At 42.8% G+C, this 72,089-nt stretch overlaps 3 protein-coding genes across 4 annotated transcripts; 1 reads left to right on the top strand and 2 right to left on the bottom strand.

The window, feature by feature from the left end:
• Positions 1–23,574: 23,574 nt before the first annotated feature.
• On the bottom strand, positions 23,575–25,782 carry LOC125509537 (mitochondrial phosphate carrier protein 3, mitochondrial). Its single transcript, XM_048674523.2, has 6 exons — positions 25,379–25,782; positions 24,675–25,036; positions 24,524–24,567; positions 24,216–24,430; positions 23,990–24,114; positions 23,575–23,900 (listed from the first exon to the last, which is right to left on the bottom strand). The coding sequence occupies exons 1-6, from the start codon at positions 25,622–25,624 to the stop codon at positions 23,852–23,854; spliced, it is 1,041 nt and encodes a 346-aa protein (XP_048530480.1). The 5' UTR covers positions 25,625–25,782; the 3' UTR covers positions 23,575–23,851.
• A 4,325-nt stretch (positions 25,783–30,107) lies between these two features.
• On the top strand, positions 30,108–34,246 carry LOC125556150 (alpha carbonic anhydrase 7-like). Of its 2 annotated transcripts, XR_015604846.1 has the most exons (8): positions 30,108–30,369; positions 30,976–31,181; positions 31,306–31,412; positions 32,244–32,355; positions 32,438–32,608; positions 33,341–33,391; positions 33,523–33,707; positions 33,859–34,246. XR_015604846.1 is itself a non-coding variant. In XM_087526352.1 (7 exons), the coding sequence occupies exons 1-7, from the start codon at positions 30,180–30,182 to the stop codon at positions 33,604–33,606; spliced, it is 921 nt and encodes a 306-aa protein (XP_087382478.1). In that variant the 5' UTR covers positions 30,108–30,179; the 3' UTR covers positions 33,607–34,245. The 2 variants fall into 2 exon arrangements, 1 of the variants encoding a protein (XP_087382478.1); XM_087526352.1 differs by having other exon boundaries at positions 33,523–34,245.
• Positions 34,247–36,246: 2,000 nt separating this feature from the next.
• LOC125556149 (F-box/RNI-like superfamily protein) lies at positions 36,247–38,228 on the bottom strand. Its single transcript, XM_048718933.2, has 3 exons — positions 37,216–38,228; positions 36,812–37,092; positions 36,247–36,719 (listed from the first exon to the last, which is right to left on the bottom strand). The coding sequence occupies exons 1-3, from the start codon at positions 37,994–37,996 to the stop codon at positions 36,483–36,485; spliced, it is 1,299 nt and encodes a 432-aa protein (XP_048574890.1). The 5' UTR covers positions 37,997–38,228; the 3' UTR covers positions 36,247–36,482.
• Positions 38,229–72,089: the final 33,861 nt, after the last annotated feature.

Genomic DNA, 72,089 nt, shown 5'->3' with positions numbered 1-72,089 from the left:
GAGAGGATGAAAACAATATTTGGGCACCCCATTAATGAGAAAACTGAAATTACATCTCTCTTGCTTTCTTACCAAAACGAATCTATTAAAGAGATAAAGGCTAGCCTAGATGCCAATTTCCGCAACATTCTTAATCTTTCTTCTACCATTAATGGACATGTGCTCTGTCAAAATAGAAAGATTAATTCCATAGATAACAAGTTTTCTCTCTTTTTCTCCAAAACCAAAGATGGCCATACCTAGATCTATCCTCGCTTTTATGCCTAGCTAGGGGCGTTAAACGATAGCGCTTGTTGGGAGGCAACCCAATTTTATTTTTATTCCTTGCTTTTTGCTCCTGCCTAGTAATAAATAAATTATTTAGCCTCTGTTTTGGTTGTGTTTTTTTGTGTTTAATTAGTGTTTGTGCCAAGTAGAACCATTGGGAAGACTTGGGGAAAGTCTTGTTGAACTTGCTGTAAAAAACAGAAACTATAGCGCTCACGAGAACTGCTGTCATTTTTATTTGAAGAGTGCTATTTAGTTAATTATTTTTGCATATGATTAATAGATAAATTCCTCACGTCCAGAAATTTATTTTAGAATTTTTGGGGTTCCAGATCTTGCGCTAGCTACAGATTACTACAGACTGTTCTGTTTTTGACAGATTCTGTTTTTCGTGTGTTGTTTTCTTATTTTGATGAATCTATGGCTAGTAAAATAGTTTATAATCCATAGAGAAGTTGGAATACAGTAGGTTTAACACCAATATAAATAAATAATGAGTTAATTACAGTACCTTGAAGTGGTCTTTTGTTTTCTTTCGCTAACGGAGCTCACGAGTTTTCTATTTTGAGTTTTGTGTTGTGAAGTTTTCAAGTTTTGGGTGAATTCTTTTGATGGATCATGGAACAAGGAGTGGCAAGAGCCTAAGCATGGGTATGCCCATGGCACCCCCAATATAATCCAAGGACACCAAAAAGTCAAAGCTTGGGGATGCCCCGGAAGGCATCCCCTCTTTCGTCCACTTCCATCGGTAATTTACTTGGAGCTATATTTTTATTCACCAACATGATATGTGTTTTGCTTGGAGCGTCTTGTATTATTTGTGTCTTTGTGTCTTAGTATGCCACAATCATCCTTGCTGTACACACCTTTTGAGAGAGCAATACATGAATTAAAATTTGATAGAATACTCTATGTGCTTCACTTATATCTTTTGAGCTAAGTAATTTTGCTCTATGTGCTTCACTTATATCTTTTGAGCTAAGTAGTTTTGCTCTATGTGCTTCACTTATATCTTTTGAGTGTTATAATTTTGCTCTATGTGCTTCACTTAGATATTTTAGAGCACGGTGGTGGATTTGTTTTAAAGAAACTATTGATCTCTCATGCTTCACTTAAATTATTTTGAGAGTCTCTTGATAGCATGGTAATTTGCTTAATAATAATATGCTTGGTATTCAAGATTTGTGAAACTTTCTTTTGAGTGTGTTGAATACTAAGAAAAGATTGAAGCATGATAATTGTTTTGAGATATGGAGGTGATAATATTAAAGTCATGCTAGTTGAGTAGTTGTGAATTTAAAGAATACTTGTGTTAAAGTTTGTGATTCCTATAGCATGCACGTATGGTGAACCGTTATGTGATTAAGTCGGAGTATGATTTATTTATTGGTTGTCTTCCTTATGGGTGGCGATCGGGGACGAGCGATGGTCTTTTCCTACCAATCTATCCCTCTAGGAGCATGCGCGTGATACTTTGTTTCGATAACTAATAGATTTTTGCAATAAGTATGTGAGTTATTTATGACTAATGTTGAGTCCATGGATTATACACACTCTCACCCTTCCACCATTGCTAGCCTCTCTAGTATCACGCAACTTTCACCGGTACCATAAACCCACCATATACCTTCCTCAAAACAGCCACCATACCTACCTATTATGGCATTTCCATAGCCATTCCGAGATATATTGCCATGCAACTTTCCACCATCTAGTTCATCATGACACACTCCATCATTGTCATATTGCATATCCCGGTACACCGCCGGATGCATTCATATAGAGTCATATTTTGTTCTAAGTATCAAGTTGTAATTGTTGAGTTGTAAGAAAAATAAAAGTGTGATGATCATCATTATTAGAGCATTGTCCCAAGTGAGGAAAGAATGATGGAGACTATGATTCCCCCATAAGTCGGGATGAGACTCCGGACAAAAAATAAATAAAAGAGGCCAAAGAAGCCCAAATAAAAAGAGGCCATAAAATTAAAAAAAAGAGAGAAAAGGCCCAAATAAAAAATGAGAGAAAAAGAGAGAAGGGACAATGTTACTATCCTCTTACCACACTTGTGCTTCAAAGTAGCACCATGATTTTCATAGTAGAGAGTCTCTCATGTTATCACTTTCATATACTAGTGGGAATTTTACATTATAGAACTTGGCTTGTATATTCCAATGATGGGCTTCCTCAAATTGCCCTAGGTCTTCATGAGCAAGCAAGTTGGATGCACACCCACTTAGTTTATTTTTGAGCTTTCATATACTTATAGCTCTAGTGCATCCGTTGCATGGCAATCCCTACTCACTCACATTGATATCTATTGATGGGCATCTCCATAGCCCGTTGATACGCCTAGTTGATGTGAGACTATCTTCTCCTTTTTTGTCTTCTCCACAACCACCATTCTATTCCACCTATAGTGCTATATCCATGGCTCACGCTCATTTATTGCATGAAGATTGAAAAAGTTTTGAAAAAGTTAGAGTATGAAACAATTGCTTGGCTTGTCATCGGGGTTGTGCATGATTTAAATACTTTGTGTGGTGAAGATAAAGCATAGCCAGACTATATGATTTTGTAGGGATAACTTTCTTTGGCCATGTTATTTTGAGAAGACATAATTGCTTTGTTAGTATGCTTGAAGTATTATTATTTTTTATGTCAATATAAACTTTTGTCTTGAATCTTTCGAATCTGAATATTCATACCACAATTAAGAATATTTGCATCGAAATTATGCCAAGTAGCACTCCACATCAAAAATTCTCTTTTTATCATTTACCTACTCGAGGACGAGCAGGAATTAAGCTTGGGGATGCCTGATACGTCTCCAACATATCTATAATTTTTGATTGCTCCATGCTATATTATCTACTGTTTTGGACTATATTGGGCTTTATTTTCCACTTTTATATTATTTTTGGGACTAACCTATTAACCGGAGGCCCAGCCCAGAATTGCTGTTTTTTTGCCTATTCCAGTGTTTTGAAGAAACGGAATATCAAACGGAGTCCAAACGGAATAAAATCTTTGGGAACGTGATTTTCTTACCGAACGTGATCCATGAGACTTGGACCCTGCTCCAAGGAATAAAAGAGGCGGTCACGAGGGTGGGGGGCCCCCCCTAGGGCGCGCCCCCCTACCTCATGGGCCCCTCGGTGCTCCTCCGGCGTACTTCTTCCTCCTATATATACACACGTACCCCCAAATGATTAGAACAGGAGCCAAAAACCTAATTCCACCACCGCAACTTTCTGTATCCACGAGACCCCATCTTGGGGCCTGTTCTGGAGCTCCGCCGGAAGAGGGCCGTCATCACGGAGGGCTTCTACATCATCATAGCCTCTCCGATGAAGTGTGAGTAGTTTACCTCAGACCTTCGGGTCCATAGTTAGTAGCTAGATGGCTTCTTCTCTCTCTTTGAATCTCAATACAAAGTTCTCCCCCTCTCTTGTGGAGATCTATTCGATGTAATATTTTTTTTGCGGTGTGTTTGTTGAGACCGATGAATTGTGGGTTTATGATCAAGTCTATCTATGAATAATATTTGAATCTTCTCTGAATTATTTGATGTATGATTGGTTATCTTTGCAAGTCTCTTCGAATTATCCGTTTGGTTTGGCCAACTAGATTGGTAGTTCTTGCCATGGGAGAAGTGCTTAGCTTTGGCTTCGATCTTGCGGTGTCCTTTCCCAGTGACAGAAGGGGCAGCAAGGCACGTATTGCATCGTTGCCATCGAGGATAACAAGATGGGGTTTATTTCATATTGCATGAATTTATCTCTCTACATCATGTCATCTTGCTTAAGGCATTACTCTATTTTAACTTAATACTCTAGATGCATGCTGGATAGCGGTCGATGAGTGGAGTAATAGTAGTAGATGTAGAATCGTTTCGGTCTACTTGTCATGGACGTGATGCCTATATACATGATCATGCCTAGATATTCTCATAACTATGCTCAATTCTATCAATTGCTCAACGGTAATTTGTTCACCCACCGTAGAATACTTATGCTCTTGAGAGAAGCCACTAGTGAAATCTATGGCCCCCGGGTCTATTCTCATCATATCAATCTCCATCACTTTAATCTTGCTTTGCTTTTTTACTTTGCTTTTACTTTTTACTTTGCATCTTTATACCAAAAATACCAAAAATATTATATCTATCAGATCTCACTCTCGTAAGTGACCGTGAAGGGATTGACAACCCCTAATCACGTTGGTTGCGAGTAGCTATCGCTTTGTGCAGGTACGAGGGACTTGAGCGTGGCCTCCTACTGGATTGATACCTTGGTTCTCAAAAACTGAGGGAAATACTTACACTACTCTGCTGCATCATCCCTTCCTCTTCGGGGAAAACCAATGCAAGCTCAAGACATAGCAGATCATATCCACTATATGATTCATGCTCGACCTTTCGGTCTCAGTGTTCCGAGGCCATATCTGTGTATGCTAGGCTCGTCAAGTTTAACCCGGGTATTCTGCGTGTGCAAAACTGGCTTGCACCCGTTGTATGTGAACGTAGAGCTTATCACACCCGATCATCACGTGGTGTCTCGGCACGATGAAGTGTAGCAACGGTGCATACTCAGGGAGAACACTTATACCTTGAAATTTAGTGAGAGATCATCTTATAATGCTACCGTCGAACTAGGAAAAATAAGATGCATAAAGGATAAACATCACATGCAATCAATATATGTGATATGATATGGCCATCATAATCTTGTGCCTGTGATCTCCATCTCCAAAGCACCGTCATGATCACCATCGTCACCGGCTTGACAGCTTGATCTCCATCGAAGCATCGTTGTCGTCACGCCAACTATTGCCTCCACGACTATCGCTACCGCTTAGTGATAAAGTAAAGCAATTACATGGCGATTGCATTTCATACAATAAAGCGACAACCATATGGCTCCTGCCAGTTGCCGATAACTGTGTTACAAAACATGATCATCTCATACAATAAAATTTAGCATCATGTCTTAACCATATCACATCACAACATGCCCTCCAAAAACAAGTTAGACGTCATCTACTTTGTTGTTGCATGTTTTACGTGGCTGCTATGGGCTGAGCAAGAACCGTTCTTACCTACGCATCAAAAAACCACAATGCGGTATAGTGATTGCTTTTTGATCTTCAGAAAGAACCTTGTTCACTGAATATGAATTAACTAAAGATGGAGAAACAGACACCCACTAGCCACATGTGTGCGAAGCACGTCGGTAGAACCAGTCTCGCGTAAGCGTATGCATAATGTCAGTCTGGGCCGCTTCATCCAACAATGCTATTGAATCAAGAATCAACTAGTGACGGCAAGCAATATGTATATACCCACGCCCACAACTCCTTTGTGTTCTACTCGTGCATATGACATCTACACATAAACCTGGCTCGGATGCCACTATTGGGGAACATAGTAATTTCAAAATTTTCCTACGCACACGCAAGATCATGGTGATGCATAGCAACGAGAGGGGGGAGTATTATCTATGTACCCTCGTAAACCGTAAGCGGAAGCGTTATGAAAACGCGGTTGATGTAGGCGTACGTCTTCACGATCGACCGATCCTAGTACCGAACGTACGACACCTCCGTGATCTGCACACGTTCAGCTTGGTGACGTCCCACGAACTCACGATCCAGTAGAGCTTCGAGGGAGAGTTCCATCAGCAAGACGGCGTGATAATGTTGATGATGATGTTACCGACGCAGGGCTTCGCCTAAGCACCGCTATGATATGACCGAAGTGGAATATGATGGAGGGGGGCCCCGCACACGGCTTGGAACAATCAACTTATGTGTCCTAGGGTGCCCCCCGGCCCCCGTATATAAAGGAGCAAGGGGGGAGGCCGGCCGGCCTTGGTGCGCCCCAAGGAGAGGAGGAATCCTCTTCCTACTAGGAAGAGGATTCATCCTTTCCTAGTCCTACTAGGAAGAGGGAACGGGGAAGGAAAGAGAGGGAGGGAGATGGAGAGGGAGAGGGAAAGAGGGGTCGCACCCCCCTCTCCTAGTCCAATTCGGACTCCCCATGGGAGGGGGCGCGCCACCTCGTGGGCTGCTGCCCTCTCTCTCCCCTAAGGCACACTAAGGCCCAATACTTCCCAGGGGGTTCCGGTAACCCCTCCGGCACTCCGGTTTTCTCCGAAATCATCCGGAACACTTGCGGTGTCCGAATATAGCCGTCCAATATATCAAGCTTTATGTCTCGACCATTTCGAGACTCCTCGTCATGTCCATGATCACATCCGGGACTCCAAACTATCTTCGATACATGAAAACTCATAAACTCATAATACCGATCGTCACCGAATGTTAAGCGGGCGGACCCTACGGGTTAGAGAACTATGTAGACATGACCGAGACTCATCTCCGGTCAATAACCAATAGCGGAACCTGGATGCTCATATTGGTTCCTACATATTCTACGAAGATCTTTATCGGTCAAACCGCATAACGATATACGTTGTTCCCTCTGTCATCAGTATGTTACTTGCCCGAGATTCGATCGTCGGTATCTCAATACCTAGTTCAATCTCGTTACCGGCAAGTCTCTTTACTCGTTCCGTAATGCTCCATCCCATAACTAACTCATTAGCTACATTGCTTGCAAGGCTTATTGTGATGTACATTACGGAGAGGGCCCAGAGATACCTCTCTGACAATCGGAGTGACAAATCCTAATCTTGATCCATGCCAACTCAACAAACACCATCGGAGACACCTGTAGAGCACCTTTATAATCACCCAGTTACGTTGTGACATTTGGTAGCACACAAAGTGTTCTTCCGGTATTCAGGAGTTGCATGATCTCATAGTTATAGGAACATGTATAGTTATGGAGAAAGCAATAGCAATAAACTAAACGGTCATCGTGCTAAGCTAATGGATGGGTCAATACAATCACATCATTCTCTAATGATGTGATCCCGTTAATCAAATGACAACTCATGTCTATGGTTAGGAAACATAACCATCATTGATCCAACGAGCTAGTTAAGTAGAGGCAAACTAGTGACACTATGTTTGTCTATGTATTCACACATGTACTAAGTTTCCGGTTAATACAATTCTAGCATGAATAATAAACATTTATCATGATATAAGGAAATATAAATAACAACTTTATTATTGCCTCTAGGGCATATTTCCTTCACTATCAACCTAGCGAAAAGGCTTATCTTCGAGTTACACCAATGAAGGGTGCTCACCGCTTCAGGAACAAGGGCAAGCTAGCTCCTCGCTATATTGGCCCATTCACTATTCTCGAAAGGCGTGGAAAAGTGGCATATCAACTGGAGCTTCCGCCGAACCTTTCTCAGGTTCACGATGTGTTCCACATGTCACAGCTCCGCCGTTGCTTCAAGAACCCAATCCGAGCAGTGGATCATGAAGTGCTCGAATTGCAACAGGACCTCTCCTATAAAGAACATCTGGTCCGCATTCTCGACCAAGCTGAATGCCTCACACGTCAGAAGGTGATCAAGTTCCTCAAGGTCCAGTGGTCGCATCACTCTGAAGATGAAGCCACTTGGGAGCACGAGGACCGCCTGCGTGATGAATACCCCGCACTGTTTCCTTCTACCTCCTAAATCTCGGGACGAGATTTCTTGTAGTGGAGGAGTTTTGTAACGCCCGGATAATTATGCTACAATAAACCTATGCTACATATGCCACGTCACCTCGTCACTGTTTAATCTCGCGTCGGTTCGAAACTTTTCAAATTCAAAATTTAAATATTGTCAAACATCAACAGTTTTCAAACATCGAAACAAAAATATTCGGTTTGTGCCGAATATTACAAAGGTAATTATAGTAAAGAAAACACAAATTTATAAAATACTTAAATGCCCTCAGTTGAATTAAAATAGTAAAAGAAAAGAAATAAAAGAAAAGAAATAAAACAGAAAACAAACAATTACAAAAAAAGGAACCCCCCCAACTGGCCATATGTGGCCCAGCTGGCCACACACCCGGCCCAACCGGCCACCCCACTACATAACCTCCCTCCCACTCTCCCGAACTCTAATCCTCACCCACGACTCCCACTCCCCCCCATCTGGATCGAGCAACTGCCCCGATCCCCAACGCCGAACGCTGCTCCTTGGCGCCCCGATCCCTTCACCCTCGCTCGACGCCGCCCCACCGCTGGACCTCGCCGGAGGCCACCTCGCCGAGCCTTCCCCGCCGAACTGCCTCCCCTGCGCGCATCATCCCCGTCCCCCACCTCAAGCCCCGCTGCCATTGCCCTACGGCCCTAGTGAGCCCCGCCTCTCTTCCCCCTGCTCACCGCGCACTTGCGCCGCTCGCGCCCGCAGTCACCGCGTCCGCGGCTGTGCTCCGGTCGGCGCCCGCTGCTGCGGCCTCGCTGGGTCGCACGCTCGAAGCCGCCTAGCCCGCCTGCGGCCGCGCCCCGCTGCTCCCACTGCCGACCCGTGCGCCTCGCCGCTCAGTTGCCGTCGCCAGCACCTCTAGCCGCGCCCGGCTACGCCCGCCGCGGGTCCCGCCCCGCTCCGACCGCGCCGTCCTGCCTCTACTGCTGTTGCCGCCGTTCGACGCTGCCGCTGGCTCCTCCTTCCGTCGCGCTCCACCGTTGCGTGATGCTGCTGCTACCCCTGCTAATGCCGCTGGCCGCCGCCATCGTCGTGCCCGCCTCCACCCGCAGCTCTCCCTTGTCGCTTCCCCGTGCTGCCCGAGCCTCCCCCCGCTAGGACCCGGCGCCGTTCCTGCCGGTCCGGCTCCGCCACTCGCCGGCGCTGGCCGCGCTCTCCCGCTCACGCACCTACCTGGGTGCACCCGCCTGGCCACTGGCCTTGCCCCGCCGCAATCCCTGCAGGCGAGCACCCGCCTAGGCACCCTTCGCCCGGTTCTGCCCGAACCCACGCACCCGTTAAGGCCATGGGCCTATGACAAGTAGGCCCCGTGCCCCAGAACGTTTGTTAAAAAAAATAATTAAAAGAATTAAATAAATAAATAATGATTAAAATAATAATTAATGAATTAACTTCATTAACACTGCTTAGTTAACTAATTAACTCTAATTAACCTGCTAATTAAATGTTAACAAATAATTAGTCTTCAGCCTATGACATGTAGGACCCACACGTCAGTTTGACCGGTCAACGGTCACAGTTGACTGCTGACGTGATGCTGACATCAGCAAGCACTATTCTAGATAATGTTGAACTAAAGTAATTAAATAAATGCTAAAAACAATTTAAATCTTTTAAAATTAATATAAAATAAGCCGTAGCTTGGATGGGAAAACTTTGTACATGAAAGTTGCTCAGAACGACGAGACGAATCCGGATACGCAGCCCATTCGTCCGCCACACATCGCTATCATAGCGAGCACACAACTTTTCCCCTCTGGTTCATCTGTCTGAAAATGCGAAACTTCGAGGATACTTTTCCGGATGTTTTCCCCCTTCGCCGGTATCACCTCCTGCTGCGTTAGGGCACACCTAGCACCGTTACTTGTCATGTCATGCATTGATATGCATCAGTTTGCATTGTATTCATTGTTTCTTCCCTATCTTCTCTCCGGTAGACTACGAGACTGACGCCGCTACTGGTGCCCCGACCGACTACGTTGTTGACGACCCCTACTTGCCAGTGCAACAAGGCAAGCCCCCCCCCTTGATCACCAAATATCGCCTATTCTTCTCTCTAATGCTTGCATTAGAGTAGTGTACCATGTTACTGCTTTCCGTTAATCCTATTCTGATGCATAGCCTGTCCATGCTACTACTGTTGTTACCTTACCTGCAATCCTAAATGCTTAGTGTAGGATGCTAGTATTCCATCAGTGGCCCTACATTCTTGTCCGTCTGCCATGCTATACTATCGGGCCGTGATCACTCGGGAGGTGATCACGGGTATATACTTATATACATATTATATGATACTTGTGGTGACTAAAGTCGGGTCGGCTCGTAGAGTACCCGCGAGTGATTCACAGATTGGGTCCGAAAGGACGTTTGTCCTGATGGCCCTCTGAGTGAACCTTTGTGGCGGAGCAACAGGGTAGGTGGAGACCACCTAGGAGAGAGGTGGGACTGGCCCCGGTCGGCGTCCGTGGTTAATTCAATTAACATGCTTAACGATCTGGGTATTTGATCTGAGTCTGGCCATTGGCCTATACGCACTAACCAACTACGCGGGAACAGTTATGGGCACTCGATGTCGTGGTATCAGCCGAAGCCTTCTTGACGTTAGTGACTGGGCGGCGTGCGTCGGGTTGGACTGGAATGCCTGCTCTTGTATAAGGGAGGCTAGGTCTGCTCGCCGGCCGCGTTCGCAATGTGCAGGTGTGCAATGGGCGATGGGCCCAGACCCCTGCGCCATAGGATTTAGACTGGCGTGTTGACCTCTCTGTTGTGCCTAGGTAGGGCTACGATGTATTGATCTTCCGAGGCCGGGCATGACCCAGGAAAGTGTGTCCGGCCAAAGGGGATCTAGCATGTTGGGAAATGTGGTGCACCCCAGAGGGAAGTTTATCTATTCGAATAGTCGTGTCCCTCGGTAAAAGGACGACCCGGAGTTGTACCTTGACCTTATGACAACTAGAACCGGATACTAAATAAAACACACCCTTCCATGTGCCAGATACAACCCGGTGATCGCTCTCTAATAGGGCGACGAGGAGAAGATCGTCGGGTAGGAATATGCTATGCGATGATACTTGGTGAACTTACCATCTACTCTCTTCTACATGCTGCAAGATGGAGGCTGCCAGAAGCGTAGTCTTCGTTAGGACTAGCTATCCCCCACTTATTCTGGCATTCTGCAGTTCAGTCCACATATACTACCCCTTTCATTTGATACCAATGTATATGTAGTGTAGCTCCTTGCTTGCGAGTACTTTGGATGAGTACTCACAGTTGCTTTGCTTCCCCCCTTTTCCCCTTTCTATACCCGATTTTTGCAAACAGACGATGGAGTCCAGGAGCCAGACGCCACCATCGACGACGACTCCTACTACACTGGAGGTGCCTACTACTACGTGCAGGCCGCTGACGACGACCAGGAGTAGTTTAGGAGGATCCCCGCCAGGAGGCCTATGCCTCTTTCGATATGTATCCCAGTTTGTGCTAGCCTTCTTAAGGCAAACTTGTTTAACTTATGTTTGTACTCGGATATTGTTGCTTCCGCTGACTCGTCTATGATCGAGCTCTTGTATTCGAGCCCTCGAGTCTCGTGGCTTGCAATATGATGCTTGTATGACTTATTTTATTTATAGAGTTGTGTTGTGATATCTTCTCGTGAGTCCCTGATCTTGATCGTACACGTTTGCGTGTATGCTTAGTTGCTACCTCTTGAGCACTACGTTGAATTTCCCCGAAGAGGAAAGGATGATGCAGCAAAGTAGCGTAAGTATTTCCCTCAGTTTTTGAGAACCAAGGTATCAATCCAGTAGGAGGTTGCGTGCGCGTCCCTAGTACCTACACAAAACAAATAACTCCTCGCAACCAACGCGATAAGGGGTTGTCAATCCCTTCACGGTCACTTACGAGAGTGAGATCTGATAGATATGATAAGATAATACTTTTGGTATTTTTGTGATAAAGATGCAAAGTAAAATAAAAGCAAAGTAAAAACAAAGGAAATAACTAAGTATTGGAAGATTAATATGATGAAGATAGACCCGGGGGCCATAGGTTTCACTAGTGGCTTCTCTCAAGAGCATAAGTATTTTACGGTGGGTGAACGAATTACTGTTGAGCAATTGACAGAATTGAGCATAGTTATGAGAATATCTAGTTATGATCATGTATATAGGCATCACGTCCGAGGCAAGTAGACCGACTCCTGCCTGCATCTACTACTATTACTCCACTCATCGACCGCTATCCAGCATGCATCTAGAGTATTAAGTTCATGAAAACAGAGTAATGCCTTAAGCAAGATGACATGATGTAGAGGGATAAATTCATGCAATATGATAAAAAAACATATTGTTATCCTCAATGGCAACAATACAATACATGCCTTGCTACCCCTACTGTCACTGGGAAAGGACACCGCAAGATTGAACCCAAAGCTAAGCACTTCTCCATTGCAAGAAAGATCAATCTAGTAGGCCAAACCAAACTGATAACTCAAAGAGACTTGCAAAGATAACCAATCATACATAAAAGAATTCAGAGAAGATTCAAATATTGTTCATAGATAAACTTGATCATAAACCCACAATTCATAGGTCTCAACAAACACACTGCAAAAAGAAGATTACATCGAATAGATCTCCACAAGAGAGGGGGAGATCATAGTATTGAGATCCAAAAAGAGAGAAGAAGCCATCTAGCTAATAACTATGGACCCGAAGGTCTGAGGTAAACTACTCACACTTCATTGGAGAGGCTATGGTGTTGATGTAGAAGCCCTCCGTGATGGATACCCCCTCCGGCGGAGCTCCGGAACAGGCCCCAAGATGGGATCTCGTGGATACAAAAATTTACAGCGGTGGAATTAGGGTTTTGGCTCCGTTTGATATTCCTTTTCTTCGAAACCCTAAAATAGGCAAAAATAGCATTTCTGGGCTGGGCCTCCGGTTAATAGGTTAGTCCCAAAATAAATATAAAACTGGATAATAAAGCCCAATAATGTCCAAAACAGTAGATAATATAGCATGGAGCAATCAAAAATTATAGATACGTTGGAGACGTATCAAGCATCCCCAAGCTTAATTCCTGCTCGTCCTCGAGTAGGTAAATGATAAAAACAGAATTTTTTATGTGGAATGCTACTAGGCATAATTTTAATGTAATTCTTCTTAATTGTGGCATGAATATTCAGATCCGAAAGATTCAAGATAAAACTTCATATTGACATAAAAATAATAATACTTCAAGCATACTAACTAAGCAAATATGTCTTCTCAAAATAACATGGCCAAAGAAAGTTCATCCCTACAAAATCATATAGTTTAGTCATGCTCCATTTTCGTCACACAAGAATGCTCTCATCATGCACAACCCCGATGACAAGCCAAGCAATTGTTTCATACTTTAGTAATCTGAAACCTATAAACTTTCACGCAATATATGAGCACGAGCCATGGACATAGCACTATGGGTGGAATAGAATATGATGATGGGGGTTATGTGGAGAAGACAAAAAAAGAAAGTCTCACATCAACGAGGCTAATCAATGGGCTATGGAGATGCCCATCGATTGATGTTAATGCAAGGAGTAGGGATTGCCATGCAACGGATGCACTAGAGCTATAAATGTATGAAAGCTCAACAAAAGAAACTAAGTGGGTGTGCATCCAACTTGCTTGCTCACGAAGACCTAGGGCACTTGAGGAGGCCCATTGTTGGAATATACAAGCCAAGTTCTATAATGAAAGATTCCCACTAGTATATGAAAGTGACAAAACAAAGGACTCTCTATCATGAAGATTGTGGTGCTACTTTGAAGCACAAGTGTGGCAAAGGATAGTAGCATTGTCCCTTCTATTTTTTTGGGCCTTATCTTTTTTTATGGCCTTTCTCTTTTTTTTTTTGGGATAATGCTCTAGAAAATGATGATCATCACACTTCTATTTATTTACAACTCAATGATTACAACTCGATACTAGAACAAAATATGACTCTATATGAATGCCTCCGGCGGTGTACCGGGATATGCAATGAATCAAGAGTGACATGTATGAAAATTATGAACGGTGGCTTTGCCACAAATACTATGTCAACTACATGATCATGCTAAGCAATATGACAATGATGAATATGTCATGATAAACGGAATGGTGGAAAGTTGCATGGCAATATATCTCGGAATGGCTATGGAAATGCCATAATAGGTAGGTATGGTGGCTGTTTTGAGGAAGATATAAGGAGGTTTATGTGTGAAAGAGTGTATAATATCACGGGGTTTGGATGCACCGGCCAAGTTTGCACCAACTCTCAATGTGAGAAAGGGCAATGCACGGTACCGAAGAGGCTAGCAATGATGGAAGGGTGAGAGTCCATATAATCCATGGACTCAATATTAGTCATAAAGAACTCACATACTTATTGCAAAAATATACAAGTCATCAAAAACCAAGCACTACGTGCATGCTCCTAGGGGGATATATTGGTAGGAAAAGACCATCGCTCGTCCCCGACCGCCACTCATAAGGAAGACTATCAAAGAACACCTCATGTTTCAAATTTGTTACATAACGTTTACCATACGTGCATGCTACGGGACTTGCAAACTTCAACACAAGAATTTCTCAAATTCACAACTACTCAACTAGCATGACTTTGATATTATTACCTCCATATCTCAAAACAATCATCAAGCATCAAACTTCTCTTAGTATTCAAAACACTCATAAGAAAAAAAATACCAATCTTGAATACCTAGCATATTAGGATTATTTAAGCAAATTACCATGCTATTTAGGACTCTCAAAATAAACTAAGTGAAGCATGAGAGATCAATAGTTTCTATAAAACAAATCCACCACCGTGCTCTAAAAGATATAAGTGAAGTACTAGAGCAAAACTATATAACTCAAATGATATAAGCGAAGCACATAGAGTATTCTAGCAAATTCCAAATCATGTATGGCTCTCTCAAAAGGTGTGTACAGCAAGGATGATTGTGGTAAATTAAAAAGCAAATACTCAAATCATACAAGACGCTCCAAGAAAACACATATCATGTGGTGAATAAAAATATAGCTCCAAGTAAAGTTACCGATAGAAGTAGACGAAAGAGGGGATGCCTTCAGGGGCATCCCCAAGCTTTGTCTTTTAGGTGTCCTTAGATAATCTTGGGGGTGCCATGTGCATCCCCAATCTTAGGCTCTTGCAACTCCTTGTTCCATAATCCATCAAATCTTTACCCAAAACTTGAAAACTTCACAACACAAAACTCAAAGTAGAAAATCTCGTGAGCTCCGTTAGCGAAAGAAAACAAAAGACCACTTCAAGGTACTGTAATGAACTCATTATTTATTTATATTGGTGTTAAACCTAATTTATTCCAACTTCTCTATGGTTTATAAACTATTTTACTAGCCATAGATTCATCAAAATAAGCAAACAACACACGAAAAACAGAATCTGCCAAAAACAGAACAGTCTGTAGTAATCTGTAGCTAGCGCAAGATCTGGAACCCCAAAAATTCTAAAATAAATTGCTGGACGTGAGGAATTTATCTTTTAATCATCTTCAAAAATAATTAACTAAATATCACTTTACAAATAAAAATGGCAGCAGTTCTCGTGAGCGCTAAAGTTTCTGTTTTTTACAGCAAGATATCAAAACTTTCCCCAAGTCTTCCCAACGGTTCTACTTGGCACAAACACTAATTAAACACAAAAAACACAACCAAAACAGAGGCTAGATAAATTATTTATTACTAAACAGGTGCAAAAATAAAGGAATAAAAATAAAATTGGGTTGCCTCCCAACAAGCGTCGTCGTTTAACGCCCCTAGCTAGGCATAAAAGGCAAGGATAGATCTAGGTATTGCCATATTTGGTAGGCAATCCATAAGTGGCTCTCATAATAGATTCATAAGGTAATTTAATTTTATTTCTAGGAAAGTGTTCCATGCCTTTCCTTAACGTAAATTGGAATCTAAGATTTCCTTCCTTCATATCAATAATTGCACCAATCGTTCTAAGGAAAGGTCTACCAAGAATAATAGGACATGAAGGATTGCAATCTATTTCAAGAACGATAAAATCTACGGGCACATAATTCCTATTTGCAACAATAAGAACATCATTAATTCTTCCCATAGGTTTCTTAATAGTGGAATCCGCAAGGTGCAAGTTTAAAGAGCAATCATCAAAATCATGGAAACTTAACAAATCACACAAAGTCTTTGGAATCGTGGAAACACTAGCACCCGAATCACATAAAGCATAGAACTCATGATATTTAATATTAATTTTAATAGTTGGTTCCCACTCATCATAAAGTTTTCTAGGGATAGAAACTTCTAATTCAAGTTTTTCTTCATAAGATTGCATCAAGGCATCAACGATATGTTTAGTAAACGCTTTATTTTGACTATAAGCATGAGGAGAATTTAGCATGGATTGCAACAAGGAAATACAATCAATCAAAGAGCAATTTCTATAATTAAATTCCTTGAAATCCAAAATAGTGGGTTTAGCAACATCTAGGGTTTTAATTTCTTCGATCCCACTTTCATCAAATTTAGCATCAAGATCTAAAAACTCCACCTTCTAGGTAAAGGTGGATCATATTCAGTCCCATCATTATTAAGATTCATATTTCAAAACAAAGATTTAATAGGGGACACATCAATAATTTTTAGATCTTCATCTTTATTTTCGTAGGAACTAGAAGAACACGCTCTTATAAAGGCATCTTTCTTAGCACGCATCCTAGCGGTTCTTTCTTTGCACTCATCAATGGAAATTCTCATGGCTTTGAGAGACTCATTGATATCATTCTTAGGAGGAATAGATCTAAGTTTCAAAGAATCAACATCAAGAGAAATTCCATCAACGTTCCTAGCCAAATCATCAATCTTAAGCAATTTTTCTTCAATCAAAGCATTGAAATTCTTTTGTGAAGTAATAAATTCTTTAATATTAGATTCAAAATCAGAGGGCATCTTATTATAATTTCCATAAGAATTGTTGTAGGAATTACCATAATTATTAGAGGGATTACTAGGATAAGGCCTAGGATTAAAATTTCCTCTATACGCGTTGTTACCAAAATTATTCCTACCAACAAAATTCATATCAATAGATTCATTATTATTCTCAATCAAGGTAGACAAGGGCATATCATTAGGATCAGAAGAAACACTCTTACTAGCAAATAATTTCATAAGTTCATCCATCTTTCCACTCAAAACATTATTTTCTTCTACCGCATGCACCTTTTTATTAGTAGATCTTTCAGTATGCCATTGAGAATAATTAACCATAATATTATCTAGGAGTTTAGTAGCTTCTCCTAAAGTGATTTCCATAAAAGTGCCTCCCGCGGCCGAATCTAAAAGATTTCAAGAAGCAAAATTCAACCCGGCATAAAAGTTTTGTATAATCATCCACAAATTCAAACCATGAGTAGGGCAATTACGTATCATTAATTTCATCCTCTCCCAAGCTTGTGCAACATGTTCATGATCAAGTTGCTTAAAATTCGTAATATCGTTTCTAAGGGAGATGATCTTAGCGGGAGGAAAATACTTAGAGATAAAAGCATCTTTGCACTTGTTCCAAGAATCAATACTATTTTTAGGCAAAGACGAAAACCAAGCTTTAGCACGATCTCTAAGCGAAAAAGGAAATAGCTTCAATTTAACAATATCATTATCCACAGCTTTCTTCTTTTGCATATCACATAGATCAATGAAGCTATTTAGATGGGTAGCGGCATCTTCACTAGGAAGGCCGGAAAACGGATCTTTCATGACAAGATTTAGCAAAGCGGCATTAATTTCACAAGATTCAGCATTGGTAAGAGGAGCAATCAGAGTGATAATAAAATCATTGTTGTTGGTATTGGTAAAGTCACACAATTTAGTGTTATCTTGAGCCATCGTGACAAGCAAGCAATCCAACACACAAGCAAACAAAAAGCAAGCGGGCAAAAAGAGGCAAATAGAGAAAGAGAGGGAGGATAGAGAGAGAGAGGGCGAATAAAACGGCAAGGGTGAAGTGGGGGAGAGGAAAACGAGAGGCAAATGAAAAATAATGCAATGCGGGAAATAAGGGTTGTGATGGGTACTTGGTATGTTGACTTTTGCGTAGGCGCCGGAAATGGCTCATTGTTGGAAATCAAATATTGACTTGCGCGAACCTCCCCGGCAACGGCGCCAGAAATTCTTCTTGCTGCCTCTTGAGCACTGTGTTGGATTTCCCCAAAGAGGAAAGGATGATGCAGCAAAGTAGCGTAAGTATTTCCCTCAGTTTTTGAGAACCAATGTATCAATCCAGTAGGAGGTTGCGCGCGCGTCCCTAGTACCTACACAAAACAAATAACTCCTCGCAACCAACGCGATAAGGGGTTGTCAATCCCTTCACGGTCACTTACGAGAGTGAGATCTAATAGATATGATAAGATAATATTTTTGGTATTTTTGTTATAAATATGCAAAGTAAAATAAAAGCAAAGTAAAAACAAAGGAAATAACTAAGTATTGGAAGATTAATATGATGAAGATAGACCCGGGGGCCATAGGTTTCACTAGTGGCTTCTCTCAAGAGCATAAGTGTTTTACGGTGGGTGAACGAATTACTGTTGAGCAATTGACAGAATTGAGCATAGTTATGAGAATATATAGGTATGATCATGTGTATAGGCATCATGTCCGAGACAAGTAGACCGACTCCTGCCTGCATCTACTACTATTACTCCACTCATCGACCGCTATCCAGCATGCATCTAGAGTATTAAGTTCATGAAAACAGAGTATCGCCTTAAGCAAGATGACATGATGTAGAGGGATAAATTCATGCAATATGATAAAAAAAACCATCTTGTTATCCTCGATGGCAACAATACAATACGTGCCTTCCTGCCCCTACTGTTACTGGGAAAGGACACCGCAAGATTGAACCCAAAGCTAAGCACTTCTCCCATTGCAAGAAAGATCAATCTAGTAGGCCAAACCAAACTGATAATTCGAAGAGACTTGCAAAGATAACCAATCATACATAAAAGAATTCAGAGAAGATTCAAATATTGTTCATAGATAAACTTGATCATAAACCCACAATTCATCGGTCTCAACAAACACACCGCATAAAGAAGATTACATCGAATAGATCTTCACAAGAGAGGGGGAGATCATTGTATTGAGATCCAAAAAGAGAGAAGAAGCCATCTAGCTAATAACTATGGACCCGAAGGTCTGAGGTAAACTACTCACACTTCATTAGAGAGGCTATGGTGTTGATGTAGAAGCCCTCCGTGATGGATACCCCCTCCGGCGGAGCTCTGGAACAGGCCCCAAGATGGGATCTCGTGGATACAGAAAGTTACGGCGGTGGAATTAGGGTTTTGGCTCCGTTTGATATTCCTTTTCTTCGAAACCCTAAATAGGCAAAAAAACAGCAATTCTGGGCTGGGCCTCCGGTTAATAGGTTAGTCCCAAAAATAATATAAAAGTGGATAATAAAGCCCAATAATGTCAAAAACAGTAGATAATATAGCATGGAGCAATCAAAAATTATAGATATGTTAGAGACGTATCATTAGTGTATGATTGAATCGGGGGCGTCACAAATGATATTGTTAAATTGAAGCTATTTTCGTTCTCACTTCAAGATCGAGCTAAAACTTGGTTCTCATCTTTGCCTAAAAGTAGTATTGATTCATGGAACAAGTGTAAAGATGCTTTTATTTCCAAGTATTTTCCTCCCGCTAAGATCATCTCCCTTAGGAACGATATTATGAATTTTAAGCAAGTTTATCATGAACATGTTGCACAATCTTGGGAGAGGATGAAATTGATGGTAAGAAATTGCCCTACTCATGGTTTAAGTTTATGGATGATCATACAAATTTTTTATGCCGGATTGAATTTTGCTTCTAGAAATCTTTTAAATTTGGCCGCAGGAGGTACTTTTATGGAAATCACATTATGAAAAGCTACTAAACTCCTAGATAATATTATGGCTAATTATTCTCAATGGCACACCGAAAGATCCTCTACTAGTAAAAAAGTGCATGCGATTGAAGAAATTAATGTTTTGAGTGGAAAGATGGATGAACTTATGAAATCGTTTGCTAGTAAGAGTGCTCCCATTGATCCTAATGACATGCCTTTGTCCACTTTGATTGAGAATAATAATGAATCTATGGATACGAATTTTGTTGGTAGGAACAATTTTGGTAATAACCCGTATAGAGGTAATTTCAACCCTAGGCCGTTTCCTAGTAATTCCTCTACTAATTATGGTAATTCGTACAACAATTCATATAGAAATTATAATAAGATGCCCTCTGATCTTGAGAACAATATTAAAGAATTTATTAGTTTTCAAAATAATTTAAATGCTTCGGTTGAAGAAAAAATGCTTAAGATTGATGGCTTGGCTAGGAACGTGGATTGAATTTCTCTTGAGATTGATTCTTTTAAAATTAGATATATTCCACCCAAGCATGATATTAATGAGTCTCTAAAAGCTATGAGAATTTCTATTGATGAATGCAAAGAAAGAACCGCTAGGATACGTGCTAAGCAAGATTGGTTTGTAAAAGCGTGTTCTTCGATTTCTCATGATAATAATGATGAAGATCTTAAAGTGATTGATGTGAATACTATTGAATCTTTGTATTCCAATATAAATCTTGATAAATATGGGACTGGATATGAGTCAACTTTAGCTAGAAGGCGTCCCAATGATTTAGAGTTTATAGATCTTGATGCAAAAATTGATAAAAGTGGGGATGGAGAGGCCAAAACTTTAAGTAGCAATGAACCCACTCTTTTGGATTTCAAGGATTTTAATTATGATAATTTTTATTTGATAGATTATATTTCCTTGTTGCAATCCATGTTAAATTCTCCTCATGCTTATAATCAAAATAAACATTTTACTAAACATATTGTTGATGCTATGTTGAAATCTTTTGAAGAAAAACTTGAGTTGAAAGTTTCTATCCCTAGAAAGATTTATGATGAGTGGGAACCTACCATTAAGATTAAAATTAAAGATTATGTGTGCCATTCTTTGTGTGATTTGGGTGCTAGCATTTCCACGATTCCGAATTTGATGATTGTTCTTTTAAATTTGCATCTTGCGGATTCCACTATTAAGAAACCTATGGGAAGGATTAATGATATTACTAGTGTTGAAAATATGAATTATGTGCCCGTAGATTTCATTGTTCTTGATATAGATTGCAATCCTACATGTCATATTATTCTTGGTAAACCTTTCCTTAGAACAATTGGTGCAATTATTGATATGAAAGAAGGAAACATTAGATTTCAATTTTCGTTAAGGAAGTGCATGGAACACTTTCCTAGAAAGAAAATTCAGTTGCTATATGAATCTATTATGAGAGCTACTTATGGATCGCATACCAAAGATGACAATACCTAGATCTATTGCAATATGCCTAGCTAGGGGCGTTAAACAATAGCGCTTGTTGGGAGGCAACCCAATTTTATTTTTATTTTTGCTTTTTTGTTACTGTTTTTCAATAAATTTTTCCTCTAGCCTCTTGTTAGATGTGTTTTTATGTTTTAATTAGTGTTTGTGTCAAGTAAGACCTTTGGGGTGGCTTACGATGATAGTTGATTTGATCTTGCTGAAAAACAAAAAAAATTTGCGCCCAGTAAAATAATTTTCATTTTTAACAGAAGCGCGATAAAATACTGATTCTTTTCGAACAAGATTTATATACAAATTTCCTCTGTTGTCTTAATGTTTCATAATTTTTGGAGTTACAGAAGTATTCGAGATTTGCAGATTTCTACAAACTATTCTGTTTTTGACAGATTCTGTTTTGTATGTGTTGTTTGCTTATTTTGATGAATCTATGGGTAGTATCAGAGGGTGTGAACCATGAGGAAGTTGGAATACAGTATATATTACACCAATATAAATAAATAATGAGTTCACAAGAGTACCAAAAGTGGTGATTTATTTTCTTATACTAACGGATCTCATGAGTTTTCTGTTGAGTTTTGTGTTGTGAAGTTATGTGTTTTTCTTGGAGTGTCTTGTATGATATGAGTCTTTGCTTTTTAGTTTGCCACAATCATCCTTATTGTACACAGCTTTTGAGAGGGACACGCATGAATCGTGATTTATTAGAATACTCTATGTGCTTTACTTATATCTTTTGAGCTAGACAATTTTTCTCTAGTGCTTCACTTATATCTTTTTAGAGCACGACGGTGGTTTTATTTTATAGAAATTATTGAACTCTCTTGCTTCACTTATATTATTTTGATAGTCTCTCTAAACAGACGGATGTGTGAGGAAATTTACGGGTTGCCGTTGTGCCCTAAGTAAGTGTAAGATATTAGTGTGACAGCTTCTAAGTAAGTGTAAGATACTAGAAGGAGATGGAGGTGATCAATAAGAATGGGCTAGTGATGGATTGTGTCCTCTTTGTGGTGTCCCAGAGACTGTGACCCACATCTCCTTCACCTTCTCCGCTGCTCGGTTTCTATGGTGCTTTGTATGTGAGGCTCTAGGACCTGATTGGGAGGCCCTGGACCCGGCAGGGGTTTTTGAAACTCGGGCCGGTCATACCAGGAGGAGGAGGTGCCCCTTCTGGTTAGTGTTCGTGGTGATGACCGGAACCCTCTAGACGACATATCTCCGGCAGTCGCTCTCTAGGCAATGGGATTAGGACCGGCTTGGTAGTATGATGGACGTGATGACGGTGGCAGCAAGTCATCTTGCCTCGTGGCATAGCCTCTGATCTATCGGCCGCTTGGTGGCGTTTTTTTCTCTTTTTTCCCGCGGTATTTGCATGGCAGATGCCATGGGATATCTTGAGCGTCGACGACATTCGGATGCGGGATTAGACACGAGCACTGATGGACACAGAGACGTACCCAGGTTCAGGGCCCTCGCGTAGAGGTAACACCCCTACTCCTGCAAGGATCACCATGATGAACACAAGGTGTACATGATTGCTCCTAGAGCTGTATCGGAGAAGGAAGAAGAGAGCTCTAGCTCTGCTCTCTCCCTCGAGTAAATGTGTGTAGTTTAATGAATGAGCCGACCCCCTGCTAGGGGGGCTCCCGGGAGGTCTTATACTCGGGCCTCCCAGGTTACAAAATGCCTAAGAAAGAGGGGTGGTCCCCCGTTGTCAGCGTCCCTGGCCTCCAGTGGGGCCCGCGGGCTGCGGGGTCCTGTTGGTCGCCAGGCCTGCCGGCTGCTGGGGCCCGCCTGCTGCTTGGTATTCTGGCACGTAGACTGTGGCGTCACGGGGTGGGTGGCAAGATGCTTCTACAATGTCGGGCCGCTCTGATGTAGGCCGTCACGGTCAACGATATCGGCGACATTGTAGCCACGCTCTCCACGATGTTGGAGACATCTCGTTCCTATTGCTGGTAGCCTGGTACGGTTGAATTTGACAGGCGTTGACCCCACTGGCTGCTGGTTGTTGCAAGCCGGCCCGGCCGAGGCGCTACGCCCTGCCGACCTCCACCGGGTGGAGCCGGTCGAAGGGCCAGCCGGTTTGAGGGAGTTGAGCCGTCCCGATGTTTTGAAATGTTGACTTGCCTACTTGAGCCTACGCGGGGGTCATCTCCTGACGTTTTTATTCTTAATGCATGTTTAGTTGCCCCAGCAAGCTTATTTTGTACTGGCTTGCCTTGAACTTGCCGTATGGACATGATGATTATTTTATTATAAAGCGGGACGAAAGACTGTTTTGATGGGTACAAACTTTGAATGGTTCCATCGAGTGTGACTGTGAACCATTCTTCTCGCTAAGTAACTATTGTTTGGAACCTTAATGACCAACCTAATGACAAATTTCATCGATCGGTAAATGGTGGCACAGTGCTGAGGAAAACTGTTACAAACATCAATCCACTACTGATTATGCGATGTCAATAATAAAACATATTTTTCTCTTGAAGTTCCGGAAAGGCTTTCACTGCTCACGCTTCTTCCCTTGGGGCAACAGCAGGAGTTCCACCGGTTGTTGGCCTGCAAAATAAGACATTGTTTCAGAATTCTCCCAAAGAGATACCACCAATGAAAATCACAAACCATAAAAATGTAGGTAAAATACTCACAGTCCAGCCATGACTTTGAAGGAATCATAGATCACCCACTGGGTGCCGGTCAGTGTGCCGATCATGACGATGCGGAGCGGAAGGCCGCGCGTGAAGAGTCCCCAGAGGCCGAGGTTCTTGACAGCCTGAAGAAATCAGCAGAGCAACAGTAATAAGCACACACATTTTGGCAAAAGAGCAAACGGATTTCAGTTCAGTTCAGATGCTGCAGGGCTATGGTACGTACGTCTCCGACGGTGGCGCCCTTGGCATTGTTGAGGAAGGAGACCAGGTTGTCGGCGGGGTGCGAGATGGCGGCGCAGAAGACTCCGGCGATGTAGCCGCTCCCGAAGCTCACCCCGAGCTGAAGAGGCTTGCTGCACTGCTCCTTCGGGGTGGGGATGAGGTGCTTGTACGCCATCTCCACGATGTTCTCGTAGGTTGCGAACTTCATCATGGTGTCTGCAACCGAGGTTCAGAAAATCCAGTCAACCTACGTATTTTTTACAGTTCAAACAATTCGAACAGAAGAAAGCATATAGGAGTAGTACTTACAAGGAATCTGTCGCCCCCAAAGAGGAACCATTCCTCTGAACAGCCTGCAGTTCACAAGCAGAACACCAGTTTAGCTAGCGCCCCCGTTCGATCAATGCAAATCATATGCATTACGAAGGAAGATACGCCGAGCTGAGCTGAGCTGACATACCCTGCATAGCCTTCGGCCCTGACGATCTTGGGGAAGCCGTCGCGCAGGCCCCTGGCGTAGCCGGGCTGCGTCTGCACCCGCACCTTGACGGCCTCCATGGGGCAGAGCGCGACGTCGGCGACGACCTCGGCGGTGGCCGAGCCGGCGAGGTAGATGAGGGTCTTGTACTTGGCGGCGTACTCCGGGCCGGCCATGTCGGTGTACTCCTTCTTGAACACCTCGTACAGGCCGTACTTGAACGCGCCCTGCGCGCTATACCCCAGGAACGTGGGCGCCCAGCCCCGGAAGAAGCCGCGGACGCCCTGCTCCTTGAGCACGATGCTGAACGACGAGGAGATGCTCTTGTACTTGGCCGGGTCGATCTGCGATCATGTTTTCGCTGCTGTATCAGTATCTGAAATCGAAATAATGGCCGCCGCACAGAAGTCTGGTCAGGCGTGGTCTGAACTGTCTGCTCGGCTAATTGATTTTATTTTCCTCTTGTTAGTTTGCACTCCCGTCAAATTTCATTCCAGCCACGTCACGGATGATGCGCTCAGTCCTCACAATCAGGCTCAGGTCCCAGCTTTCGTGGCAGCCGGCTTCGACCGCGACACCCCAATAATTTAGGTCCAGCGGAAGAAAAGTCCTCCCGTGATCGACCCAAGAAGCAAATTAAGATTAAGGGGAGATTCTCAAACAGAAGAGTGCGATTCTTTGCGTACCTGGATGTTGCACTTGATGACATCGAGCGGCGTCACGGCAGCGTGCGTGAGGCCGCACGCGGCGGCGCCGCCGAAGCCGCAGGCCGCGTAGTACGCCGGCGAGAACATCTCGATCTTCCCGAACGGCGGCTCGCTCGGCGCCCTGGCGACGACGGGCGGCTCTTGCGCGGCCCTCCCGCCCGGCATGCCGGCGCCGCTGGACGCCGCGTAGAGGAAGCTCGGGAGGAGCGACTGCCGCGACGCCATCGAAGGATTCCCCCGCCGGCTACTGAAAGTGTCACGATCAGTTTGCTTGCTTTTTCGCCGGCAAGTTGCTGCTGGTGCTAGCTCTCCGTGCTTTCCCGGCCGCTTGGAGCGAGAGGATGCAGCTGGGCTGGCCGTGGTCGACCGCCATTTTATACGGAGAAGCGCGCGCGCGCGAGTGGGTTGCCCGTCGTGCTCACGCATCTTTTGACCGTTCGGCGGCTTGGGAAGCAAGGTGGTGGAACCGGAACGGGAGAGGCGTGCGGAACTGCGTTTCATCAGTGGGTTCTTTGATCCGCTGCAGGGGAGAGATTGGTCCCTGCTTAATTTTACTCGCCGACATGCCAAATCAAAGCTCTCTAGAGCTATAGAATGTTACACGAGCGTGCGTGTTTTGACCATGCAGCTTCTTTCGTTTCGTTGTAAACTTTTCTCCGATGCCTGCATGCTGCAGGGAAGGTTCAGGTTCAGGTGTTTTGACCATCCAACACCTTAAATTTTTGGGTGCTTCCATCACGTGAAATTTATGCCATATGCCGTCAATTTGCGCCAAAAGTTCTATGGCACGGAGAAGCGTAACAGAGAACAGGGCGATGCTTCGTTGGTCAGTTGTGCGGGAGTGCACGCTGCTCATGTTGTTTCTTATCCCTACTAGTACAAAGTTGAGTCATCTATTTTGAAACGAATAGAGTATATACTAAATACATGCACTTCGTCGTGTCGTTTACTCATGAGATTAAGTCTTTTTCCTATAGCAGGTTATTATGATCAATTATTTTGTTTTGATTTTTTCTTCGTTTGTTAGGTTTTAATTATGTTCTCGTGGTGTTTTTTTTTTGCGTTTGCACATCGTGTTGGGTGCCGCTAGAGACGTTAATTGTTCTGAGAAGAGAATGTAGTTGTTAACCGCAAAAAAAAAGAGAATATAGTTGTTCGGCTTTATGGTTGTGGTGTTCAATACACATTGCGGCCTTAGTGTCAGCTAGTGATTGGTGTGTGAGCCTATTCCATGTTAAAACCATCAATTGTTTCTATAACATTTACATGGGCCAACCAACAAACCTCTTGCTTGCTCAGTTCGGCTCCCTGCTTCAATCGGTTGCTTAGCCATTTTTTTGGCTCGCTCGACTGCTATCTTACAAAAACCTGGCTGTTTTTTTTATGAAAATGTTTATTAAATCACAATATGTTCATGATTTATTTTAAATCTTGGATGCTTAAAAATGTTCATAACCAAAAGAAACATGATTTTTTTTTTCAAGAAATATTAGGTTATTTAATGAATATTCATGGATTTCAATAAATATTCGCAAATCTGAAATAAAATTTCAATTGTTTTAAAAAGCTCATGGACTTAAACAATGTTAATAAACTTTAAGTGAATTTTAAAATGTGAAAAAGTAAAATTAAAAAATAAAGAAGAGAAGAAAGTAATAATGATAAACAAAAAGGACATCAACCAATGACACCCTTAGCGATGGGGCCCAGCTAACCCCACATTACTCGACGCACCAGGAGGCTTCAAATCTAGGGAGCTTGGTGTCTTGGTAGAAATCTTAGATGTTTAAAAATGTTCATAACCAAAAGAAACATGAATTTTTTTAAAGAAATATTAGGTTATTTAATGAATATTCATGGATTTCAATAAATATACACAAATCTGAAATGAATTTCAATTGTTTGAAAAAGCTCATGGACTTAAAAAATGTTAATAAACTTTAAGTGAATTTTAAAATGTGAAAAAGGAAAATTAAAAATAAAGAAGAGAAGAAAGTAATAATAATAAACAAAAAGGACCTCAACCAACGACACCCTTAGCGATGGGGCCCAGCTACCCCCACAGTACTCGACGCACCGGGAGGCTTCAAATCTAGGGAGCTTAGTGTCTTGGATAGAAATCTTGGATGTTTACAAATGTTCATAACCAAAAGAAACATGATTTTTTAAAAAGAAATATTAGGTTATTTAATGAATATTCATGGATTTCAATAAATATTCGCAAATCTGAAATAAATTTCAATTGTTTTAAAAAGCTCATGGACTTAGGCAATGTTAATAAACTTTAAGTGAATTTTAAAATGTGAAAAAGGAAAATTATAAGATAAAGAAGAGAAGAAAGTAATAATAATAAACAAAAAGGACATCAACCAACAACACCCTTAGAGATGGGGCCCAGCTACCCCCACAGTACTCGACGCACCAGGAGGCTTCAAATCTAGGGAGCTTAGTGTCTTAGTGGATAGATAGATATATAAAAAAATGCTACCAAGGGCTAGTCCTGGTTAATCCATTTTTTAAGAAAAATAAGTGTACCAAAGGAAAAAATGTTAAGAGCCACAGTAAAGTGGAGCGCGTATTAACTACTCACTCCGTTCCAAATTACTTGTCGTGGAAATGGATGTATTTAGAACTAAAACACATCTAGATACATCCATACCTGCGACAAGTAATTCGGAACGAAGGGAGTATTAACTATCATATTAAGAGCTACGAATAGGCGCTATTGCCCCTGACGACGATTCAGCTCTGGGCGGGTTCAGCTAGATTTGGCCCTCCGACAGTTGCTAAAGGCGAGGCAGGAGGTGGCTCCTATGTAGTGTGGTGTTGTTGTCGTACGAGAGGTGCATGGGTTCGAGGGTATACGAGCAGCGGCGACGCAAAGTTTGTAGTGCTCATCAGGGGCAAACCAACGTAGGGCTGAGTGGAGCCTAGGCCCCACTCAGCTTGGGCCCCCATTTCATTTTTGGGATTGAGTCCGCCCCTGATGCTCGTGGTCAGCTACGATTGGAGACTGGTGGCTCGCCCCTTAAGTCGTTTGTCTGGGGATGTTGGGTGGTGGTGATGCTCTGAGTGAAGGTTTTGCTTGGCTCTTGTCGGTTGGTTATGGTTCTTCGATCCACAACCCCGACTCTTGTTCTTGTGACGAAAGCTAAGATCATGGTGTAGGGCCAGGCAGCGGCATTGTTTTTAACCCTGGTTTGTCCTTTGATGTGCCATTTTGAAGATCTTTGATCCCTCCCATACTTTTCTTGGAGTTACATGGCATGCAGTAGGTGGGCGCTAAACAGCCGGTGCAGAAGGTTTGTCGTTGTGGTTGTTGTGGCAATGATGTTGAACTCGGTATTTGGGTCGCGATGAGGTATTGGTACTCGATTTCTTGGCATGTTTGTCGGGTCTTCGTGCTTTTCTTCTATTGCTATGGAGTCGAAGTTGTTGTGTGGTCCTGGTGGTGACGATGACAGTGATCGATGGTCTAGTTGCAGTGAACCTCTGTCGTGCGAGCCTTGAATAGCATGGATCATCGAACTTGGAGTTGCCTAGTCGTCAACACGAGTAGCTTGTTTTTTGGCATAGACCCGCGCGCATTTTGTATGGCTGTTGTGCAAATCACTACTTTAGTGGTTGGTTGTGATGAAGTTGGAGTGGCTTTGCTCGAGAAGATGTGATGACGATGACACTTTTGTGGGTGACCCCAAAACTAGTCTTGTCGATGGTGTGCGTGGAGTTTGTGCTGAAAGGCATACCAACCGTCTCTATACTCTATAATAGCGATGATTTGGGTTCACATCAAACTACACTTCCGCAACGCAGCCAAAAGTTGAGGAAATCGGGAGGATGGATGCTACCTCCTAATGGACATGTGAAGCTCAATGTGAACGCTTCCTTTGATCAGGACCTTCTTAAGGGGTTAGCTGATGCAATTATTCGAGATAATAGGGGCAAATTTATAAAAATGCAGGGAACTGACAAATTGATATATGTTACAATGTGCTATCCGCTAAAGGTACTGCATTGCAATATGGTCTTTGCCAAGCACAAACAATCGGTTGCAAATAAGGTTATTGTCAATTCAGACAATCTTGAGATTATCAATACGATGAATGAAGGAGGGCAATTTGTAGGTTCAGCGGCTGCAATCTTTGATGACTGCTACCATATTGCTTGCAGCTTCCCTTTATACCTCGTTTGTGTACTGTCCCAGGGAGGCTAATTTTGTTGCTCATGAATTAGCAAATTTGGCTAAGGGCTCGTAATAGTTTCTTTGTTGAGCCTCCTAACGAGCTCATCCCTCTCTTATTAAGTGATGTAAAGATGGTTGAATCGTAAATAAAGAGAGGGATATGCTTTTAAATCTTTTTTTTAGCCCTTGAAACTTTTTTTGGGATTTTTTTACCCTAAAAAAATAGCATGACGTGTGTGCGTGGCGTGGTTCGATCGCGCATGCATGGTGATCATTCATGTGGTAGGCCTGCTACGACATCTCATCAACACCCACACCACACTATATTAATTCTACGCCTCGATGACATCATTTATACGTAGCGGTTGCCCGGTCCGATGCTTATACATCGTCCGATGTACATACAGGTCGCAGTAACACCGGACCGGACCATGCTAAAGTCTAAAGATACGTGAGGTCCGCTAGTTACCCGCGTCCTACTTTGAAGGCCTCCCTCTCGCGCGGGCTCAGCTGTCGCTGCTTTCTCCAATTCTCTCTTGATCATATTCCAATGGATGGGTTCAAGCTCGCGGTCGATTGTCTGCCATTGACCGATCAATGGAGACGGCTCGCCGGAGACATGCTGGAGCCGCCGGCCTTGCCTTCGCTTCGGCCATCCTTGTGATCTTCGCCTTCTCATGTGTGGAATCTAAACCGGCGCGGGAGCGAACGCCAGGGGATGCGTCTGGACCGGCGTCGGCGCCTGCCCATGCGCCTGCGTCTGGGCCTGCTCAGGCGGTAGCTTCTCGTAAGTGAATGCACCGGTAAAGTTTAAAATTGACCAATCAACGGAGACGGCTCGCCGGAGACACGTTCCAGCCGCCGTCCTGCTTTCACTTGGGCCATCCTTGTGATCTTTGCTTTGCGCCAGCGCCTGGACCGGCCCACGGTAGCTTCTATTAAGTGCATGCCAACATGCTTATGGATGTGTGTTGGTGTTGATTGTATGCATAACTATGCAGAGGCCCGCATGTGCGACCGTTGTGTTTGTATCACTTTGGTGTTTGATTTTGAGTAAATAAAATCCATCTAAGTGCATGCATTGCAAACTAGTCCCTTCGTTTCTAAATATAAAATGTTTTAGCAGTTCATGAGCGGAGGTCGTGGTAGTGTAACCTGTGCACACGGGTTACTGTCTCGGTTACTGTTTCCAATATGAAATTCTACATGTTCTTCCGGTTTCTTAATTGTTCGTTGAAAAAACATGTTAGATCTGAAAAAAAATTCAAAGCCTATTTTAAATTTTAAGCATGTTATCGTTTGTTTTTTACTCACCTGCAATTTGCGTGTGACTTCTTCTCTGGATAAAGTGGTTCGAAATCAGTAACGCCCATGTTTAATTTGGCTGGCACAGACGCTCTGTTCAACTACGAGGAGAAAGACCCAACTGGGCCTGACCAATGGGCCAAGCTGAATAAGGCCTGGGCTGCCTGTGGCGACGGCAAGAAGCAGTCCCCGATCGACATCTGCAAAGTGAAGATCGACAAGGACATGGGCCCTCTGGAGCAGACCTACAAGTCAAGCGCCTGCACACTGGAAAACCGCGGGCACGACTTCATGGTAATTCCTTCTCCAAGAACCATACATTTCTTACCAATATACTACATATACTTGTTGTCGGAGATAAATCTTTGCTTCTTAACGTGTGTAATGAAAAAATGAATGTGTGGTCGTTGTCTTGTAGCTGCAATGGAAAGGTGGGAATGGCAAGCTGACGATCGAGAAGAAGGATTACGTGCTCCAGCAGGTGCACTGGCACGTACCCTCGGAGCACACCGTCAATGGCACCAGGTGAGCATCCATGCCACAGCGAGCACACCATCGATCGTTCGTCATAGAGCATCTACAGACGGACTTCACATTTCCCTTCTAAATGTTGGAAACGTCCGTCCGGTCAAATGCCCCATTAAAAAAAATGATTCAACCGGACTCCTCACTTCCTCGCTAAACGTTCGAACTGACCGGCGTATCTCAAACTCGTCTGAAATATGGAGCAATATGAGGCTACCCACTTCAGCTGCGGGCCCACCTGCAGGCGCCTCGCTGCGGGGAGGTAGGCCACCGGGACTCGTCCGCATCAGGGAGGAAGGCCACCGGAGCTCGCCCGCGCCCCGTCGTAGCTTGCATCGCGCTAGAGACGGAGCTCGCGCACACCGGGGATGGAGCTCTCGCGTGCCCAGGCCGGAGCTCGCGCGCGCCGCGGCCGAGGGAGCTCTGGCACGCCAAGGCGGAGCTCGCACTCGCCGAGGACGGAGCTCTTGCGTACCGCGGCCAAGCCGAAGCTCTCACGCGCCCAGGCCGGAGTTCGTGCGCGCCCGGGAATGAGCTCGCGCGTGCCCAGGTCGGAGCACGGCATGTCCGTTGTGCTAGCAACACCGCGGTCGCGTGCTCACCCAGCTATGCGTTCTGGCGTGCTTGAGCTGGCCGCCGTGCTCCCATAGCCGTGCTAGCGTGCTAGCTGTAGCTGCTAGCCACCGCAGCCGCTGCCCTCCTACGTGCTCTATGAGCTCCGCACGCAGTGTGCTCGGCGGAATCAAAACGGACACGTCCGTGGGCATTTGAGGGGTCAAATTAGTAATGTCCGGCTGTAGATGCTCTTACTGGCTAGCGGTGTCAGGATAGGTTCGACATGGAGTTGCACATGGTCCACGAGGACTCCAGCAAGGCGCGCGCCGTCATCTCCGTGCTCTACTCCACCAAAGAGGCCGGCGACCCCGACAAGACGCTGACTGATGTACGTACGTGCCTCCTCATGCAAAAATTCACGGTGTGAGCTTTAGTTTGCTGACATAATATATGCGTATATGTTCATGCAGCTGGCGCCATATTTCAAGAGGCTCGCCGGCAAGGACAACGAGGACGAGGACGTGAAGGAGCCCGTTGATCCGTCCGTCTGGCTCGACAAGGCCTCGGGCTACTACAGATACGACGGCTCCCTCACCACGCCGCCTTGCACCGAAGGGGTTCTTTGGAACATCCTCAGCAAGGTATGCACACTACTCTGTGCGTTTTGTTTATTTATTTATTTGTTGAAGAAAAGAAGGGTTTTTCCCTTCCGATTTTCACGAAGGGAAGCCAATAATACGAGCTACAAGCACCAGTTTAGCTATCACTACTTTTTTTTAAAGTAGGTTAAAAACTCCGGCCTCTGCAGCCATCTTTATTTATTATTCAACAAATGTCTAATAAAAACATACAGCAAGCCAACCGAAGCCATCACTCACACCTACAAAACTCGATAATGTTGAGTGCTCTTACTCCCCATATCTAAAATCGGTGTCGTCGTCGATCCATTCACATAACGTATCGGAACTAAAACTGATGCAACAGACCTAAAGCGTACACCATATGCACACGTTTTAGAAGCCGCCATCATCATCGAACCACTGACCCATCTTCAACAGAGAGATCTGCATCGTCATTGCCAGTCCGTCCATTCGTCGACGCCACCTCAGCGCCCAACGGCGCCACCGCACTGCGCTCGTTGAGCTATCACTACTACATGACCCAAAGTAAAGCAAAACAAGCACCAACAGGCGCACTCTCAGACATAGCCAAGAATGTCACCAGCAAACCCAACATCATACTCCCAAGCATCTCACCCCCCACACTCTCAGGCAGCACATGCACAAAGGACCTGACCAGCAGAGGAGAGCAACCATACCACAAGTTTTTAAAAGCTGTGTGTTTTGTTTACCGACTGTTGATTTATCTGCCAGGTAAAACACGTATCAAAGGAGCATATCAAGATGATGGAGTCGGTGAGCGAGGTACGTTAATTTGATTGCGAAGCTAGCGAGCATGCGCGAGTGAACAGGAACCATGGTTCATCTGACTTCACTCTTGGAAAGAATGATCATTTGCATTGGTGAATCCATGATCATTTCCCTTTTTGACGCAGGAACCTGAGCCAAATGACCGGCTGGCTCAGAAAATGAATGGTCGAGTTGTTCGCTACTTTGAAGGCGAAGAAGCAAAAGATTGACCAGCAAAGGGTGCCAAGAAAGAGAAGAAAGCTTAAGTAGGGGTAATGCTCTCCGGGGCCGTGGAGCTGTGGCTCCGTTTGCCCTCCGATTCAGCTCCGAGGTTTGAGCCGAGCTTAACTATAAGCACATACACCCTCTATAACTAAATATAAGGCGCATTTGCAGTTCAAAAACGTCTTATATTTAGTTACGGAGGTAGTGCGAAATACTCACAAAAGAAACAATTTCAAAATATTTTCCTTTTACGGTAGAAATTCAGGATAACTGGTGCAAAGTAATACACCTACAAGCCGATGGGTCAGTTCTTTCATCTGCTGATATATATTTTTTTGCGGTAAAATTTGCATCATAGTTAAAGCTGCAGCTGTGGACGGCGAAACAGCGGACCCAATGGTGGATATCATGGATTTTCTTCATCTCTTTGCTGCTATGGTGCAAAGGAGATGGGGGAATTGAGATGCAAAATTTTGTTAACATGGGCCATATTGCTACGGAGAGAAAAACTTTCAATATTGCACCTTGTATTATTTTTGTGCAGGTGTAAACCAATTATTGCTAGTACAAATTTTTCATGAAAATGTATCATCATTTATGTGAGCATTTCTCTGTTGGACTGAATGAAGGGCTCACCTGGTCGGGAGGGGACGTTTTTGATGAACATTTTATATGTTGGACTGAGTGAAGGGCTCATCAGGTCGGTAGGGGATGTTTTTATGAAGATTTTATATGTTGAACAGAGATATCCAAAATATAGTTGGAATCTAAGGAATTCAACATTTAATATGTGACCCCCACAAAAAAAAAGGTTCAACGTGTGACTGGTTTAATCCAGTTACGAAATTAAAAATAAAAATTAAATTAACAACTTTTTGGCGGCCCTCCAGTAGTTACCGCCAACCCCACTAAACAAGCAGTTGGCACAAAAAACAAACGCAAAAAAGGATCATAACAAAGCCATTTTGTTTCCTAAACTGGAGTATAACTGGAACCCAAAGATTTAACATCCGACATTTGACTAGTTTAATTTAGTTACCTAATTCAAGATCGAAACTGAATTCACATCTTTTTGCTGGTATCAGGGCAGTTACCTCCAATAATTATTTTTTTGCGGGGAGGTTACCTCCAATAATTAATAAATAAAACCAAACAGACAGCCATTCTGTTTCCTAAACTGGACTACAGTTGGAATCCATGAGACTCAACATTCAATATGTGACTACTTTAATTTGGCTACAGAATTCAAGACCAAAACTAAATTCACATCTTTTTTAACAGTATTCAAACGGTTACCGCCAATAATTGACAAAATATAACAAAAACAAGCATAGAGCTATTTTGTTTCCTAAATTAGAGTACAGTTATAATTTGGGAGATTAACATTCAGTATGTGAATTTTAAACCATTTGTGGAATTTAAAATCAAAACTAAATCTACATATATTTGGTGGTGGCCACCGATTACCACCTACAATATATTTTATTTTATTTTGCAAAACCAAGCACAAAACTATTCGTATCCTAAATTGGAGTGCAATTCTAATCCAGAAGATTTGATGTTTTAACATTGTTGCATAATTCAAAATCAAAACTGAATTCACATCTTTTTGGTGGTATCCAAGTGATTACTACCAATAATTGACAGAAACAAAAACAAGCACAGGGCTATTGTTACTTAATTGGAGTGATGCCTGGGTAGAATATACTCCCCCGTCTCAAAATATTTGAAGTTCTAGGTTTGTCCCAAGTCAAGCAACTTTAACTTTGACCAAGTCTATAGAAAAATATATCAACATCTACAATAATAACCATATATAGTATGAAAATATATTTATGATGAAACTATCAAGACTAATTTGATGTTTTAGATGTTACTCCCTCCGTTCATAAATATTTGTCTTTTTAGAGTTTCAAATGGACTACCACATACGGATGTATAGACATATTTTAGAGTGTAAATGCACTCATTTTGCTTCGTATGTAGTCACTTGTTGAAATCTCTAGAAAGACAAATATTTAGGAACGGAGGAAGTAGAATATTTTTTCTACTCCCTCCATCCCAAAAATAAGTGTCTCAACTTTGTACTAAGGTTGTACTAAGGTTAAGACACTTATTTTGGGACGGAGGTAGTATATACGTGGTCAAACTTAAAATTGTTTGAGTTAGGAACAAATCTAAAACTTCAAGTATTTCGTAACAAAGGGAGTACACATTACTCTTTTGGTATTCCGTAGAGATTTCCCTAGCGATAAGCATATACTCATAGCAGACCACAGATAACAGAAACATACTAAATTCACGAGTATCTAAATTGTTCCAAAATAAACAGCAATGGAATGTAAAAGTCATCTCAACGGATCTAAATCGGTAAATAAATAAACAGTGAAAAATAAAAAGAATCAAGTTAATACACGCATTGATGTTCATGTATAAGAGTTTCCATGCACAAAATTGTTCAATAAGGATAGAAATGTTTAAGGAGCTTCCAAGTACATGGACCAAATCAAAATAGTCTTATCAGGAGGGTGTAGTCACCACACTATCAACCAGATGAACATGATGTAAACAACATAACTTAGTAATTACTCAAAATTGCTAAAAGGCATCCTCCATCAACAATGTGGATAATTCAAAGCAGGGTATATGACGAGGAAAAATGAAGTCCTCAATTATTTAATCAAAATTGTTTCAACAAGTTCTAGTCATCAAACCAACGACTAGATGAATATCAATCGACTAAACACCACAACTCCAAAGTTATTCAAGAGGGCTACACATGCATCCTCCAGTAATGACAACAATCAAAATCAGGGAATGCAGTAAAAAAATGAAGTCCTCAATCAAATTGACTGAAGAATAAAACACACAGGGTCTCCTTTTATTCAATCCGCACTTTCCTGTAGTTGATGTACTTGAACTTACATATCTCCTCAAAGAAATCATCAGCAGCATCATGGCAATTCTTCATCTGTGAGATTCGGATGACCATCGACTGCAGCCTGACACTGTACTTCACAAGCGATTCAAGAGTGCTCAACTTCTGTTCGGCATTGAGAGGCGAGCGCACGGTGATCAAAAGCTCTTCCAAGCAAGGGATGCAGAATCTTGAATCCAACTGCATTGAGAAATCACAGGAATTAACCATGGTCACACAAGTCATGCTAATATTAGTATACGATACAGCAATAAAGGCGGCGTGCCACTCACGTTTTTCAGGCTGTTTTTCTGGCACAGAGCAGCAAACATCGCACCATGGATCTCAAACTTGGTGAGCTTGGGATGGCCGTTGAAGAAATCGACCAAATCGATCTCCGGGAACGGCTGGAGCACATCAAAATCACCGCAGAATTCAATCTTCATCACAAGGTGCTTCACCTCGCTCGCACACTGCAACACCGAGCTGACGGCGGCCCAGCTCCACTGGACACCGCGCAGCGAGAGGTATTCCAGATCTGGGAGCCTCCCGGTGTCCACCTTATACACCCTCCCTGCATCGTTTTCATCACAATTCACGACACAATTTATTGCATCCGAACAACACAATCTTGCAAAGTTATGACGATGCGGCAGATGATTCGAAATCGAAATCGATTTCGAGGTATGCTGCGCACCTGTGCTCTTGGCGATCGATAGGCGGCGGAGGTTGTGGCCGCCCCGCAGGCTGATCCAGGTGAAGCCCTGGGCCTCGAGTGACTCGAGGCGGGGCGCGGAGAGCAAGAGCGAGCAGTTGCCGCCGCCGAGGAAGTCGAGGCGGCACCGCTGGAGCATAGGGAGCTGGATGGATACATCGCCAGAGCAGTCGCAGCCAAGCAGCGACAGGTCGGTGAGGTTGGGGCACGCGGCGACGGTCTCCGTGATCGCGGTATCGCGCAGCGGCGCGCCCACGATCTCCAGCACGCGGAGGTGCTGCAGCCGGCCCCACGCCGGCGCGTTGGTCATCAGCACCCCCCAGAGCCTCAGCTCCTCCAGGCCCGTCGCCAGGGCGACGCAGTCCAGGTGGCCGCCGCCCGCCGCCTCCTTGTCGGCGGCCGCGTCCATCCGCAGCTCGAGCACCCGGAGCGAGGCGCTCCGCATGGCGAGCCAGGCGGGGAGGCGGGCCATGGAGAAGGGGCAGTAGATGACCAGCTCCCTGAGCCGCGAGACGGCGGCCACCATCCGGCCGATGGCCTCGTCCGCGGCGCCCCCGCCCACGGCGGCGGCGTCGAAGGCGTTCCGCGGGAAGAAGAGCGCCGGGAGGTAGGGGACGCAGTCGCGCCAGCGGCGGCAGACGCAGGCGCACGCCGCCACGTCGCGGACGTTGCTGAGCATCGACAGGATGTGCTGCACCACGCCGTCCGGGACGGCGTTCATGTCGCCGCCGCCGTCGCCCCAGTCGTCGCACTCCATCGCCATGGACGGCGGCGGATCGGACAGACGGTCAGATCAGCAGGCGAGTGTGGGGGGCCGCGTCTGCTTGTGGGGAATGAAGGGGGGTTTGAAATTTAAACCGGGTGGAAAGTGGGAGGCTGCGTCGGGAGCCCGCCCGTTGTGAGGCGAAAATTTTCAAGTTTGGTGCTCGGATTCGGGAGGTTTCGCGAGTTTGAAATGGGGCAAAGGGTTTCCTTCGCTGTTTTGGGGGTAGCGGCGCGACGCGGCGGCGGCGGCGTGCAGAAATTTTAGGTCATTCTTGAGGCTGGGCCATGGGCCTGAACCGGCTGCATTCTTCTGTGGAAAACTGGCTACCGAATGCCTAATGCTCAGAAGAAAGAAAAAAAACTACCGAATGCCTTCTCAAACGTGGCTCGTTCTAAAGAAAACGTGGAATGCTTTCCTAAAATAAAACGTCGAATTCTCTCTCAAAAGAAAAATTGGATATCCCCTCAAAAGGAATTCTTGGGAGCCGAGAGGATGAAGAAGGGGTTGATGAGCGGCTAACCTCAACGGCGACTTGATAGCCAGATGTTCAACTCCGGCGTGTCTTGGACTCAAAGAAAATGCCTAATCAACTAGTCCCAACTTGATGTCACCAGTGGCGGCAGATCTGTGACGTGTGGAAGTGGGAGGACGGGAAAGAAGAGAGAGGGCAACCATGCCAGAAAGACGAAAAGGGGAAGTGATAAAGGAGATCGTACGACAAAGCGGATATGAATAAGGATGGATGAGAAAAGCGTATATGTTGTTTTAGTATATCTTCTGTGTGTTTTTTATGATGTTTTGTCATGTGTTGGTATTGTGAATTTATGATTCTCGTAAGAATACGGTGTCATGTCAGTGGATCATGCACTGGATGTTAGGATGTCGAATCAATGTGTTGTATTAACAATCTGTGCAACTAGTTGTGCCTCCTCGATGATTGTGTGCGCATTATCTCGTGGACAAAAGTTTAATAGTTATTCATGCATGTGAAACACTAGAAAGAAAGAAAGAAAAATGGACAGAAACACATATTTCGGTTAGGGTGGGATCGAATAGGGTTTTATGAAACCTTACAATTATGTTGTAACTATATACTCAAAAGAATCATAACTTTTTATGCACTATGACTATCTTTAATGTCAGACATCTATCTTTGATGTCATACCATTTCTGTTATTTATTTTTTCAAACGCAATGACATTCACTACCGCCGCAAGCCTTTTGAATTGTACGTCGTGTTGTGGTATAAGCCCGGCGGTATTCATGATGGGGCGTTGCATGTAGTTGGATGCCCAAATGAGATTCACACGAGCAAAGCTTTTACCAAAGTTTGGGCCCTCACGATCGCGTTAATACCTACGCCTGCTTTGATGTATAATATGGATATAGCCCCATATGAGAACTAGGGTTTGGCGTGCAATGGTGAGATCGATAGGATCAGGTAGCTATGGAAAAGGTCGAAGAGAGCCCGCTCGGATGCCTCTTTTCTTGCCTTATATAGGAGGGGTGAGGCTAGGGTTTATAGGTATCCATGTAGGTTATGATTTAGCTTAATCCTACGGGATTGCACCGAGTCTTCTAGATGTCTTTTCTTGTACGTCAAGTTTGATGATGCGCTCCAGTGTGTGTCGTGGGTCTGGGCCACCAGTGGCCAACGTGCCAACTCCTACCTCTGCCGGTACACCTCGAGGGCATGGCATCGTCACTCTAAAACGCACCCAAAAAGTGATACACACAAACTTGTTTCCCATGTTGCTTTCTACAAAGGTTTTTCTTATAAAGTGAAACACTCATTACCTCCAATTTTGCGCCAACTAAGGGTGTGTATAGCCACGTTATTACACATGCTATGCACCGCTAAAAAGAAAAAGGAAATTGCATGTGATGGTAGTTTACCAACCACAGGTCTCTATGCCAAGTGCTACCAAGAGATTATCCACAAGCAATGGAAAATATGTGTCGGTGGGTGGTAAAGGAGTGTAGTCATGAATATGATGCCTCCATTAAGGAATACGATTTGCATTGTTGTTGTTGCATTAGACCAGCGAGGCCATGTTGTGTTTCTTTCGTTGAAGTGATAACAAACTTCACATATACTACACAACATGGATGCAACCGTATATATATCAATGCAATATTGGCATACATTAATTTGTTACCTAGGATAAATCTGCTCCCTTTGCATTTACATGGGAGACAAGAGGATGAAGAGGGGTTGGATGGCCATCTTAGCTCAAAAGTCAGCCGGTAGCACGATGTTCAACACCAGAGTGCCTTGGACTCAAAGAAAAGGCTTGATCAAATAGAGTATCAACCCCATGTCGCAAGTGGCAAAAAAACTATGGCATGTGGAAGTGGAAAGTGGTGTGACCGTGTGAGAGGACGACAAATAAGGAGGAGGGTGAGGTAAAGTGGCAATGGCACCTGTGAGACGCGTCAGATGTCACTACTGCAGGAAGGTCCGAATGCGACACATCCATAGGAGACCAATCGACCAAACTTGTGCGATGCACGAATCGCAAACATTATGGTAATAAAACTGTCACCAATAAAACAAACTGTGTGCGATGGCTAATCCATCAAGCATGATTCATATTAGAGTTGCATGTGCGAATCGTGGCATACAGTTGATCCATATGATATGTTCGTGATGAGCCAAAACAATAGAAACGGTCAGCCAGACCAAGGTTTGTGCGATAGACGACATATAGGTCACTCGGATGAACTGTTTGCGATAAACCAAAACAATATAAACGGTTAGCCAGATGAAGGTGTGTGTGATAGATGGCATACACGTCACTTGGATGAACTATTTGCGATAAGCCAAAATAAACACAAACGGTTTAGCTGAACAAGATGTGTGTAATACCAGGCAAATAGGTCAGTAATCAGAATTGTGTGGGACCGATAATAACATAGACGATTCCTGCTAATAAGTCGTGTGTGTTATGGGCAAACACTTGTTGCTATACAATTGTCAACGATAGATGAAATCATCACTGACGGGTTCCGTAGTTTAGTCCGTGTGCGATGTGATCTGCTCTGTCAGCACAACATCTATGCTATGTCTACAAAACAACAACATATATACTTATAAAAACATGATTGCATAACCAAATTAAACATCCAGTTACATAAGTGACTACAAACATAACACTTGCACACACCAAAGTAAACAATTATATGCATAATAAACTAGGAGAAACGATCATCAAATCATCTACTTCTTGTTGTGACGCTTGCCATTGCTCTACTTCCGGATGGATCCCTTGCTGTTTTGAGGAAGACAGAGGCAGTTCCTCATGTCAACGATCCGCCTGTATATCTTGTAGCTCATGTACGCCTCCTTGGCTGCGTACAGGATGTGATTTTCGTCCAATTTCTCCATCCAGGCTGAGTGCCAGCATCCATCGAAGTACATGGTCCAATGCGAATAGGTGTCGTACTCTCGAGGGAGTTCAACTTCCGTCCATACGGCTACAAAGTCGGCCAACACCTTAGATTTAATAGCTCAGCGTGGTCGATATGTGGCTAATTTGGCTACACGTCCCGTTGCATCCTTGTTGTTAATAATGTCACTTAATGGTACGTCGGATGCCACAGTCACCAAGCACTCTTGAAAGTAGTGCCGAAGTTTTCGTGAGGCCATGAAGACGGAGTAGGCTATTTTTTAGTAGTGAGGGTAGCATGTCTTACACAGGGTTAGGACTTCGGAGATGTAATAGATGGGCTTCTGGACCTGGAACTTGTGACCCTCCACGTCTCGTTCGACCATGAGTACTACACTAACCACCTGGTTTGTGGTCGAGATGTATAATATCATCGGCTCACATACGCCTGGCGCTGCTAGGATGGGATTGGCGGCGACGAGAGTTTTGATGTCTGTTGATACGTCTCCAACGTATCTATAATTTATGAAGTATTCATGCCATGTTTACAACAATTTTATATGGTTTTGGTATGATTTTCATGGAACTAACCCGTAATGACGTTGTTTTCAGTAGAAATGCCGTGGTGTTGTTTTTTGTGCAGAAATGAAAGTTCTCCAAATGAGCTGAAACTTTTTGATGATTTTTTTGGAACAAAAGAGACCCCCAAAGCTTCATGGAAGGATCAAAAGGTGAAGGAGTAGGGCAGAAGACACCAGGGGTGCGCTAGGGGGCCCAGGCGCGTCCCGGTGGGTTGTGCTCACCTCGATGCCCATCTTCGCATGAAACCGATGCCAAAAAATCCTATAAATAGAGAAACCATCAGAAGTAACCCTAGATCGGAATTTCCGACGTCGCAAGCCTCTGTATCCACAAAAAAACAATCGGGAGTCTGTTCCGGCACCCTGCCGGAGGGGGAAATCATCACCGGAGGCCATCTTCATCATCCCTGTGGCCACCATGATGAGGAGGGAGTAGTCCACCCTCGGGGCTAAGGGTTTCTACCAGTGGCTATGTGTTTAATCTCTCTCTCTCTCTCTCTCGTGTTCTTGATGGCATGATCTTGATGTATCGGGGGCTTTGTTAATATAGTTGGATCATATGGTGTTTTCCCCTCTCTATCTTGTTGTGATGAATTGAGTTTTCCCTTTGAGATTTGATTTTATCGGATTGAATACTCTTATGGATCTGAGAGCACTTGATGTATGTCTTGATATGAATACTCGTGGTGATAATGGGGTATCATATTGATTCACTTGATATGTGTTTTGGCACTCAACTCGTGGATTCTCGAGGTGACATTGGGGTAATCTATGCATAGGGGTTTGACAACCCACAAGTATAGGGGATCAATTGTAGCTCTTTTCGATAAGTAAGAGTGTCGAACCCAACAAGGAGCACAAGGAAATGGCAAGTGGTGTTCCATAAGGTAATGTCTGCAAGTGCTGAAATTGTAAGTGGCAGAGTAGTTTGATAGCAAGGTAATTTGTAACAAGCAAGTAACGATAGTAGTAAAAAAGTGCAGCAAGGTAGCCCAATCCTTTTGAGGCAAAGGACAGGCCAAAACGGTCTCTTATGATAAGCAAAGCGTTCTTGAGGTACACAGGAATTTCATCTAGTCACTTCCATCATGTTGGCTTAATTCGTGTTCGGTACTTTGAGAATTTGATATGTGGGTGGATCGGTGCTTAGGTGATGTTCTTACTTGAACAAACCTCCTACTTATGATTAACCCTCCCGCAAGCATCCGCAACTATGAGAAAAGTATTAAGAATAAAATCTAACCATAGCATTAAACTTTTGGATCCAATCAGTCCCTTACGGAATAACGCATAAATTGGGGTTTAAGCTTCTGTCACTCTCGCAACCCACCATATAATTGCTACTCCACAATGCATTCCCTTAGGCCCAAATTTGGTGAAGTGTCATGTAGTCGACGTTCACATGACACCACTAAGGGAATCACAACATACATACTATCAAAATATCGAACACATATCAAGTTCACATTATTACTTGCAACATGATTTCTCCCGTGACCTCAATAACAAAAGTAACTACTCACAAACGATAATCATGCTCAAGATCAGAGGGGTATTAAATAGCATATTGGATCTGAACATATAATCTTCCACCAAATAAACCATATAGTAATCAACTACAAGATGCAATCAACTACTAGTCACCCACAAGCACCAATCTATAGTTCCTGTAACAAGATTGAACACAAGAGATGAACTAGGGTTTGAGGATATTTCCCTCCCCAAGATGGGAGACTTGTTGGTGATGATGATGACGATGATTTCCCCCTCCGGGAGGGAAGTTCCCCTGGCGGAATCGCTTCGCCGGAGGGCACAAGTGCTCTTGCCCAAGTTCCGCCTCGAGACGGCGGCGCTCCGTCCCGAAAGTCCTCTCCTTTTTTCTAGGTCAAAATGACTTATATACTAGAAGATAGGCACCGGAGGTGGGTCTGGGTGAGCACAACCCACCAGGGCGCGCCTGGGCTCCCTGGCGTGCCCAGGTGGGTTGTTCCCACCTGGTGGGCCCCCTTTGGTAGTTATTTGCTCCAATATTCCTCAAATATTCCATAAAAATTCTCCATAAAGTTTCAGCTCATTTGGAGTTGTGCAGAATAGGTGGCCTGACGTAGCTTTTCCAGGTCCAGATTTCCAACTGCCGGAATTCTCCCTCTTTGTGTATACCTTGCATATTATGAGAGAAAAGGCATTAAAATTACTCCAAAAAGCATTATTATGGATATTTTTTATAAATAACAGTAAGAAAACATGATGCAAAATGGATGTATCAACTCCCCCAAGCTTAGACCTTGCTTGTTGTCAAGCGAAAACCGAAATCGAAAAACATGTCCACATGCTTCAAGAGAGAGGTGTCAATAAAAACAAAATACGGACATAGAAGCATCATGTAGATTATTATAATAGCAACAAAATTAAACATAAGAATTTTATTATAGGACTTTTATCATAGACTTCTCATGAAAAAGTGACAGTTCATCACACAATTGAAGTATAAAGCAAAAACTCTATTAGAAACCAACAAACTATGTTCTCACTCAAGTTTGCAACTACAATTCATCATCTTTTCAGGAAGGGTCACGTGTCGAAGCCTTTAGGAAAGTCCACATATTCAACCATCATATAGTCTTCTATGATTGCTAACACTCACCTCGTGCACATGAGAAAAACGTTTTAACCGGACACATAGAAAGATAGGGGCTTATAGTTTTGCTTCCCAATGTATTCACCTCGAGGGTGATGTCAAAATTAATAACTCATGCTATCTATATTCAACTGGACATATGCGCCTAGATATTTCCTCAACACGTGCTTGACAAAGGAGAAAAATAAAAAGGAATAGAAGGAAAACTTTGACTCTTTGCATAAAAGTAAATACATAAAAGTAAAAGATAGGCCCTTCGCAGAGGGAAGCAGAGGTTGCCATGCGCTTATTTGTTTGTATGCTCAACTCCTTAGTGCAAAAGAATGTCACATTGCATTCCCCTTGTGATAGCGACCTTTATTATGCAGTCTGTCGCTTTTATTCTTCACCATCACAAGTTCGTGCAACGCTCAATTTTCCCTTACACTAAATGATCTCACACATTTAGAAGCAATTTTTATTGCCTTTTTGCACCGATGACAACTTACTTGAGGGATCTTGGTCAATCCCTAGGTAGGTATGGTGGACACTTGAAAATAAGATTTGGGTTTAAGGGTTTTTGGATGCACAAGTAGTATTCTACTTAGTGCGGAATTTTTGGCTAGCAAAGATAGGGGCAAGCACCACATGTTAAAGGATCTATGACAATATGACTTCTATGTGAATATAAACAAACATAAACCATTAAGTTGTCTTCCTTGTCCAACGTCAACAATTTTGGCATATAATATTTTGATGAGGGCTCACAATCACAAAAGATTTATAGGATAGAATATTTATATGTGAATCTTCTCTTCCCTCATTAATTATTTCATGAGTTGCATCATTGACTAATGCTATGTTTGTCAATCTCTAATAAATTTTCCTACTTATACTTTTCCTTATGTGGTGTCATCACCTACCATAAGATTAGTATATGATCGTTTCTTTGTTTATTTCCTTTCTTTCTTTCGATTCCTTTCTCTTTTCATTTTTATTTGCAATAAGAAAGTAAAGAGAGCAAAATCTCAAACTAAACTTTATTATATAACTTGCACATGATTACAAGGATAGATCACTAAGCAAACTCTCAAAGAAGAAAGGACTGAACTAACTTTTATTCATCTAAAGCAAAAGATCGAACTAAAATAAGTAAAGACAAAAAGATAGTGGGATGGTACGATACTGGGGCACCTCCCCCAAGCTTGGCGGAAGCCAAGGGGAGTGCCCATACCCGATACTCAGTTCTCTTTTTGTGGTGAAGATGGTGGTGGTGAAGAGAATTGTGCCTTCAACTTTTTCATATTATAGTTGAGGAGAGAAACTTCCTCTTTTAAATCGTCGACTTCCAGCTCCAGTTTCAAGATCCTGTCACATAAATCCCCTTTGCTTCTCTACCGAAAACGAAGAGGAATAGATCGGTTTTTAGACCGGTTAGTTCTCTTAGGGAGACTTGACTTCTTGAACTCCATGTGCATATCCCCAGGTTGAGGTAGAGGGACATCCTCCTCCTCCGAGTTTGAATCATCGATCCTCATCAAATGAGCATCCTCTTCGTCATCAGTAGTTCATCCATAAGGAGATAGGTCCCCATAGGTCTTTGGGTCAGCAATGAGATGTGAGACATAGCTCTTTCCGTCAGAGTCTTGGGACGACATATTTTCAGAACTATGCAGAAAATAGCAAGAAAAGAGAACATGAGATTTCTTCGCGATACGGTGATCAACAGGTTCGGGAAGTTTATATAGATTTTTTTTATCTTGGGGGACAAGCAAACGAAAGAAAAACGGAGTCTGGAAGGTGTCCCAGGTGGGCACAACTCACCTGGGCGCGCCAAGCAAGCCTGGCGCGCCCTGGTGTCTTGTGCCCACCAGGCCTGGCGCGCCCTGGCGTCTTGTGCCCACCTGGGGATGCTTCCTAGAAGTTTCTTTATTTCCAAATTTTCTAAATATTCCAAAACTGATAAAAAATATTTTTGCAATTTTTTCGGAGTCAGTTTACTTACCGTATCACGCACCTCCTTATTTTCATGATTCCGGAGTGTACCGGAAGGACTCTTTTATGTGTTCTTCTAGTGTCAAAGTTTGGATAACATTATTTTCAACATTAATGGGTGTACCTGAGATATAATGCTTTACTCGTTGCCCATTGACCACCTTCCGGTTATTACCTTCGGAATTATTTATTTTGATGGCTCCAGACTGATAAACCTCCTCGATAACATAGGGGCCTTCCCATTTTGAGAGGAGTTTTCCTGCAAAGAATCTGAAACGAGAGTTGTACAAAAGAACATATTCTCCGACTTTAAACTCACGCTTTTAGATTCTTTTGTCATGCCATCTTTTAACTTTTTCTTTGAATAATTTTGCATTTTCATAAGCTTGGGTTCTCCATTCATCTAATGAGCTAATATCAAATAACCTCTTTTCACCAGCAAGTTTGAAATCATAATTGATCTCTTTGATGGCCCAATATGCTTTATGTTCTAACTCAAGAGGCAAATGACAAGCTTTTCCATAAACCATTTTATATGGAGACATACCCATAAGACTTTTATATGTTGTTCTATAAGCCCAAAGTGCATCATCTAATTTCTTAGACCAATTCTTCCTGGACCTATTGACAGTCTTTTGCAAAATTAATTTTATTTCTCTATTGCTAAGTTCAACTTGACCACTAGACTGAGGATGATAAGGTGATGCAATTCTATGGTTAACATCATACTTGGCAACCATTTTATGGAAAGCACCATGAATAAAGTGTGAAACACCATCAATCATTAAATATCTAGGGACTCCAAGCCTTGGGAAAATAACTTCCTTAAGCATTTTAATAGAGGTGTTGTGATCAGCACTACTGGTTGGAATAGCTTCTACCCATTTAGTAACATAATCAACAGCAACCAAAATATGTGTATACCCATTAGAGGAAGGAAAAGGTCCCATGTAATCAAATCCCCAAACATCAAATGGTTCAATAGCAAGTGAATAATTCATATGCATTTCTTGACGCTTAACGATATTACCTATTCTTTGACATTCATCACAAGATAAGACGTACTTATGGGCATCCTTGAAGAGAGTAGGCCAATAAAATCCAGATTGCAATACCTTGTGAGTAGTTCTATCTCCAGCATGATGCCCCCCATAAGCTTCGTAGTGACATTTACGTAGGATTTGCCCCTGTTCTTGCTCAGGTACACAACATCTAATAATACCACCTACTCCTTCTTTATAAAGATGTGGCTCATCCCAAAAGTAATGTCTTAAATCATAGAATATTTTTTTCTTTTGTTGGTAAGTAAAGCTAGGTGGTAAATATTTAACAACAATGTAATTAGCATAATCATCATACCAAAGAGTACTGTGAGCAACATTTATTGCAGCTAACTGCTCGTCAGGAAAACTATCATCAATAGGTAGTGGGTCATCAAGCACATTTGCAAGCCTAGATAAATTATCAGCTACAGGGTTCTCAGCTCCTTTTCTATCAAGAATATGCAAATCAAATTCTTGTAACAAAAGAACCCATCGAATAAGTCTAGGTTTAGCATCTTTCTTTTCCATAAGATATTTAATAGCAGCATGGTCTGTGTGAAAAGTTACTTTGGAATCAACAATATAAGGTCTAAATTTATCACAAGCAAACACCACTGCTAAGAATTCGTTTTCGATAGTAGCATAATTTCTTTGAGCGTTGTCTAGAGTTTTACTAGCATAATGAATAACATTCAGTTTCTTATCAGCTCTTTGTCCTAGAACAGCACCAACAGCATAATCACTAGCATCACACATAATTTGAAAATTCAAGTTCCAATCAGGTGGTTGAATAATAGGTGCAGAAATTAAGGATTTCTTGAGTGTTTCAAAGGCTTATAAACAATCATCATAAAAACAAAAGGAATATCCTTTTGCAAAAGTTTGTAAGAGGCCTAGAAATTTTAGAAAAGTCTTTGATAAATCTCCTATAGAAACCAGCATGACCTAAGAAACTACGAATACCTTTTATATCTTTAGGACATGGCATTTTCTCAATTGCATCAACCTTTGCTTTGTCCACTTCAATACCTCTTTCAGAAATTTTATGACCCAAGACAATGCCTTCATTAACCATAAAGTGGCACTTCTCCCAATTCAAGACAAGATTTGTTTATTCACATCTCTGCAAAAATCGATCAAGATTGTTTAAACAATCATCAAAAGAATTCCCATAAACAGAGAAGTCATCCATGAAAACCTCAACAATCTTTTCACAAAAGTCAGAGAATATACCAGTCATACATCTTTGAAAGGTAGCAGGTGCATTCCATAAACCGAAAGGCATACGTCTATAAGCATAGGTTCAAAAGGGACAAGTAAAAGTGGTCTTTTCTTGATCAGGTGGAGAAAATGGGTATTTTTTAAAACCAGAATATCCATCAAGGAAGCAAAAGTGTGTGTGCTTAGATAATCTTTCAAGCATTTGATCAATAAAAGGCAGAGGGTAATGATCTTTTCTAGTTGCTTTGTTTAACTTTATAAAATCAATTACCATTCTATAACCTGTAACAATTCTTTGTGGAATAAGTTCATTCTTATCATTAGGAACAATAGTTATACCTCCTTTCTTAGGGACACGATGAATAGGACTTACCCATCTACTATCAGCTATGGGATAGATTATACATGCTTCCAGAAGTTTTAATATTTCCGTTCTTACCACTTCTTTCGTCTTCGGGTTTAACCGACGTTAGTGATCTACAACAGGTTTAGCGTCAGGTTCCATATTAATTTTGTGCTGACATAGAGTGGGACTAATGCCCTTTAAATCATCGAGAGTATATCCAATAGTAGCTCGGTGCTTCCTTAGAACTTTCAATAATCTTTCTTCTTCATGTTCTGAAAGGTTAGCACTAATAATAACATGATATATCTTCTTTTCATCAAGATAAGCATATTTAAAAGTGTCTGGCAATTGTTTTAATTCAAACACAGGATCACCTTTAGGTGGAGGAGGACCTCCTAGAGTTTCAATAGGAAAATTGTGTTTAAGTAGAGGACATTGTTCAAAGAAAATCTTATCTATTTCATTTCTTTCATGCATCTGAAAATCATTTTCATGGTCTAGCAAATACTGTTCTAAAGGATCAGTAGGCGGTACAACAATAGAAGCAAGACCAATTAATTCATCCTTACTAGGCAATTCTTTTTCATGAAGCTTTCTACTAAACTTGGAAAAATTAAACTCATGAGACTCATCACCAAAACTAACATCGACAGTTTGTTTCTCACAATCTATCTTAGCATTAATGATGTTCAAGAAAGGTCTACCAAATATAATGGGACAAAAGTCATCTTGTGGGGAACCAAGAACAAGAAAATCAGTAGGGTATTTTATTTTCCCACACAAAACTTCAACATATCTAACAATCCCAATTGGTGAAATAGTGTCTCTATTAGCAAGTTTAATAGTAACATCTCTGTCTTCTATCTCTCCAGGTGCTATGTCATTCATAATTTCTTGGTATAAGGTGTAAGGAATAGCACTCACACTAGCACCTATGTCTTCATGATAACAGTGATCTCCTATTTTAACTGAGATGACGAGCATGCCAAGAACAGGTCTATGTTTATCCTTTTTATCAGGTTTGGCAATTCTAGCAGCTTCTTCACAAAAGTAAATAACATGCCCATCCATATCTTCTTCCAAGAGATCTTTAACCATAGCAATACTAGGTTCTACTTCAATTTGTTCATCAGGTTTAGGTGTTCTAATATAGCTTTTGTTGACCACAGTTGAAACTTTAGCATGTTCCTTTATCCTAACAGGGAAAGGTGGTTTCTCAATATAAGTAGTAGGGACAACTGGATCAACATTATAAAGTATAGGTTCTTCTTTAACTGGTACCGGTTCTTTAGTTTCTTCTTTAATAGGTGGGTGATATTTAAACCACTTCTCTTTAGGGAGATCAACATGAGTAGCAAATGATTCACAAAAGGAGGCTACTATCTCAGAGTCAAGTCCATATTTAGTGCTAAACTTTTGAAAAGCATCGGTATCCATAAAAGATTTAACACAATCATACTTAAGTTTAATACCTGACTCTTTACCTTTTTCGAGTTCCCAATCTTCAGAGTTGCGTTTAATTATTTCCAAAAGATCCCACCGGAATTTAATAGTCCTCTTCATAAAAGAACCAGCACAAGAAAAGTATCAAGCATGGTTTGATCATCACGAGAAAGCCGAGCATAAAAGTTCTGGATAATAATTTATCTTGAGAGCTCATGATTGGGGCATGAATATAGCATTGATTTAAGCCTCCCCCAAGCTAGAGCGATACTTTCTCCTTCACGAGGCCAAAAATTATATATATAATTTCGACCAAGATTAACTAGATGCATAGGATACTTTTTTGGTGGAACTCCAATTTCAAACGATTCCAGTTCCAAGATCCAATATCATCGCATAGCCTGTACCATGCCAATACTTTTCCCTTCAAAGATAAAGGGAAAACCTTCTTCATAACTTCATCTCTGGGTAAACCTGCAAGCTTGAACAATCCAAAAATTTGTTCTACATATATCAAGTGCATATCAGGATGTTCGGTTCCATCTCCTGCATAAGGATTAGCTAGCAGTTGTTCTATCATACCCGAAGGAATTTCATATTCAATATTTTTAGTAGGTGCAGTAGGTTGAGGGGTAGCTAATTGTGGTTCTGGTCGAGGTGAAGATACCCCGAACAAACCCCTCAAAGGATTGTTTTCCATAGTAATAAGTGACAATAAATTTCAGCACACTATATAAATGTTTCCTTACCAAATTCCACTTACCAAAGGTGCTTCATTCCCTGGCAACGATGCCAGAAAATAGCCTTGATGACCCACAAGTATAGAGGACCAATTGTGGCTCTTTTCGATAAGTAAGAGTGTCGAACCCAACGAGGAGCAGAAGGAAATGACAAGTGGTTTTCCGTAAGGTAATGTCTGCAAGTGCTGAAATTGTAAGTAGCAGAGTAGTTTGATAGCAAGGTAATTTGTAACGAGCAAGTAACGATAGAAGTAACAAAAGTGCAACAAGGTAGCCCAATCCTTTTGAGGCGAAGGACAGGCCAAAACGGTCTCTTATGATAAGCAAAACGTTCTTGAGGGTACACGGGAATTTCATCTAGTCACTTTCACCATGTTGGTTTAATTCGTGTTCGATACTTTGATAATTTGATATGTGGGTGGACCGGCGCTTAGGTGTTGTTCTTACTTGAACAAACCTCCTACTTATGATTAACCCTCCCACAAGCATCCACAACTATGAGAAAAGTATTAAGAATAAATTCTAACCATAGTATTAAACTTTTGGATTCAATCGGTCCCTTACAGAATAGCGCATAAACTGGGGTTTAAGCTTCTGTCACTCTCGCAACCCACCATCTAATTGCTACTCCACAATGCATTCCCTCAGGTCTAAATTTGGGGAAGTGTCATGTAGTCGACGTTCACATGACACCACTAAGGGAATCACAACATACATACTATCAAAATATCGAACACATATCAAGTTCACATGATTACTTGCAATATGATTTCTCCCGTGACCTCAAGAACAAAAGTAACTACTCACAAACGATAATCATGCTCAATATCAGAGGGGTATTAAATAGCATATTGGATCTGAACATATAATCTTCCATCAAATAAACCATATAGTAATCAACTACAAGATGTAATCAACACTACTAGTCACCCACAATCACCAATCTGTAGTTCCGGTAACAAGATTGAACGCAAGAGATGAACTAGGGTTTGAGAGGAGATGGTGATGTGGAAGAATTTGATGGAGATTTCCCTCCCCAAGATGGGAGAGTTGTTGGTGATGATGATGACGATGATTTCCACCTCCGGGAGGGAAGTTCCCCCGCGGAATCGCGCCGCCGGAGGGCAAAAGTGCTCCTGCCCAAGTTCTGCCTCGAGATGGCGGTGCTCCGTCCCAAAAGTCCTCTCCTTATTTTTTCTAGGTCAAATTATCTATATACCAAAAGATGGGCACCGGAGGTGGGCCTAGGTGAGCACAACCCACTAGGGCGCGCCTGGGCTCCCTAGCGCGCACAGGTGGGTTGTGCCCACCTAGTGGGCCTCTCTGGTAGTTATTTGCTCCAATATTCTTCAAATATTCCATAAAAATTCTCTGTGAAGTTTTAGCTTATTTGGAGTTGTGCAGAATAGGTGGCCTGACGTAGCTTTTCCAGGTCCAGATTTCCTGCTGCAGGAATTCTCCCTCTTTGTGTATACCTTGCATATTATGAGAGAAAAGGCATTAGAATTACTCAAAAAAGCATTATTATGGATAAAAACATTACAAATGATAGTAAGAAAACATTATGCAAAATGGACGTATCAGGGTTGATGCACGTTCTCGTCTTTTGTTTCTCCGGTAGAAATCCCGGGGCACTCTTTGAGGTTCTTTGTGTTGGATTGAGTATTATGAATCTGAATTTGCTTTGGTGATATTTTAGTACGAACTCTGGATAGATCGATCGGAAAGAATAACTTAGTGTTATTTTAGTACGAACTCTTGATAGATCGATCGGAAAGAATAACTTGGTGTTATTTTAGTACGAACTCTTTGATAGATCGATGCAAAGAATAGCTACAAACAATTTCTTCTTATGTTCTCTGCTAGATAGGAACTTTGGAGTGATTCTTCATCGCACGTTGAAGGATTGTTGTATGATCCAATTATATTAGCATTGTTGAGAGATTGCACTAGCGAAAGTACAAACCCTAGGCCTCATTTTCAAGCATTGCAATATCGTTTGTGCTCCATTTTATCAATTGCTATCTTGCTGTTTTTTATTGTTCTTGTTACAAAAATCAATATCTACTATCCATATTACACTTTTATCACCATCTCTTCGCCGAACTAGTGCACCAATAAAATTTGCCATTGTATTTGGTGTGTTGGGGACACAAGAGACTCTTTGTTATTTGGTTGCAGGGTTGTTTGAGAGAGACCATCTTCATCCTGCGCCTCCCATGGATTGATAAACCTTAGGTCATCCACTTGAGGGAAAATTGCTACTGTCCTACAAAACTCTGCGCTTGGAGGCCCAACACAAGTCTACAAGAATAAAGTTGCGTAGTATACATCAAGCTCTTTTCTGGCGCCGTTGCCGGGGAGGTGAGTGCTTGAAGGTATATCTTTAGATCTTGCAACTGAATCTTTTAGTTTCTTGTTTTATCACTAGTTTGGTTTACAAAAAGAAAACTACCAAAAATGGAATTGAGGTTGCATCATATTATTCATCTTTATAATGTTTTTCGTGAAAATGATGGAAAGGAAAATTGTGCTCAATTGATAGAAGAAGAATTCAATTAAATGTTTGGCGAATCTTTGAATGATGAGCATGATTGCAATGTTGTTAGTATAAATTCTGTGAATTTCCAAAATGCTAATGATGATTGCACTAGTCATGAGAAAATTATTTCTTATAAGCATGTCAATTTTTGTGGAGAGGAAAGGCTTTGTGAAGACGTGCCTTATAGGGAAGATAGGTTTTGTAAGAAGGATAAGCATGATAGGACCAATTTTTTGCTCAAAGTGATAGATGAATTTGCTACAAAATTATGTTCTCTTTGTCCTATTACTCGTGAACTTTGCAATAAGGATGGTCATCTTAATTTCCAATGCATGCTTTTTCATGATCGAATCATGTCCAAATATTGCAATAACTTGATCACCCTAGAACTTTATAATGAACTTTTTATTTTTGGGGAGTGAAGAATTGACACATAAAAATAGTTGGTTTGAAGCATTCATTCTCACGGACGACATTAAAACTAATCTAAAAAATATCTATATGTTCTGCATGGTAAATTTCAATGAGAATGCTTATATTGCCAACTATAGAAAGATGGGGAAACCAATAGAATATGAAAGGAATACTAATCAGAGGGTAACGATTTCTACTTTCCCTCCTATTGTCTCTCATGATGAAATAGGTGACGAGGAGGAGCTCCCTATTCAACCAATCTCATCAATAAGGAGCTTGAAAAAATTAATTAAACCCACACATGATGTGGTGAAGAAAAAGAAAAGAAGAAAGAATAGAGGTAAAAAGGTATCTCTCCCAAATAATGTTGCTCCTATTATTTTTGTGACTCATGAAAATGAATCAAAAATAATTGTGTAAGATGATGCACTTGATGATGATATTGCTTCTATGTCTTATGGCACAATGTCCGAGAGCACTATTGATGATGATTTTGTTATGCCTATTGCTTGTTGTGATAATTATGATTGGGAAGATAATGATACTTCTTATAATCTTAGAAACATTTTTGGCACCAACTTGGGAAATTATGATGATAGCAATTGTTATACCATTGGTGCTATTCATACTATTAATGATGAGGGTGGTTATGCTTATGATATGCCAAGCCACAAGCTTGGGGATGCTATGTTTGATTAGAATGACATGTTTTAGAATTTATTTGCTGTAATTAATGTTTTCCCCAAGCTTTAGGATGCTATGTTTAATGAAGATGATCTTTTTAGTCCCCCTACTTTGAATGATCAAGTTTTCTACGATGATTGCATGCCTCCTATCTATGAAGAGAACAAAGTTGCTACTTATGATGATTATTGTGATGATACTTATGTTATAAAAAGTAGTGATGATTATATTTATAAAACTTGTCATAGTTATGATTACCCTTTTCATGAACATTACTCTTTTAATGTGGAAACAATTTATAGTATTCGAGTTTCATATGATACTCCCACCATTGTGAATGAGAAGAAATTTTCCTATGTGGAGAGTAATAAAATTTCTATGTTTGTGGATCATGAAAAGAATGCTTTAGGTGATGGTTATATTGATGAATCTATTCATGATGATACTGAAAATTATTATGAGAGAGGAACTTATGATTCATGATGCTCTCTTTATGTTTCAATTCTTATCTTTTATGTGAGCATCATTGAAATCTTCATGCCTAGCTAAAAGGCATTAAAGAAAAGCGCTTGTTGGGAGACAACCCAACATTTACCCCTACTGTTTTTGTGTGTTCACATGATTAAGATACTGTAGTAGTCATGTTTTATAGCTTTCGTTTCAATAAAGTGCCAAGTAAGACTTTTGGGATGGTCTATGGTGATAGTTGATTTGATCTTGTTGAAAAACAGGAACTTTTGCGCCCAGTAAAATAATTTTAATTTTTTACATAAGCGTGATAAAATCCTGATTATTTTTGCACAAGATTATTATACAAATTTCCCAGGCTTTCCTAATTTTTCAGAATTTTTGGAGTAGCAAAAGTATGGTTGTTGTCCAGATCATTACAGTCTGTTCTGTTTTTTACAGATTCTGTTTTCAATGCATAGTTTGCTTGTTTCCTAATTTCTATGGCTTATATTACTCAATATAAACTGTGGAAATTATAAGGTATAGTAGGCATTGTGTGAGAACAATTATGAATCTTGTCTTTGACAGTACCAAAGTGAATGATTTGCTTTATCATACTAACATATCTCACGAAGTTCCGTTAAGTTTTGTGTGATTGAAGTTTTCAAGTTTTGGGTGAGATATCGATATGAGGAGAATAATGAGTGACAATACCATAATATTGGAGATTCCCAAGGCACCCCAAGTTAATATTCAAGGAATATCCAAGCAACTAAGCTTGGGTATGCCCCGGACGACACCCCCTCTCTCGTCTCCAACATTATTGATAATCTTACTTGGGGCTATATTTCATTCGTCACATGATATGAGTTTTGCTTGGAGATTCATTTTATTATTTTAGTATTTTCTTGATGTTATTTATAATAATGTTTTGCATCTTTTAATTCTATAACAATGTCAAGTATAGCCTTTGCCATGCTTATTTTGCAAGTCTATATGTTGCTGTTTCAAAACAGAAAGTTTATTGCTGTTGCAAAAATTCCCTAGAAAAGTCAGAATGTGTAAAATGCTGAAACTTTTTGCACAATAAGCTCTAATAAATTTTATACAGTGTGCTAAATTTTCAGAATTTTTGGAGTTAAATAAGTATTTATGTTCTTGCATTCTTTACATACTGTACTGTTTTGGCAGATTGCTGTTATGGTTGCATTGTTTGCATATGTTTGCTTGTTTAATGATTCTATTTGAGGATAGGACTATTAAATATGCAGAGGCATTTAGTATGAAATGTTAAATTATAATTTTAGTGATTTGCTATAGTAGAGAATGATAAGGTGTTGCATTGATTTATACTAACGTATCTTACGAGTTCTTGTTGAGTTTTGTCTGGATGAAATTTTTAAGAATTAGGGAAACCGTGTTATGGGAAGGATGAATAATACACAAGATCTCAAGCTTGGGGATTCCCAAGGCATCCCAAGTTAATATTCCATGAAGTCTCAAACATCTAAGCTTGGGTATGCCCCAGTAGGCATCCCATTTTTCTTCATCAACAATTATCGGTTAGCCTCGGTTGAGCCTAAGTTTTTGCTTCTTCACATGATGTGTGCCATTCTTAGAATTTCATTTTATTTTGTTTTGCTTGTTGTTTTAATAAAATACTTAGATCTTAAACTTTTAAATAAGAGAGAGTCCTCAAATAGCTACCCTTTTGTTGGGGAACGCAGTATTTCAAAAAAAATTCCTACGATCACGCACGATCTATCTAGGAGATGCATAGCAACGAGAGGTGAAGAGTATGTCTACGTACCCTCGTAGAATGAAAGCGGAAGCATTATGAAATGCGATTGATGTAGTCGAACGTCTTCATGATCCAACCAATCAAGTACCGAACGCACGACACCTCCGCGATCTGCACATGTTCAGCTCGGTGACGTCCCTCGTACTCTTGATCCAGTTGAGGCCGAGGGAGAGTTTTGTCAACACGACAGCGTGATGACGGTGATGATGAAGTTACTGACGCAGGGCTTCACCTAAGCACTAGAATGATATGACCGAGGTGGAAATCTGTGGAGGGGGGCACCGCACACGGCTAAACAATCAACTTGTGTGTCTATGGGGTGCCCCCCTCCCCTGTATATAAAGGGGGGAAGGAGGAGAGGGCCTGCCTAGGAGGAGGCACGCCCAAGGGGGGGATTCCTACTCCTAGTAGGAGTAGGTTTCCCCCTTTCCTATTCCAAGTAGGAGAAGAAGGAAGGAGAGGGAGAGGGAAGAAGGAAAGAGGGGGGCGCGCCCCCTCCTAGTCCAATTCGGACCAGCCCATGGGCGGCGGCCACCCCTTGAGGCCCTTCTATCCTTTCTCGTATGACCCATTAAGGCCCACTACTTCCCCTGGCGAATTCCCGTAACTCTCCGGTACTCCGAAAAATACCCGAATCACTCGGAACCTTTCTGATGTCCGAATATAGCCTTCCAATATATCGATATTTATGTCTTGACCATTTCGAGACTCCTCGTGATGTTCGTGATCTCATCCGAGACTCCGAACAACCTTCGGTACATCAAATCACATAACTCATAATACAAATCATCATCGAACGTTAAGCGTGCGGACCCTACGAGTTCGAGAACTATGTAGACATGACCGAGACACAACTCTGGTCAATAACCAACAACGGAACCTGGATTCTCATATTGGCTCCTACATATTCTACGAAGATCTTTATCGGTCAAACTGCATAACAACATATGTTGTTCCCTTTGTCATCGGTATGTTACTTGCCCGTGATTCGATCGTCGGTTTCATCATACCTAGTTCAATCTCGTCACCGGCAGGTCTCTTTACTCGTTCTATAATGCATCATCCCATAACTAACTCATTAGTTACATTGCTTGCAAGGCTTATAGTGATGTGCATTACCGAGAGGGCCCATAGATACCTCTCCGACAATCGAAGTGACAAATCCTAATCTCGATCTATGCCAACTCAACAAACACCAGCGGAGACACCTGTAGAGCATCTTTATAATCACCCAATTATGTTGTGACGTTTGATAGCACACAAGGTGTTCATCCGGTATTCGGGAGTTGCATAATCTCATAGTCAGAGGAACATGTATAAGTCATGATGAAAGTAATAGCAATAAACTAAACGATCATAGTGCTAAGCTAACAGATGGGTCTTGTCCATCACATCATTCTCTAATGATGTGATCCCGTTCATCAAATGACAACACATGTCTATGGCTAGGAAACTTAACCATCTTTGATTGACGAGCTAGTCAAGTAGAGGCATACTAGGGACACTTTGTTTGTCTATGTATTCACACATGTACTAAGTTTCCGGTTAATACAATTCTAGCATGAATAATGAACATTTATCATGATATAAGGAAATATAAATAACAACTTTATTATTGCCTCTAGGGCATATTTCCTTCAGTCTCCCACTTGCACTAGAGTCAATAATCTAGTTCACATCGTCATGTGATTTAACACCAATAGTTCACATCTTTATGTGATTAGTTCACATCTCCATGTGACTAACACCCAAAGGGTTTACTAGAGTCAATAATCTAGTTCACATCGCTATGTGATTAACACCGAAAGAGTACTAAGGTGTGATCATGTTTTGCTTGTGAGAGAAGTTTAGTCAACGGGTCTGCCACATTCAGATCCATATGTATTTTGCAAATTTTCTGTGTCTACAATGCTCTGCACGGAGCTACTCTAGCTAATCGCTCCCACTTTCAATATGTATCCAGATTGAGACTTAGAGTCATCCGGATTAGTGTCAAAGCTTGCATCGCGTAACTCTTTACGACGAACTCTTTATCACTTCCATAACCGAGAAATATTTCCTTATTCCACTAAGGATAATTTTTGACCATTGTCCAGTGATCCACTCCTGGATCACTATTGTACCCTCTCATGGTGAGGTACAACATAGCATACTTTATAGAACCTATGACTGAGGCATAGGGAATGACTTTTCATTATCTTTCTATTTTCTACCGTGGTCGGGTTTTGAGTATTTACTCAACTTCACACCTTGCAACATAGGCAAGAACTCTTTCTTTGACTGTTCCATTTTGAACTACTTCAGAATCTTGTCAAGGTATGTACTCATTGAAAAAACTTATCAAGTGTCTTGACCTATCTCTATAGATTTTGATGCTCAATATGTAAGCAGCTTCACCGAGGTATTTCTTTGAAAAACTCCTTTCAAACACTCCTTTATGCTTTCCAGAAAATTCTACATCATTTCCGATTAACAATATGTCATTCACATATACTTATTAGAAAGGCTGTAGTGCTCCCACTCACTTTCTTGTAAATACAGGCTTCTCCAAAAGTCTATATAAACCATATGCTTTGATCATACTACCAAAGCATATATTCCAACTCCTAGAAGCTTGCACCAGCCCATAAATGGATCGCTGGAGCTTGCACACTTTGTTAGCACCTTTAGGATTGACAAAACCTTCTGGTTGTATCATATACAACTCTTCTTTAATAAATCCATTAAGGAATGCAGTTTTGATATCCATTTGTCAGATTTCATAAAATGTGGCAATTGCTAACATGATTCGGATAAACTTTAAGCATCGATATGAGTGAGAAAATCTCATCGTAGTCAACATCTTGAACTTGTCAAAAAAACCTTTTTCGACAAGTCGAGTGTCGATGTCAAAACCGGCAGATCTCGGGTAGGGGGTCCTGAACTATGCATCTAAGGTCGATGGTAACAGGAGACAGGGGACACAATGTTTACCCAGGTTCGGGCCCTCTCTATGGAGGTAATACCCTACTTCCTGCTTGATTGATCTTGATGAATATGAGTATTACAAGAGTTAATCTACCATGAGATCATAATGGCTAAACCCTAAAAGTCTAGCCTGTCCGACTATGATTATCAGGATATCTATCTACGTACCTAGCCGGTTTATATAGACACCAGAGGGATCTAGGGTTACATAAGGTCAGTTACAGAGAAAGGAATCTTCATATTTGGTCGCCAAGCTTGCCTTCCACGCCAAGGAGAGCCCCATCCGGATACGGGTGGAGTCTTCGGTCTTTGTATCTTCACAACCCATCAGTCCGGCCCATGTCTAATAGGTCGGACGCCCAAGGACCCCTTAGTCCAGGACTCCCTTAGTAGCCCCTGAACCAGGCTTCAATGATGAGGTGTCCGGCGCGCAGATTGTCTTCGACATTGCAAGGCGGGTTCCCCTTTCCGAATACTCCAAGATAGTCTTCGGACGCAATGAACGTGTCCGGATCTGCAACACAAGTACCACACACAAACACAGAGAATATAATATTGCATGAGCCCAATCCGCTGATAACTTTTTGTAATGTGACATCATGTCTGCTTGGTCATCATTTTGAACCATTTCTTGTCCTGTCGTTCCATGTTTCGAGGCACGGTTTTTTATTGGCACGTCTTGTCGAAGCAGAGATCGTGTCCCCTTATTGCGGGATTCTCATCAATACGAGCGTGGGTAACCCAACCGTTCCATTGGTATGATTCCTTAGGAATAGGAAGGTTTTCAAGCTTAGGAGGAGGTGTTCGATATCCGTTGCCTTTATAAAGGAGCCAAGGGCCGTCTTATTTTACGCCGACCCTTTCCTCAGCCCTTCCAACTTCGAGTTCTAGCACCCAAGGTTTGACTTCATTGCTTCAAGCTTCCCAATCATGTCCGGACCCAGCCCACAGGGCCGATGGGTGGCTTCCTCTGTTACAGAGGAGGACATCATGAAGCTTCGTGCGGCCAGATACCTGACTGCGGAGATCCCCCACAGGCTTCCTGCTCGAGGACAGGTTATTCCTACTCCCAGATCCGGTGAGAGGGTTGTATTCATCTCCCACTTCCTGCGAGGGCTAGGATTCGCTCTTCATCCCTTCGTCCGGGGGCTCATGTTTTACTACGGACTAGATTTTCATGAGCTATCCCCGGATTCTTTCCTTCACATCTCGACGTTCATTATCACGTGCGAGGCCTTTCTCCGTATTCCCCCACACTTCGTCTTATGGCTCAAGACCTTTAGTGTGAAGCTGAAGGTAGTCGATGGGGAACAAGCGGAGTGCGGAGGTGCTACAGTGAGCAAGCTTACCAATGCTCCCTGGCCAAAAGGCTCTTTCACCGAAACTCCCAACCTATGGCAGCGGGAGTGGTTTTACGTCACTGAACCTCGCAGTACCAAGTGGGTGCCTATACCTGCGTTTCGATCTGGCTCTCCATTACAACTTGCATCATGGATTAATAAGGGGTTGGACGGGGGGTCAATTGATGAAGTGCATACTCTACAGAGCCACATCCGGAGCCTCCTTGAGAAGGACATCGGTCTTTTCAAAGTGATTCAGGTAATGCTGGTCCGCTGGGTCCTGCCGTGCCAGCGGCGACCTCTCTGTATGTGCGAGTTTAATCCGGAAGGACCACGGACCCTCCAACACTTCTTCGATACTACACACAAAGGAATGTGGAAGTTGTTTTTCGGGAAACAAAAGCAGTGGCCGGACACCACTGAGGACATCGGCCTCGACTACAACCATCCGGATACCTCGGTAAGCGGTAGACTTCCAAACAATTTTTAGCAATGTATGCCGTAACACGATACTGATCACACTATCCTCTTCCAGGGCTGGATAAAGGAAGCAGAGCGAATTAGGTGTTCGGTCCCCCTTCCCGAAGACTCAGCGGATCCCGTATTAACAAGGATGCTGGCACCGGCACCGTACCAGATGCCTGTGAAGGAGGACAAGACGGAGAGCAGGAGGACCGAAGGTGGCCTCCATCCGGAAGACATATTAGATGCTGTGTCCGGGGAGATCAAAATCCCATCGCCCGAAGACAAAAGTAGGAGAGCCAACATTCCTTCTCCCCATGGTAAGAAGAGGGCCGTCTCCGAAGATTGGGAGGGAAAGGCTCCTAAGCGAGGCAAGATGCCCTTGTCGGGCGGCTCGGGCTTGGAGGACGACATCATTGCACAGTCCCCTGGCAAGGGCAAGCCTAAATCGTAAGCGAACAAGGGTGTTTTAAACATATCGCGTTCCTCTCCTGTGACCAGGGTAACATATAGAATATATGTTTTTGCAGCTCGGCACACAGTCTTCTTCAACAATCCTCTTCCTCGTGGGATCTTCTCCTGGAGATGATGGAAAGCGAGATGCCTCCACCGGTCTCCTCGCCCAATAGGGTGGACGACTTCGAGGTGTCGTCCGGGAGGGTCTCTCCTGATCAACAAGTGATGCGAGGGATGATGAAAACACCAACCGAAGGTGATACTTCGGTAGCCCAGGGTCCGGGGGCCAACAATAAAGGCCCCGGACTGTCCGACTTACAGCTGGAGACAACTCTAGGGACAAATGAATGGATCCCTTTGAAGGGAGGTCGTGCTGCTACAGCAGCTTCCAGAGATCTAGAAGCGCCAGATATATTGACGAACATGCTGCGATAGGCATCCCTCTCCAAGGACCATCGTACCTTAATGGGTACGGTGGTTGAAAAGGTCATGTCCGCGAAAAGCGGATTGAATGAGGCCTTCACGATCCTGCTAAGAGGCTTCGAGGTTTGTACTGTAATGCTTTCGATTGTGTTTTATTCACAAAATACTCCTATGTATAGACAGTAGCCCCTGAGACTCTGATTGGCTTCCCAAGGGAGGCGATCAGAGGATCAAAAAGATATGTCCAGGAAATAATCTGACTACTTGGAACACAGGCTGTTACCTCCCCGGCTACTGCCCGATCCATAGAGGTTGCAGATCTACAGCGGAAGATTGATGAGGCGGATGATGACATCAGCTTATCAACAGGCGGCTTAACAAGGCGCAAGGTATGTTTTTGGGGGCAGTCAGTATATGTATGTGTGATAATATATGCACGAGGCTAAAGTTGTATACTGAGACGCGCATAACTGCAGATGATGCTGCCACGGTGGAGGCCCTTCGGGATGAACTTGCTCTAGCCAAGGAGCAAGCCCGTATGAGTAATTTGGCTGCCAATAAGGCAGCGGATGAATTAAAAACCAAATAGGCTGCTCGGCGCCAGTGCGAGGAGAGAGTTTCTGTCATGGCGCGCGAGCTAAAGGAAACCACTGTCCAGTGCGAATTCCTCGAGAGGGATAACAAAGGCAAAACGGCCGATCTCGACAAGGCCTTACAAGAGGCGAGAGAAGCACGATCTGAGTCTAGAGCGGCTCGGGAGGAGATCTGGCAAGCTGGGGAGACAGCGGCTGGTAAGCCTTTCTTGTTACAGACTAAATTCGGTGATCCGAAGTATTCCCCGCTTAATCAGATGTGGAGCTCTCCAGACTCAACCTGGCAGTCGGGTCGGGTTTGACCGGGTCAAGGTTTCGCAGACCCATGCCCGAATATTATACGGGTGCACTGTCTACCCACGACCCTACCCATGGGCAGAGGAGGAGACCCATGCCCGAACCCGATGGGTGACCCGACCCAATAGTACACCCGTCGGGTCTAACATTTTAATTCATTTTTTAATTTTAACAGACTGCTTGCATGCCTGGAGTTTGGCTGTCGTTGCCCTTCCTCTGTACCGATGCCCTTCCACCTCCTTTTATAGCCAAGCTCGGCCTACCCCGCGCTCCCGTGATAACCCACAAGTATAGGGGATCGCAACAGTTTTCGAGGGTAGAGTATTCAACCCAAATTTATTGATTCGACACAAGGGGAGCTAAAGAATATTCTCAAGTATTAGCAGCTGAGTTGTCAATTCAACCACACCTGGAAACTTAATATCTGCAGCAAAGTGTTTAGTAGCAAAGTAATATGATAGTAGTGATAACGGTAACAAAAGGTAACAATAGTAAAAGTAATGTTTTTGGTATTTTGTAGTGATGATAGCAATAGCAACAGGAAAGTAAATAAGCGAAGAACAATATATGGAAAGCTCGTAGACAATGGATCGGTGATGGAGAATTATGCCGGATGCGGTTCATCATGTAAAAGTCATAACCTAGGGTGACACAGAACTAGCTCCAGTTCATCAATGTAATGTAGGCATGTATTCTGAATATAGTCATACGTGCTTATGGAAAAGAACTTGCATGACATCTTTTGTCCTACCCTCCCGTGGCAGCGGGGTCCTTACGGAAACTAAGGGATATTAAGGCCTCCTTTTAATAGAGAATCGGAACAAAGCATTAACACATAGTGAATACATGAACTCCTCAAACTACGGTCATCACTGGTAAGTATCCCGATTATTATCACTTTGGGGTTAACGGATCATAACACATAATAGGTGACTATAGACTTGCAAGATAGGATCAAGAACACTCATATATTGATGAAAACATAATAGATTCAGATCTGAAATCATGGCACTCGGGACCTAGTGACAAGCATTAAACATAGCAAAGTCATAGCAACATCAATCTCAGAACATACTGGACACTAGGGATCAAACCGTAACAAAACTAACTCGATTACATGATAGATCCCATCCAACCCATCACCGCCCAGCAAGCCTACGATGGAATTACTCACGCACGGCGGTGAGCATCATGAAATTGGTGATGGAGGATGGTTGATGATGACGATGGCGACGGACTCCCCTCTCCGGAGCCCCGAACGGACTCCAGATCAGCCCTCCCGAGAGGTTTTAGGGCTTGGCGGCAGCTCCGTATCGTAAAACACGATGATTTCTTCTCTTTGATTTTTTCTCCCCAAAACTCGTTATATGGAGGTGGAGTTGGAGTTGGAGAGGCAACAGGGAGCCCACAAGGTAGGGGGGCGTGCCCTAGGGGGGCAGGCGCGCCCCCACCCTCGTGGAGATGTGGTGGGCCCCTTGGCCTTTATCTTTTGCAGGTATTTTTCTTATTTTCTGAAAAGTGTCTCCGTGAAGTTTGAGGTCATTCCAAGAACGTTTGCTCCTGCACATAAATAACACCATGGTAATTGTGCTGAAAACAGCGTCAGTTCGGGTTAGTTCCATTCAAATCATGCAAGTTAGAGTCCAAAACAAGGGCAAAAGTGTTTCGAAAAGTAGATACGTTGGAGACGTATCAACTCCCCCAAGCTTAAACCTTTGCTTGTCCTCAAGAAATTCAGTTGAAAAACTCAAAAAGTGATAAAGAAAAACTTTCACAAACTCTGTTTGCTCTTGTTATTGTAAATATGTAAAGCCAGCATTCAAGTTTTCAGCAAAGATTATAACTAACCACATTCTCAATAAAGCTTAGGTCTCAAGTTTACTCATATCAATGGCATAATCAACTAGCGAGCAATAATAATAAATCTCGGATGACAACACTTTCTCAAAACAATCGTAATATGATATAACAAGATGGTATCTCGCTAGCCCTTTCTGAGACCGCAAAACATAAATGCAGAGCACCTTTAAAGACCAAGGACTGAATAGACATTGTAATTCAAGGTAAAAGAGATCCAGTCAAGTCATACTCAATGTAAACTAACAATAATGAATGCAAATGACAGTGGTGCTCTCCAACTGGTGCTTTTTAATAAGTGGGTGATGACTCAGCATAAAAGTAAATAGATAGGCCCTTCACAGAGGGAAGCAGGGATTTGTAGAGGTGCCAGAGCTCGGTTTTGAAATAGAGGTGAATAATATTTTGAGCGGTATACTTTCATTGTCAACATAACAACCAAGAGATGGCGATATCTTCCATGCTACACACATTATAGGCGGTTCCCAAAAAGAATGGTAAAAGTTTATACTCCCCCTTCCACCAACAAGCATCAATCCATGGCTTGCTCGAAACAACGAGTGCCTCCAACTAACAAGAGTCCCATGAGGAGTTTTGTTTGCAATTATTTTTATTTAGTTTGCATAAAGCATGGGACTGGGCATCCCGGTGACCAACCATTTATCTCATGAGTGAGGAGCGGAGTCCACTCCTCTTGAGAATAACCCGCCTAACATGGAAGATACAGACAGCCCTAGTTGATACATGAGCTATTTGAGCATACAAAACATGATATTTATTTGAAGGTTTAGAGTTTGGCACATACAAATTTACTTGGAACGGCAGGTATTTACCGTATATAGGTAGGTATAGTGGACTCATGTGGAATAACTTTGGGGTTTAAGGAGTTTGGATGCACAAGCAGTATTCTTGCTTAGTACAGGTGAAGGCTAGCAAAAGACTGGGAAGTGACCAGCTAGAGAGTGACAACAGTCATGAACATGCATTAAAATTAATCAACACCGAATGCAAGCATGAGTAGGATATAATCCACCATGAACATAAATATCGTGAAGGCTATGTTGATTTTGTTTCAACTACATGCGTGAACATGCGCCAAGTCAAGTCACTTAAATCATTCAGAGGAGGATACCACCTATCATACCACATCATAACCATTTTAATAGCATGTTGGCACGTGAGGTAGACCATTATAACTCATAGCTAATCAAGCATGGCATAAGAAACTATGATCTCTAGTTGTCATTGCAAACATGTTTATTCATAATAGGCTGAATCAGGAACAATGAACTAATCATATTTACAAAAACAAAAGAGGTCGAGTTCATACCAGCTTTTCTCATCTCATCCAGTCCATCATATATCATCATAATTGCCTTTCACTTGCATGACCGAACGATGTGAATAATAATAACCGTGCACGTGCATTGGACTAAGCCGGAATCTACATGCATTCAATAAACACGAGAAGACAGAGCAATATGGGCTCTTTTGTCAGATCAACAACTATGCATATAAGAGCCATTTCAACAATTTAATTATGGTCTTCTCCTATCGACCCCCAAAGAAAAGAAATAAAACTATTTACACGGGAAAGCTCCCAACAAGCAAAAGAAGAACATGAAATATTTTTGGGTTTTCTTTTTAATTACTACTACAAGCATGGAAATTAAACTGATTAAAAGCTACAACTAATTTTTTGTTTTTTCTTAAGGTTTATCAAACACACAAGAAGAAAACATAAAAAAGGAAAATAAACTAGCATGGATGATACAATGAAAAAGTATGAGCACTGACATCTAGCAATGAGTGTGTGAGCATAAATGTAATGTCAGTGGGAAATACGTACTCCCCCAAGCTTAGGCTTTTGGCCTAAGTTGGTCTATGGCCACGGCTGGCCTGGCGGATATCCATAATAGTAGTTGGGGTCGCACTGAGATGAAGAAGAGGAAGACTCCGATTGCCACTGGCTAACAATCATCCTTGGCTGGTGCAGGGTTCCAGTAGGCGTGAATAGCCTTCAACGGAACAAGGTACGTGCCTGAAGATAAATCAAACAAAGAAGGAGCAGGCAGGGTAATAGTCTCAGGATGATGTTTATTAAAGAACAATTGATATTTAAGCTCTCCTTCCCTATTCTTAACAATAAAATCATGTGCCACCATACTTTTATAATCTAGATAAACACAAGGCAACACCTTTTCTTCCTTCTCAAAATGCCTAATAGTATGTTAAAATGTGCAGCTTGGCGTGAAGCATAGATGCCTCCAAAGATGGGGCCCTTGGTACGGTTCAGACTTAACTGTTTGGCAATAATACCGCCCATACTAAAAGTGTTATCACTGTATAAACCCTGGAGTAGAATAATTATATCAGAAATACTAAGATTTCCACAGTTTCTGCGACCAATTAAACAACGACTAGCAAATAATGCAAAATAGCGTAAAACAGGAAAATGTATGCTAGTGATTCGTGCATCGGAAACCTTCCTAGTTTCCCCTATAGTGATAGTATCAATAAACCCCTCCACATCATCATGATGTGGTTCTTCCGTCTTGCCCTCAAAAGGGACATAGCGTTGGAGTTGGAGTTGGAGAGGCAACAGGGGGCCCACGAGGTAGGGGGGCACACCCTAGGGGGCAGGTATTTTTCTTATTTTCTGAAAAGTGTCTCTGTGAAGTTTCAGGTCATTCCGAGAATGTTTGCTCCTGCACATAAATAACACCATGGTAATTCTGCTGAAAACAGCGTTAGTCCGGGTTAGTTCCATTCAAATCATGCAAGTTAGAGTCCAAAACAAGGGCAAAAGTGTATGGAAAAGTAGATACGTTGGAGACATATCATCCCGCAAGCGAGGTGGTAATAAAAGAGCACCTCCCATGCTCAGTTCGTTGCCATGCACGCACAACACATCAGTCATGCATGACCTTTAGCCACTGGAGGCCCAATAGGCCAAACTAGTACTCCTTTTATTAGGCTGAACTAGTAACTCTGAGATGGGCCTTACCACAAACATGCATGCATATCGCTACTGCAGCGTTCAGTAAAAAATGCTACTGCCAGCGTTGGGTTGTTCTAACTAAATTAATTAGCACATCTTCAGCAAAACGTCTACACATCATATAAAATAAAATAATTTTTTAATCAATAGTATTAATCGGGTGACCCATCGGGCGACCCACGGGTAGAACCTTGTGCCCATACCCTACCCATGACTAATCGGGTTACCCATCAAGCTTACCCATGGGTTAATATGATGACCCATACCCTACCCATTAGGGTCGGGTGCCCATGGGCGCGGCCGCCCATGGGTGAGATTGCTGGGTTGACTCCAGACGCATTCTTGGACCTGCCGAAGAGCACCTCCGATGTGGCGCAATTTTACCAAGCGCGGGAAGGGTGTGCCACGGAGAAGCTTTTTGGGTCACAATTTGGCATGCCAAAGCGTCCGCTGTTACTGAACAAACAGATGGCCCAGTGGGCCAAGCTCCAAGGATATCTAGTTTTGCCATGAAGGGCATCATAGTCCGTCTGTGGCCTTCTGAGCCAATTCCGAATAGTTATTTTGGTTTGGTGCAACGGCTTGTTGATGCAGTGCCGCGTATCGACGACGTTAAGCGTTCAATGTGCATTGAAGGTGCACAGATGGTCTTTTCCCGCGTCAAGACATACTGGGTTGCCCGGCTCTGATTCATGTCTTTGGTCTACAGTTGGGTTGCCCGACTCCTGTGCTTACCACCTTATGTTCCACTTGTTCGGCTAAGGTAGTAAAGGGAGAACTACTACGATTGTACTTTTGGTTCATCTGGTTAAGTACCTCAGTAGAGAAAGACGAAAACTGACTATCATGATAAGCGAGAGCTAGTCGGCAATTCGGTGACTTACTACAAATCATTCGCGATTCACTTCGTGTTGTACGAGGGGCGGGCCTTCGTCCAGCCGCGTGGAAAAGGCACCTTAGTCCGGATTGCCGCACACGCACAAGGGGCTAGTACTTAGACCCACCGTCAAACTCCTATGGCTAAGTGAAAGTAATAAAGCCGCATAGTCTGATTGCCTGGTTCACCTCGCGGACACCTCCTTTATGGACCAAGACATTGGATAAAGTGTGGTCACGCGTCATGACGAACACCCCCGTAGCATCTACATGGGGGCTGAAGCCGACGACTGGCAACTTTTATAAGTAAAATGGCCGCACAGGAGGTAAACATCGCTTGAAACAAAAGGCGCAACATATAGATATATTACAAGCATGGGTTCATAACATAGTTTTTACAACCCAAATACATCTACTCAAATATGACATCCTTAGAGCATTGGCCCTCTACTATTGGGGCCCCTTCTAGGATGTCATCAAAGTATCTCTCCGGCTTCCGATGATCTTTGCCTTCGGGCAGGCCTGCGGTCGCCACGTCGGTGGCCTTCATCTTCGCCCATTGCATTTTGACGCGGGAGAAGGCCATCTGAGCACCCTCTATGGAGATCGAATGCTTTATAGCATCAATTCGGGGCCGCGCGTCGACAAGTTGCTTTACCAAGCCGAAGTAGCTGAGGGAATGGGTTCGGCCGACCAGAGATGGACTATTAAGTCCTTCATGTCCAATCCCGCCGCCCTATGCAGCTCCATGAGCTGCTTCAGCTGGTTGTTTAGAGGCATCGGATGCTCCGGCGGGAGAAATTGCGACCAGAACAACTTTTCGATCGAATTCCGCTCCTGGGCTCGAAAGAACTATGTGGCATCAGCGGCACTCCTCGGAAGATCCGCAAACTTGTCTAGAGAACTCCACACTCGTGTGAGCAAAGCATACCTCTGAACTCCAAAAATACTCTACAAAAGAAAGGCCTTACCAGCCGCTATTTGCTTCGCCTGATGGATCTCCTTGCGAGCACCTCGGGACTCGAACCATGCTGCCTTAGCATCATTGAGAGCCTTTTGGCAAGTTCGGTCGACTGGGCCAACGCCTTCTCCTCCAAAGCCTCGCACTTGCTGATGGCATCTTTCAGCTCCTGCTCAACTCCGGCTACCCGAGCTTGTTGTTGGCGTTGGGTGGCATGCTCGGTCTTCAGTTCGGCAGCCGCTTTGTCAGCGGCTACCTTATTTGCCTCTGCCTCCTTTTTGGCCTTGGCAAGGGCGCCTCTGAGCGTCTAGACCTCGGCTGCGCCAACTATGCTCATAATCGAAGCATTACTTGAGTTAATCTCTGCATATAACTATCACTTATGATATACAACTAAACTTTTAACACTATACACATACTTTGCGTCTCATCGAACCGCTTGTTAATGCGGTCGATTTCATCATCGGCCACCTGAAGCTTCTGATTGAGTTCGAAAACTTCCGCAGCCTGGGCGGTTGCCGCCAATAGGGAAGCCTGTTACAATAACAGATCAGGATGTTAACCCTCTCGAATACTATATGGATCCTCTGCTCGGTTTCTTTCAAACCAGACAGAGCCTCAGAGGCTACTGTCTGTACACATGTGTATTCCTCTATATGAAAAGTTTTTAGAACATTACGTCGCATACCTCAAAGCCAGTCAGTAGGAGGGTGAAGGCTTTGTTCAGTCCGCTTTTGGCAGACTGAACCTTCTCTACCACCGCACCCATCAGGGTGCGGTGCTCCGCCACGATGGAAGCACATTGTAGTGCTTCCTCCAGGGCATCCGACGCCTCCGGATTAGTAGAGGCTGCCTGTGGAGCTGATGCTCCCCCCCTCATTCGAAGGGGGATGCTCACCCGATCTCGGAGCCACATTGGTCTTCGGAATGGTGTCCGGCTGGGGCCCGTATTGTTGGGGGGCCCCACCGTCGGTTGTCATGGGGGTCGCCTCCCCTAAGTCTTCAGTGATCGAGGTTTTAACCTCGGGTGCCTTCTCGACAGCCTCTCTCGCCCCTCGGTTAGGAGAGGTCCTTTGGGACGACACCTCGGTGTCCTCCATGGTGACAGGCGAGGGGGCTCGTGGCGGCGTCTCGCTCTTTCCCATCTAAGGTGGCAGAGAATTCCCCTCCAACAACGGAGTTTGCAGGAGCTCGCGGGGAGGGCTGAAAGGCACATAGCAAAAAAAACTTACATAATGGAAATAGGAAGGCCGAAGATAAGCAGTGAGTATTTGGATACTTACGATTCAGCCAGGGGCTTCACCCTGGGAGGCTTTTTGGGGACTAGTTCGACATCTGAGTCTGAACTGTCCTGGAGGATCACCTTCCCTCTTTTGGGCGCCTTCTCCTTTGGGTCTTCGGAGGCCGCCCTCTTCTTCTTCCTCCCCTTATAAGGGGATTCACTTTCCACCACCTCCTCCTCCTCTTCTTCCTCGTCTACCTTGTGGGAGGAGAGGGCTTCGGTCCCGCCGGATATGAAGTCAAGCGTGGCCGCCCACTTGGCGTCGCGGGCTTCGGTGATGTAGAACCACTCCTGCTGCCACACCTTGAT

Source organism: Triticum urartu, chromosome 5A (assembly GCF_056163025.1).
Source record: "Triticum urartu cultivar PI428250 chromosome 5A, HENAU_Tu73, whole genome shotgun sequence".
In the NCBI taxonomy this organism is placed as follows: Eukaryota; Viridiplantae; Streptophyta; class Magnoliopsida; order Poales; family Poaceae; genus Triticum; species Triticum urartu.
This window is presented reverse-complemented; position numbering and strand designations above follow the sequence as displayed.

Bases quoted from the DNA above. Each gene is read 5' to 3' on its own strand.
- LOC125556150 (XM_087526352.1), top strand. From the start codon at position 30,180: ATGGAGACGGCTCGCCGGAGACATGCTGGAGCCGCCGGCCTTGCCTTC. The intron at 31,182-31,305 runs GTAATTCCTTCT...GTTGTCTTGTAG, and splicing joins ACCGCGGGCACGACTTCATG to CTGCAATGGAAAGGTGGGAA. The intron at 32,356-32,437 runs GTACGTACGTGC...ATGTTCATGCAG, and splicing joins CCGACAAGACGCTGACTGAT to CTGGCGCCATATTTCAAGAG.
- LOC125509537 (XM_048674523.2), bottom strand. From the start codon at position 25,624: ATGGCGTCGCGGCAGTCGCTCCTCCCGAGCTTCCTCTACGCGGCGTCC. The intron at 24,568-24,674 runs GTATGTCAGCTC...TGTGAACTGCAG, and splicing joins AGGGCCGAAGGCTATGCAGG to GCTGTTCAGAGGAATGGTTC. The intron at 24,431-24,523 runs GTAAGTACTACT...CCTCGGTTGCAG, and splicing joins TTGGGGGCGACAGATTCCTT to ACACCATGATGAAGTTCGCA.
- LOC125556149 (XM_048718933.2), bottom strand. From the start codon at position 37,996: ATGGCGATGGAGTGCGACGACTGGGGCGACGGCGGCGGCGACATGAAC. The intron at 37,093-37,215 runs GTGCGCAGCATA...AAAACGATGCAG, and splicing joins ATCGATCGCCAAGAGCACAG to GGAGGGTGTATAAGGTGGAC. The intron at 36,720-36,811 runs GTGAGTGGCACG...TTCTCAATGCAG, and splicing joins AGAAAAACAGCCTGAAAAAC to TTGGATTCAAGATTCTGCAT.